We start from the raw sequence: 72,089 nt of genomic DNA, 5'->3' as shown, positions 1-72,089 counted from the left end.
GCTGTGAGTTTGCAAGGAAAAGAAGGAAGAACTCTTGGAGCCGTGCATGCCATTCAAGGAGCTTGGATTGTGGAGCGATTCTAGGTGTTTTCTATCTTTGTTTATTTGCGAACATGAGGAACTAATTTCTTTATAGTTAGAGGGGAATTCAAAGCCATGATCATATGTTTTATATGACTTGATTACCTCCAGTTATGATTTCATGAATCGTGAATGTGGTTTACTTATCTATTTGATTGATAACTTGTTCTTGTGTGTTAATTAAGGATGCATACTTAGTTCGCATGCATGAATTTGATGCTAGAGTATAAGGGAATTTCACCTAATCGTTATTAACTTATATTCATAAGTAGTAAAAGTCGCTAGTCACGATTGTGTTAAGTAAATCCTTGGCAAAAGTAACATGCATATCCCATAGTTATGAATGCTTCGTCAATGCTTATGATTTCCATTGAACTTAATGATCTTTGATATGTGTCTCTATCATGCGTATTCCATAGTTAGGGTCCTTGATAAGAATAATTTGGTTGTAATGCGTATCCCATTCAATTCAATGAATCTAGGGAAATCTGAGAATTAATTGGTCAATGTAGTTAATTTGGGGCATTGTCATTCATGGTTTATTGAAAGAGTAATTGGAAATCAAGTCGTATGCATATGTTTCATGTGTGGAGAAGGAACCTTCTAACTAGCCTTTCACCATCTTAATTTTCATCAAAACGTTTTTGTCAAAGTTTGTTTTCAAAGTTTCTGTTTTCAAAGTTAAATTCGTCCAAAATCAATCCCCCTTTACTTAGTTGAGTCATAGTAGTTAGAAATCACTTTAGTTTGTGTTTTTAAGTGTCTTAGGTCAAGTTAAAACCAATTTTCGTCCAAGTTTGTGTCTGATGCGAAATAGATAAGCACACAAATTAAACCCTTTTTTGTCAAATTGTAGTAGAGATGTAAGTAGGGATCGTTCTAGACCGGGGATTAGGAGGGATTGCTAAACACTTGGAAATTGACTTAAAAACTCAAAAACAAAGTTTAAACCACTAAACTAGACTCAAAGAATGCAAAACTAAAGGTTAAAACACTTAAACAAACCTAAAACTCAAAACAGCAACCTAATGACTCAAAACTGCCTAAAAACCACTTTCTGGGCAGTTTTGAGAACCTAACAAGAACTTGGACCAATTTGAGTGAAAACTTGAATCAAAACACTTAGAAACACAAATCAAAACACTTTCTAACTAATCTAAGACTTCAAAATAAAGGGGGATTTGTTTTGGACGAAAATTGAAAACAAAACAGAAACTTTAAACTAAACAGATTGTAGAACGTTTTTGAATAAAAGGATGGATAAAAGGCTAGTTAGGAGGTTCTTCTCCACACATGTCACACTTGCAAACAAAACGATTATCAGTTGTTCTTCCAATGAATTATGAATACTCAACGCCCCAAATTAACCGTGAATTGCACTAGTTAACCCTCAGTTTTTCCACAAGTTATTAAGTTGGATGATTGCATACGACAACCCAAAACATTCCCTACAAGTTCCCTACATGAATTGCATAATAGAGATACAAGCAAGAATCATTACGTTCTATGAAAAACATAAGCATTGACGAAGCATTTGTTACTATGAATTGCATGAAACTTATGCCAAGAATTCATTCAACACGATCGTTTTCAAGCGATCTTCACTACTTGTGATTATAAGATTGTAACTATTAGGTGAAACTCCCTCATAATCTAGCATCATATTCATGCATGAAAACTAAGCCTGCACTCTCAATCAACATACACAAATAAGTTATCAATCAAATAGATGAACAAATTGAATCCACAACTCATGAAATAACAACTGAATGTAATCAAATCATATTGCAAGCATGTACATGGTTTCGAATTACCCCCCAACTAAGGGGGTTTAGTTCCTCATACTCACAACACAAAGTTTATTGAATTGAAACATCGAAGACATAAGAAAGATTACACCTAAAACGCCCAACAATTCCACTTTGAATTCTGCACGTCAAGCTCCTTTTTCTTCTTCTCCTTGCTGCGGCAGAGAGGGTTTAGGGGATTTTTGGATGTGATTTTGGGTTTGGAAGGGAGTTAGGATAGTATGGTGGTGCGGCAAGGTGTATGGATGGTGTATGGAGGTGTAGAATGGTGTATGGTTGTGGAGAAGGGTTGCGGCAAGGTGTGGGAAATGGCTGGAATGGATGGAGGAGTGGCGGCTAAGGGTATAAGGATGATGGTGGCTGCGGCAAGGAATGGGAATATAGGGTTGGATGAATTTCTGAATTGTGGAGAGGTGCTGTGTGCGGCTAGGTGTAGAAATATATATATAGGCACTTAAAAACCCTAGCAAATCAGATTAGGGTTTCTAGAAACCCAAATCCACCAGAAAAATAGGTTAAACAATCAGAAATTTGGTGAGAAAAGGGCCTAGGGTGCGGCAATTAAGTGGGCTAGGGTTAGGGCTTCTAGAAAGCCTTGCAAGGCAAGGAAATATGTGTTCTAGAAGGGGAAAGGTGCGGCTGGTTAGTGGGAATGTGGATAGGGCTTCTAAAAAGCCCAAAACCAAGAGAAATTAAGCCCTAACCCACGGCAAGGATGAGAAAATATTCTAACACCTTTCTTTGTGTCTTCCAACGCTTCGGAACCTTCTAATGTTGCTCAAACGCAAGGCCATTCTGGTTTAGGAAAGATCAACCCAAAATGGAAACTTTTAGGCTTAGCTTTCCTACTTCAAGTAGGAAACCTCAAATCTTCAACTCTTCAATTTCATCCCAACCTTGTGTTCCAAGCATGTCCTTTTCATTCCAAGCTCACTTTTTGCTCCAAAAGCTCCAAATTGCATCATTTCATGTAATATGTCCTTTAAACCTGAAAACACATGAAAGTAGCTTAAAAGACTACTTTAACAAAGAAAACATAACGAAAATGCATAAGAACTAGCTAACTAAGGCGCATAAATATGCTCCTATCAGTGTCTAGTGTTCAAAACTGCCCAGATTGTGGTTTTAAGGCAGTTTTGAGTGTTTTTGGGCTGTTTTGAGTCTTTTGGTTTGTTTTGGTGTTTTAAAGTTTAGTTTTGCATTCTTTGAGTCTAGTTTAGTGTTTTAAACTTGTTTTTACGTATTTGAGTCAGTTTTCAAGTGATTTTGCAATCCCTCCTAATCCCCGGTTTAGAACGATCCCTACTTACATACTTTGCTACAATTGATAAAAAGAGGGTTAATTTGAGTGTCAACATAATTTTCACATCAGGAAGGCCAAGGAATCACTCCAATTCCAGATTTGCGTTCCTAAACCTTTCTCTTTGTTGTTTATTTCGTTTCTGCCATGTTTATTATGTTAGTTGCTGTTTGTTTGTTTATTTGTTATTTGTGTTAGTTTATGCTTGAAACATTGAGGACAATGTTTGATTTAAGTGTGGGGGGGTAACCAAAGTGTTTTGATGCAAATTCGTAGGGTTTATCACCCATAACTTTCAATGTTGTTCCTTGCTGTTTTTAGGTGTTTTTAGGCTGTTTTGATGCATTTTAGTGTGTTTTACATAAAAATCCGAAAATCCCAGAAAAAAATTGAAAAAATGTTTTGAAAAACACCAAAAAGAGTCGTTTTAAAGTTGTTTTGTGTGTTTGTTTGTGTCTTAGGGTACCTTCCAACACAATGATGAGGATTCGGTTTTTAATTGCATGACTGTTAAAGAGAGTTGTAAACATGGATGATAGTTTGATTTACTCTTTGGTTTGTGCTTGGTTGTGGTTATAACTTATAAATTCACATGTAATCATAAAGAAAAAAAAATTGGTTTTTGTAACATGCTTGAAGGAAGGAACTCAAACTAACGCTACAACCTTGTGAGACTTGAGCCTAAACGTTTATTTGAAGAGTTAATAATATGTGCATTGTTGTTTTCTAAAGTCGTTCCATGATCTCATTATTCTTTGCTTGGTTGCTACTTAGAAGGCGTTTCATCATTTAGTTCCAAACACTAGAACTCATGCCCATTTCATTTAAAGCATGTTATTGATTTGCATAACACATATTCAAGATGAAGTTGTGTAGTGACCACTATTTAAGCCAAATTGCCGTGTTCCCCATGTTCATTTGTTTTGTAGGTTTTAACCCCGTTGAGCCTTGTGTAGCCTATGTTCTTTGTTAACCCATATCATCCTCACCTAACCCAGATTAGGACCATCCATACCCTTTTTCTTGAAGCATAGTAAAGCATGACTCAATTGAATTCCTTTTTATCAATGTATGCAGAAAACAAGTGTGGGGGAAAGGATTTGTTATGTGTGTGTGCCAAAGTCTTTAATGAGGCACGGGTAGAAAGAAAAGAAAAGAAAAATTCGTGAAAAGAAAGAAAGAAAAAAGAAAAGTGTGAAAAGTATGAAAAAAAGAGTTGAAAAGATGTAAAAAAGAGTTCTTAAGTGTTGATTGTTGAAGAAAGGGTCTAAAACATTGAATTCGACCCTAAGTATTGCATGAATCTTCCCTTGTGTTTAAAAGTTGATTTCTGCGCTTTAAAGTGAATTCTAAGTTTCGATTTCATTGACTTGCTTGCTATTGCTTAAAGAACCTTTGTGATCCCTATCCGTTCTTTGTTAGCCAATACTCCAAGCCCCGTTACAACCGTTGACTTTAATCTTGAGTGTTGTGCGTTTCAATTTGTGGAGTTTAGAATTGGTATGAGCATATGGTGTCACTCGTTCTCGCATCTAAGTAGTAGCATTCCATTCATGAGATCATATCTAAATGCTTATTAACTCCAGAAAATGCTTTCTTTGTTATATATATATGTGAGCGTTCGTTTTTATGTCTACATCAATCTTCTCACATATAACTAGTATAGGGTGTGTAGTCAGAAAATCTGAGTGAAAATTGAGTGCATATCTAGTAAGGAATTGAGGGATTCTCTAAGGCATGTTACTACATTCAAAACATTGTTTTAATTGGTTAAATGTGAACTAGTAAGTAGTGACTATGATTAAGTATGTGCTTAAGTGTGAAGATGACTTAATCTGTGGGAATGATGATTTTTAATATGTCATGTGCATTGGAAATCCCTGAGGCAAACGTTGGAAGGGTTAGGTTTTGTTTGTTTGGTTTGTTTCATTTTGTTTTTCTTTTGTCTCTTTGTTTTGCTCGAGGACTAGCAAAAGCTAAGTGTGGGGAAATTTGATAGGAGCATATTTATGCACCTTAGTTAGTGATGTGAAAATTAACTTGACACACAAATTAAACCCTATTGATGACAATTGTAGTAATGATGCAAGTAGGGATCGTTCTAGACCGGGGATTAACTAGGGATGCTAATCAACACAAATAAGACTCAAAAACACTAAACTAGACTTTATAGACTCAAAACTAACTCAAAACACTCAAAACAGCAAATAACAACCAAAAAGACTCAATTCTAGACCTAATAAGTGATTTGGACGAAAATAGAATTTCAAAGACTCAAAAGACTTAAAAGAAACAAGTTTTGACTCTAAAAACAAGACTTAAAAGTAAGGGGATTGGTTTTGACGAAATTGGACTTTAAAACATAAACTTTAAAAACAAACTTAATGAAAACGATTTTGGATGAAAAAGAATGGTGAAAGGCTAGTTAGAGGGTTCCTTCTCCACACATGAAACATATGCATACGACTCGATTTCCAGTTACTCTTTCAACAAACCATGAATGACAAAGTCCCAAATTAACTAGATTGCACCAATTAATTCTCAGATTTCCCTAGATTCATTGAATTGAATGGAATACGCATTACAACCAAATTATTCTTATCAAGGACCCTAACTATGGAATACGCATGATAGAGACACATATCAAAGATCATTAAGTTCAATGGAAATCATAAACATTGACGAGACATTCATAATTATGGAATACGCATGTTACTCTTGGCAAGGATTTACTTAACACAATCGTGACTAGCGACTTTTACTACTTATGAATATAAGTTAATAACGATTAGGTGAAATTCCCTTATACTCTAGCGTCAAATTCATGCATGAGAACTAAGTATGCATCCTTAATTAACATACATAAACATGTTATCAATCAAATAGATAAGTAAACCACATTCACGATTCATGAAATCATAACTGGAGGAAATCAAGTCATATAAAACATATGATCATGGCTTTGAATTCCCCTATAACTATAAAGAAATTAGTTCCTCATGTTCGCAAATAAACAAAGATAAATAAATCTAAACATTGACATAAAGATAGAAAACACCTAGAAACGCTCCAACAATCCAAGCTCCTTGAATGGCATGCACGGCTGCAAGAGTCTCCTTCCTTCTCCTTTGCAAATTCACGGCACAAGAGGGATGATTGGGTGAATGATGTAGTGAAAATCTGGTAGAGGGTGGTGTCTAAATGGTGCGGCAAAGGGTTGTATTTATAGGCTGAAAATCCAGCCCCTAGGTAGCAAAGGAAAAGGATTTAAAGGCCTAAGTTGCATAGGAAAATAAAACACAATCCTTGAAGGAAAACAAATCAGAAATCCAAAGGGAATGAGGTGATAAGGTGCGGCACCAAACCAGGAAGGGATAAGGGCTTCTAGAAACCAAAATCCAAAGGGAATTGGGTGAAACTCACGGCACAAAGTGGAGGGGAAGTGGCTGACTTGCAATGCAAGGCCAAGGTCTTCTAGAAAGGTTCTAGGCGCCATTTTTTGTAGGAAAGGATTAGGTTTTCTAGAAATCTGATTTTAAGCATCCTAATCTAGCTAGGAATCCTCCCAAGTAGCTGAAATGTAGGTGGATTAGGATTAGGATAAGATAAGATAGGATTGGATAGGATAGGATTGGATAGGATAGGGTTTGGATAATGTTTTGGATAAGGTTTCTTCACTTGAGCTGATTCTTTGGCTTTAATTTCCCTTCTTCAAGTAGGAAACCTTGTTTGAGTAGGAAACTTCAATCTTCTAGGAATCCAACTTCACTTAGGAATCATTCTTCAACTAGGAATCCATGTTTGACTAGGATTTCATCTTCAATTAAGCACTTTCCCACTTCAATTAGGAAACTTTGCATCTTCAAGTCTTCAACTTTGAAACACATTCCTAGCTCTTCAATCCTTCAAATTCGTCCATTCTTTGTGCTCCACATGCATGAACTCCATTCTAGCTCAATTTTGCTCCAAAATGCTCCAAATTGCATCCTTTTGCTTACTTTGTCCTTAAAACCTGAAAACACATGAAAATAGCTTAAAAGACTAAATTAACTAAGAAAACACAACATAAATGCATAAGAACTAACTAACTAAGGCGCATAAATATGCTCCTATCAGTTAGCTAGTTCTTATGCATTTTCGTTATGTTTTCTTTGTTTAAGTAGTCTTTTAAGCTAGTTTCAGGTGTTTTCAGGTTTTAAGGGCATATTACATAAAAAGATGCAATTTGGAGCTTTTTGGAGCAAAAGTGAGCTTAGAGTGAATAGCACATGCTTGGAACAAAAGGTTTGGAAGAAATTGAAGATTTGAAGATTTGAGGATTCCTAGTCCAAGAAGGAATCCTAATTGAAGAAGAATTCCTAGAAGAATGAAGATTCCTACTCAAACAAGGTTTCCTACTTGAAGTAGGAAAGTTAAGCCTAAAAGTTTCTACTTTGGGTTGATCTTTCCTAAACCTAGATGGCCTTGAGTTTCAGCAACATTAGAAGGTTCCTAAGCGTTGGAAGACACAAAGAAGGGTTTTAGAATATTTCCTCATCCTTGCCGTGGGCTAGGGCTTATTTCCTCTTGGTTTTGGGCTTTCTAGAAGCCCTTTCCTTATTTCCTAAATCCATGCCGCACCTAGCCCTTGTTAGAATCTGTTTTCCTTGCCTTGCAAGGCTTTCTAGAAGCCTTATCTCAGCCTATCCATACATGCCGCACCTTTGGACTTTTTCCTTCTCTAATTCTGATTTCTAGGCCTATTTCCTGATGGATTTGGGTTATCCAAGTCCATATCTGATTTACCTAGGGTTTTATGTGCCAATATATATTCATAATCACCCCTTGGCCGAATTCCCCACCTCTCATACACAACCATTCACGTCAGAAACTCATCCCATACCTTTGCCGTAGCCTTCCACCACCATTCTCCCAAATTTCTGCCAAAAATCAACCCTTGCCGCACCACCCATCCATCTTAAACACCACCATACATCCCCCATCCATTCTACACCATCTAATAACCCAAAGAACCTGTCCAAAGTCTCTGTGCCGCAGCAAGGAGGAAGGAGGAATCGTGGATGCACCTGCTGCGAAGTTGGAGCGTTTTAGGTGTTCTCTTTCTTTGGATTTTAATGTCTAAATTTATGTATCTTTGCTTTGCGAGTATGAGGAACTAAACCCCCCTTGGCTAGGGGGGGATTCGAAACCATGTTTATGCTTCTATATGATTTGATTACTTCTAATTGCGTTTCATAAGTTGTGGATTCAATTTGCTTATCTATTCAAATTAAACTGATTTGTGTGTGTTGATTGAGAGTGCACGCTTAATTTTCATGCATAAATCTAATGCTAGGATATAAGAAATTTTCACCTAATCGTTATGAACTTATATTCACAAGTAGTAAAAGTTGTTGATCACAATTGTGTTAAGTAAATTCTTGGCATAAGTTTCATGCGCTTTCATAGTTACAAGTGCCTCGTCAATACTTATGATTTCCATTGAACGTAATGATCTTTGATTGTATCTTTATTATGCGCTTTCATATAGAGAACTTTTGAGGAATAATTTGATTGCGATGCGCTTTTTCTGTCCAATTCATTGACATAAGGGAAATCTGAAAGTTAATTTAAGCGGACCTAATTAACTTGGAGTGTTGAGTACTCATGGTTTATTGAATTGCAATTAGAAATCGTTTTATATGCAAGTGTGACATGTGTGGAGAAAAACCCCTTAGCTAGTTTTCCATCCCTTCAATTCAACCAAATTCGTTTTAGAATCTGCTCAATTTACAAGTTTTGTTTTTGTTTTTAATTTTCGTCAAAACCAAATCCCCATTTATTTTGAAGCGTCAGATTAGTTAGAAATCAATTTAGTTTGTGTTTTTAAGTGTCTTGAATCAAGTTTAAACCTATTTTCGTCCAATTTTGTGTTTGTGTTCAAAACTGCCCAAAAAGTGTTTTTAAGGTAGATTTGAGTGTTTGTTTGCTGTTTTGAGTCTTTTGCTTTGTTTTGGTGTTTTATAGTTTAGTTTTGCATTCTTTGAGTCTAGTTTAGTGTTTTAAACTTTGTTTTTACGTTTTGAGTCAGTTTTCAAGTGATTTGGCAATCCCTCCTAATCCCCCGCCTAGAACGATCCCTACTTACATACTTTGCTACAATTGATAAAAAGAGGGTTTAATTTGTGCTTATATATTTCGCATCACCTAAAAACACAAACTGGGCAGTTTTGAGCTCTAAACACAATTTGGACGAAATTTGGGTTTCTAAAGGCTCAAAACACTTAAAAACACAATCTAAGACAAGTTCTAACTAATATGACTTAACAAAGTAAAGGGGGTTTGGTTTTGGACGAAAATAAGTAAATTAAAACAAGAACAATTTAAACAGATTCTTAAGCAAATTTAGGTGAATTGATGAGATATGGGCTAACTAGAGGTTCTTCTCCACACATGAAACACTTGCATTCAAATTGATTTCCAATTGCTTCTCTCAATAAGTCATGAAACTCAATACTCCAGGTTAACTGTGACAACACTTTTTTAACCTTCAAGTTCTCCTTAAGTTAATGAATTGGATGGGAAAAGACATACAACAATTCAAAGCATTCTCTAAAAGTCCCCTACGTGAAAAGCACAATAAAGGTACAATCAAAGATCATTAAGTTTCATGAAAACTATAAACATTGACAAGGCAATTGTAACTATGAAAAGCATGAAACTTTTGCCAAGAATTCACTTAACACGATCGTTTATAAGCGACCTCCACTACTTGCAAATATAAGTTTGTAACTATTAGGTGAAACTCCCTTATATTTTAGCTACAAATCCTTGCATGAAAACTAAGTGTGCATTCTTAATAAACATACAAGAATAAGTTATCAATCAAACGGTTAAGCAAATTGAATTCACAACTTATGAAATAACAACTGAAGGTAATCAATTCATAATGCAAGTATAATCATGGTATTGAATAGCCCCCTAGCCAAGAAGGGCTTAGTTCCTCATAAACGGAAAACAAAGATACATAAATTTAGACATTGAAAACAAAGAATGAAAACACCTAGAAACGCTCCAACAATCCAACGTCTTGAATGGCAAGCACGTCCAAGGGTCTCCTTCCTTCTTCTTTGCTGCGGCACAAGGGATGGTTGAAGGTTTTTGTGGTGATTTGTGGTGGTGGATGGATATGTTGGAAATGTGCCCTAAAACCAATCATATGATGATACTTTACGGACATTTCACATGTTAAACTAATCTAGTTTAATATCAAGGGCATAGATTATTGTTTTAAGCCGTCTCATATCAATGTTATATGCTTAAACGATAAGTCCAAGGAATATGTAATTTAAACAAGTTAGATTTATGAGACCATTCTCTTTCGTATACATATCCTAAACATTCCTGATCATAGGATTGCCAATTGGGCATTGACAGTCCGTTAAGATCAGTATGTGCTATGTCTTCTCTTAGTGAGAGTGACTGGTCTCGAGTCATTGGTGTGACTGACACCAAGACAAGTACGTAGGTGCTCAAGGAATGAGTTCACTGAACACGATCAACGAAGAGTTCTCATACTCATGTCACATGAGAACTCATGGTTGGGATAATGCAAAGTAATCCTTTGACCTGAGGCATCATAGTTGTTTTGTGGTTAGGTCTTTGATCTTTGATCATGTCAAAGTCACTCCATTCGCTGGTGTCCACGGCATAGTTGGGGTTAAGCCACTTAGCCATGGAGGCAAGTGAATGCGCAACAAGGGATCTCTAACCTTCAAACCGTTTGAGGGAGAATACTCTATGATATGATTAAGAATCTCTGGCCAGAGTATGAATGAGATTTAGGAAGTTGTTCCAAATCACATTCAAGGTAATCATATAAGCACACGAATCACATTGGATAGTAGACATGAATAAACTATCAAACCAAACAATGTGGTCAAGAGTATTGTATTAGAGAAAGACCGTATTGCATTTGTAATCCTAAACTGAATAGGTTCTCCACCTCTTCTGATTAGCTTGGGTAACCATGATATGCTGCTAGGTGTCACTCATGGTTTGTGGAAGCCCTAAACGTGTATAATCACTAAAGGGAGAATTGAAAGTAAGTTTCAATTCACAATCGATTTGAAATGGTTTTAATCGCCCACTGCCTCGCTAAAAGGAACCTAATGGATCGTACACCGTGTAAGGTGGAGATTGAAGAAGCAATGGAGATGAGTAAGAATAATTAAATGGTTTAATTATTTATGGCAAGGATTAATTAATATGTTAATTAATCAAACGAATAAGTTCGTTAAAGACCTCGGGATAGTTTTGGACCTTAAGGCCCAATGGGCTTCGAACGTCAAGCCCATTGACTTAAGTTGTATGACAACTTAATGAATAATGATTCACAAAGGCCCAATTAGCCCAATAATACCCTAAGGCCGGCCATTTAGAGATGGAGTGAGTTTTGGACTTATTTACAAGTTTGCCACTCCAATGAATTAAGGTATAAATATGACTTTATAGCCAAAATTCATTTAGGGTTTTCTTTTGGGGAAAGGATGAGAACATAAGCTCTCCTTTCTCTCTAAAGTAGCCGGCCTCCTTGGAGGGTTTAGCTAGCAATCCTACTACTCCAAGGTCACTCATTTCTTCTCCAATCTAACCTTGGTGAAGAGACTTAGAGGTTCTCAATTTTGGGAACTTGGAGAACCATTTCATCCATCCAAATCCATAGATCTAAGATGCAAGGAATGAAGGCCCTTTCTTTGGGTGATTAGCCTTTGCTTATGCAAAGAGGAATCTACAAAGGTATAATTTCTCAACTAACAAATGTTGTTTTAAGTTGAGTCAAGGTTCACCAATCTATTAGGCTTTGAATTTCATGGTTAATGTTTTGTTTTTAAGTGCATACGAGCATGATTCCGCCTTTTAATTGTTAATTGCATGCTATAGATGTTGCTTAAATGAACATGTTTTTCACAAAATTTCCTTCAGGATATAGGTTGGTTATGGTGAAGGGTGGAGTGCTTAGAATGGTCAGAAAGGGGTCTTATTTATAGGGAAGGGAAGGGCTGCGAATTTATTAAATTTGGAATCAGAAATCAATGGAAAATAGGCAAGAAAGGTGCAGGAATTAAAGAGAATAGGAAAGGAAATTCGGAAGAAAGTGTAGGACAGATTTAGGAATGTGTTTTGAGGCACAAAATAGGTAAGAATCCTCTCCCCTTGTGCAGCAAGAATTGAAACAAAAGGGAATGCAATTTTGGGTCAGAAAATAGGTAAGAAAGGAGAGAAAGGTGCAGCAATGCCTAGAACTAAAGGGGAATGTGAATTAAAATCAGAAAACAGGAAATGAGAGGATCCCTTGTGCGGCAAGGAAAGGAAAAAGCCTAGGGTGGTGCGGCAATATCTAGGGCAGGTTCTAGGACTTCTAGAGATATGTAATTAGGCAACCTAACATGTTTTGAAACCCTTTTGTGGCTGGAACATAGGTGAGGAATGATATGATATTAACTAGCACTCAAATTAACCCTCTTTTTATCAATTGTAGTAAGTATGTAAGTAGGGATCGTTCTAGGCCGGGGATTAGGAGGGATTGCTAAATCACTTGAAAACTGACTCAAAAACGTAAAAACAAAGTTTAAAACACTAAACTAGACTCAAAGAATGTAAAACTATAACTTAAAACACCAAAACAAACCAAAAGACTCAAAATAACACAAAAACACTCAAAACTGCCTTAAAACCACTTTCTGGGCAGTTTTGAACTCTAAATAAGATTTTGACGAAAATAGGTTTTAACTTGACTCAAACACTTAAAAACACAAACTAACACACTCTCTAACTAATTTGACACTTGAAAACAAAGGGGGATTTGGTTTTTACGAAATTGAAAACAAAACATAAACTTGTAAATCAAAACAGATTTTAAAACGAATTTGATTGAATTGAATGGATAGAAAGCTAGCTAAGGGGTTCATCTCCACACATGTTATACTTGCATTCAAAACGATTTCCAATTGCTTTTCAATAATCCATGAATTCTCAACGCCCCAAGTTAATTAGGTCCGCTTAAATTAACCTTCAGATTTTCCTAACGTTATTGAATTGGATGATTGCATACGACAACCCAAAGCATTCCCCACAAGTCCCCTACATGATTGCATAATAGAGATACAAGCAAGAATCATTAAGTTCTATGAAAACCATAAGCATTGACGAAGCACTTGTTACTATGATTGCATGAAACTTATGCCAAGAATTTACTTAACGCGATTGAGATCATCAACCTTTACTACTTGTGAATATAAGTCCATAACGATTAGGTGAAATTTCCTTATATCCTAGCATCAAATTCATGCATGCAAATTAAGTGTCGACCCTCAACCAACATACACAAATCAGTTTTAATTCTTGTAGATAAGTAAATTGAATTCACAACTTATGAAACGCAATTAGAAGTAATCAAATCATATAGCAAGCATAAACATGGTTTCGAATCCCCCCCTAGCCAAGGGGGGGGGGTTTAGTTCCTCATACTCGCAAAGCAAAGATAAATTTAGAAATTAAAATCCAAAGAAAGAAAACACCTAGAACGCTCCAACTTGGCAGCAAGCGCATCCAAGAATTCTCCTTCCTCCTTGCTACGGCAGAGAACTTTAGAACAGGTTTTGGGTGGTATTTATGGTGTAGAATGGATGGGGAATGGTATGGAAAGGTGTAGGGTTGATGGGTGGTGCGGCTAGGGATGATTTTGGGCAGAAAATATGGAATATGGTGGTGGAAAGGTGCGGCAAAGAGAGCCTCTTTGTTTCTGACGTGAATGATGTATATGGGAGGTGATATTCTGATCTAGGGGTTAATATGAGTATATATAGGCACTTAAAACCCTAGGGAATCAGATTAGGGTTTCTAGAAGCCCAAATCCATCAGAAATTAGGTTAAAACAATCAGATTTTTAGTGGGAATAAGGCCTAAGGTGCGGCTAGGGTTAGGGTTTAGAGATGGGCCTTCTAGAATGCCTTGCAAGGCAAGGAAATCAGATATTCTAGAGGCCTAGGTGCGGCTAGGGTTAGGGTCCACAAGGAATTAGGGTTTAGGTCATCTAAAAGCCCAAAGCCAAGAATAGAAACTCTCGAAAATGGAAACCTCCAAGAATAGAAACTTCCAACTTTAGAAACTTTGGTTTCCAAATCTGAATTCTTTGTTCTTCACTTTCATTTCTTCATTTCTTAAGCTCCTTTGACCTTCAAACTCGTCCATTCCTTGTGCTCCATTAGCATACACTCCATTCCAGCTCAATTTTGCTCTAAAATGCTCCATTTTGCACTTCTTTGCATACTTCGTCTCTAAACCTGAAATTGCACGAAAATGACTTTAAACACTAAAATAACTAAAGAAAAACAACATAAATGCTTAAGAACAAGCCAACTAAGTCGCATAAATATGCTCCTATCAAGGAAGGATTAGGAAACTTCCAAGCCAAGAATAGAAACTTTCAAGAATGGAAACCTCCAAGAATAGAAACTTTGGTTTCCAATTCTGAACTCTTTGTTCTTCATTTTCATTTCTTCATTTCATTATTCATTCCTAGCCTCCTTTGATCTTCAATTTCGTCCATCCACCTTGCTCCAAGCATAAGCTATCCATTCCATGCCCAAAATTGCTCCAAAAGGCTCCAAAATGCACTGTTTGCATACTTTGTCCTTAAAACCTGAAATTGCACGAAAATAGCTTAAAATACTAAAATTTCTAAGTACTAGCAACGTAAATGCAAGGAAACAAGCTAATTAAGTCACATAAATATGCTCCTATCAGTTAGAATTAGTCCATAAACATTGTTTGAGTCTCAATTTAGTCTTAAATTCGTCCAATTTACTCCCTAGAGTCTGTTTTAGTCTAATTGTTAGTATTGTGCTGTTTTGAGTCTTTTTAAGTGTGTTTTGAGTTAGTTAAGTGATAATCTGTTTTCTTTTAGTCTTTTGTGTCAAATTGAGTTTTATTTTCTTCCAAATCAATTGTTAGGTCTAGAATTGCGTCAATTTCATCTAGTTTTGCTGATTTGAGTGTTTTAGGTCAGTTTAGAGTCTATAGAGTCTAGTATTGTGTTTTTAAGTCTAGTTTAGTGTTTTAGAGTTTAATTTAAGTAGATTAGCAGTCCTAGTTAATCCCCGATTTAGAACGATCCCTACTTGCTGATGCGAAAATTAACTTAACACACAAATTAAACCCTCTTGTTGTCAATTGTAGTAAAGAATGTAAGTAGGGATCGTTCTAGGCCGGGGATTAGGAGGGATTGCTAAAACACTAAACTGACTTAAAAACGGAAAATTAAGTTTAAAACACTAAACTAGACTCAAAGAATTCAAAACAAACTCAAAGAACTCAAAACAAGCTAAAAACACTCAAATCTGCCTAAAAACACAAACTGGGCAGATTTGGACTCTAAACACACTTTTGGAAGAATTTTGGTTTCAACTTGGTTCGAAATACTTAAAAGCACAAAGTAAATCAGTTTCTAACTAATACAACTCAACAAGGTAAACAGGGTTTTGGTTTTGATGAATTTGAAAACAAAACAAGTAAATTAAAGAACTAATGAAATCTGCACGAATTTGAGTAAATTGAATGGATGGAAGGCTAGCTAGGAGGTTATTCTCCACACATGACACACTTGCAAACAAAACGATTTCCAGTTGCTTTTCAATAAACTACGAATTCTCAACGCCCCAGATTAACTGGGAATTGCTCTAATTAACCCTCAGATTTTCCTAATTTCATTGAATTGGATGATTGCATACAACAACCCAAAGCATTCCCCACAAGTTCCCTACATGAATTGCATAATAGAGATACAAGCAAGAATCATTAAGTTCTATGAAAATCATAAGTATTGACGAAACACTTGTAACTATGAATTGCATGAAACTTATGCCAAGAATTTACTTAACACGGTTGTGACGAGCAACCTTCACTACTTGTGAATATAAGTTCATAATGATTAGGTGAAACTCCCTTATATCCTAGCATCAGATTTATGCATGAAAATTAAGCGTGCACTCTCAACCAACATACACAAATCAGTTTTAATTCAAATGGATAAGTAAATTGAATTCACAACTTATGAATCACAACTGAAAGTAATCAAATCATATTTTAAGCATGAACATGGTTTCGAATTCCCCCCTAGCTAAGGGGGGTTTAGTTCCTCATACTCACAAAGCAAAGATAAACAAATTTAGACATGAAAATAAAAGAATGAAAACACCTAAAAACGCTCCAACAATCCAACTTGAATGGCAAGCACGTCCAAGGGTCCTCATTCTTCTCTTTGTTGCGGCACAAGTGTCTAGGATGTGTATGGATATATGGAAAGGTTAGGAATGTATTTAGGATTGGTGAATGTCTCGGCCAAGGGAAGGAAAATGTATTTGTGTTTGTGAAATGTGGGATTTATGGATGTATGGATGGAATGGATCTCATGGCATGGAAAATGGAAGTGTATGGAGATGTGTTCGAATGTATGGATGAAATGGAATGGAGCTCATGGCAAGGGACTTGTGATTGTGAATGAAGCTCTTTTTTGATGGATCAAGATGGTTCTTAGGAAGGGGAATGGTGGATGTATTTATAGGCTAACGAGAGGACCACTTCAATTCCTTGCATGTACAGTTTGTATGGGTGTGTGATGTCCATGTTTCCCTTTACATTTGCATACACATGACCTCCATCATTTCAGCCACAAAACAAACACATTTTCTGCCATGTTTCTCCTTTACATTTACACACATGTTCTTCATCATTTCAGCCACAAATCAACCCATTTTCTGCCCATGTGTGTGTCTTTCCTTTGCCCATGTGTATGTGTTTTTCCTTTGCATTTGCACACACATGTTCTTCATTATTTCAGCCAACAATCCACCCATTTTCTGCCCATGCCAAGCCCTCCATGCCGTGCCTTTCTTGTTGTGTGTGTGTGCTGTCCATGTAGAGTGTGTGTATGCCCTCCAACCTGTGCAGTTTGCATGTGTGTAGTTGTCCATGTTTCTCTTTTGCATGTGTCGTGCCTTCTCTTTGTAGCTGTGCATTTCCACTTGCTCCAAAGCCAAATGAGTGCAATCATAACCCCATTTGCTGCTGAGTGTTGATGACAAAGCAAAACACAAAACAAGTGCCTTTACTTTCTCATTTTATTAGCCAAATCTGCTTAGCCCTTTCTGAACCTTTCAGTGTTACAATGCCCATAACTTCTTCTAGAAAAATGATATTAACAATCCGTACATTGCTCTAGAAAATAGACATCCGTAGCTTTCCAAGCATATAAGGCTAATTCTCTCATTAATTCTGAGTTGTTCGTAACATGCTTCCAAAGTCAGCTAAACTCCACAGGCAGTTTTGACTAATTTGTTACTTAATATCTCACTTGTGCTACTTTTCTTTTCTTTGCTTGATAAATCACACAAAACACGAAAACATAGTAAATAGCTCAAAAATATAAGGAACTAACTAAGAAAAGACAAGTGAATTTTATGTAAAATATATATAAATATGAGCTTATCACTTGCTTAATACTACAATTACATATTCAATAGGGTTTAATTTGCGTGTCGGATTATTTCACATCAATCAACTAAAGAGAAGGAACATTATCCAAAACCTTATCCAAACATTATCCAAACTAACCTTATCTTATCTTATCCTAACCTTATCCTAATCCTATTCTACCTAAATTCCAGCTGCAAGGGGGAATTATGTTCAGATTAGGACACCTAAAAACTTGATTTCTAGAAGGCCTTACCTTCTCTTAAAAGGGTGCCGCATACCTTATCCCTTGTCCTTCTAGGAACTTGCCGAGTATTCTAGTCCTTATCCTCCCTGGTTTCTGCCGTATAAATAGCCTTTTCCTTGTGGAATTCGGGTGCAAAATCCTTCTCCAAAACAACTTTGTGCCTTGCCTTCAGCCTATAAATACACCACAATGCTGCACCATTTAGAAGCACCACACACAAGAGCCTAAAATTAGAAAAACATACTTGTGCCGCAGCTTTGCAAGGAAGGAGAAGAAGAAGCTTAGAGCCATGCCTGCCATTCAAGACTTTTGGATTGTTGGAGCTTTTCTAGGTGAATTCCATCTTTTGTTTTCAATGTTTAATTTTAATTGTCTTTGTTTAATTGTGTTTATACCATATTTAGGGCCTCGTATTTAGACCTCGTATAAATACTTAGGGGACTTAAATGTAATTATGTGATAAAGGAAGGGGCAAATATGTAATAAGTGAGGAGTCCTTATTCTATAAAATGACCCCTCACCCTCACAATTGGGGAAGCCAATTCCTAGGCTCTTTCCCCCCCTCTCAAAGCTCTCACTCTCAGAGCTTTCTCTCTCTCTCAAATAAATACATAATCAGTGTGGACGTCGCCCAAACCTTGGGGTGAACCACGATACATCTTGTGTTATTTACATTACTTGTAGATCCATGGTCGGATTTACGTTGTTCCATGACCTCTGGTTTTGTGCATCAACATTTGGCACCGCCTGTGGGAAATCGACACAAAAAGCTATGTCAGTTCTCTCTCAATTTTTCATCTCACCACCGTGAAACTTTCACAACATCACCACTGTCCACCGTGGATCTGCAAAACCCACACAAAGACACAGACATAGAGCCCTTGTCTCTCTCTCTGCAAATTCAATTTCCTCCAAGAAGCCCAACCTTTGATTCGTTATGGCTTCTTCCGACGTGGATCTTAACGCCCCTCACTCCACGGTTACCACCATCATCCGTGCAAGCACAAAAACCTTTGCCAAGAAAAATAATCAGACCAAGACCAAGTGCGGGGACAAACAATCGTTCCGATGGGTACTTTGACGTCCTCGTCTTCCTCCTTTAAATGTTGGAAGTACAACGTGTACTTGAGCTTTCAAGGTGAAGACACACGCAAGAACTTCACGGACCACCTCTACTTCACGTTGAAAGACGCCAGAGTCAACGTCTTTACCGATGGGCAAGTAAGTCTGGAAAATGATTTGAACAGGCAATCCAAGGGTCTAAAATCGCTGTCATCGTCTCCTCAAGAAGGTATGTGGAGTCAAGTTGGTGTCCTGGCGAGCTAGCGAAAATTATGGAGTGCAGAAGAACACTGGGTTAACTGGTTTTTCCAGTATTCTATGATGTCGATCCTTCAGATGTCAGGAATCAGACTGGCAGCTTTGCAATAACATTTCTGAAACACGAATAGCTGCCCCAGGAAGGAGTTAAAGAAATGTTGCTGCTTTGGAAAAACGCTCTTACTGAAGCTGCACAGTTGTTCGATCCATCTCTTAGAAACACCGATGGAAGTACGAGGACTTCTTATGGAAGTACGAACACTTCTTCTGGTGCTTCTGCTTTTAGTCTCGACAAATTCTGATTTGAAGGCAGTATTAGAATCTTACAGAATGTCGACCTAAGTTGTTTTATGCTTGCATGTGCATGAACGCAACAAGTACGAGCACTTCGACCATGGCATGTGCATGAACGCAACAAGTACGAGCACTTCGACCATGGCATGTGCATGAACGTAACAAGCTACAGTGTTGTTCGATAGTCGTGATGCTTACATCGCCGGTGGAGAACATGAACATAGTAGCAGATACAAGACCGTCAGGTGCTGCAGTAGAAGACAAGAGAGTCTACAAAAATAACTAGTTTGATCGAATGGCCATTAATCATCTTTCACAGAATGTCCAAGCTGAAACAAGAGATTGAAGGCTGGACTGCTAGGCTTCTGCCTTCCAGACAACAGCAAAAGCCGTGCTCACCCTGTTGGAGATATGCCCTGAAAGTCATTCTTTGGAAGAAACCTTTCAGGACAATGTCAATATGTATGGAAAACTCTAATACATCAAAAGGCAAAGTCACTCATTAGGACTATCTCAATAAACTCCTAAATGGTGAATCCATGGACAATGGATCGATGGAAGAAGTAATCTAATGATGTTAGACTGCAGAGACCTTCTTCACATAACCATGATGTCTAAAAAGGTTCCTGGTCATAGGATTGTCAGAGGGACATTTACAATAGATAGACCAGTACATATTATGTCCTCTTTTAATGGAAATGATGGAAAGTCTCATGCCATTCGTGTAGTGACACTAAGACAAGTATGTAGGTGCTCATTATGGGAATGAGTTTACTGAACACAATCAAACGAGAGTACTTGCATGGAGATCTACTCACATGTCAAGCAAGTAACTTTACTGGTTGGAATAATGTAAGTAATCCTTTGACCTGAGACATCATAGTTGTCTTGGGGATACGTTACTGATCATTTGATAATGAGACGTGACCACATTTCATCTTGGATGTGTTCTATGCATTGTTGGGGTCAGTGATTTATTCTCAGAGGCATGTGAATGATCAACAAGGGATCTCTAATCCTCGTTATGAGAGGATGAATACTCTAAGATATGATTCAGGAATCTTTGGCCGAAGTATCGAGCGTAATGATGGAAAACGTTCCTATACGACTCAATAGAATCATATAACTTGATATAATCACATTAGGGGTTTGACATTAAATATCCATACCCTAGTAATGTGATTGTGAGTATTGTATTAGAGAAGGATCGAATTATATTGTAATTCCAACTGAATAGGTTCTTCGAACAAATTCTACATTAGCTTGGGTAGCCATGATATATGATTAGATGTCACTCATGGCTTGTGGGTTCTTCTAGATGATTAAATAAGTAGTCATCAAAGAAGAAGGAGAATTAAAAGTAAGTTTTAATTCACTAAGTGATTGGATAAATACTAATCGTTTGGATTGGTACCAATCACTTCACTGCCTTGCTAATTAGAACCTAAAACGATTATACACCGATACACTCTTGTGGTTAGACAACTAATGGATGATGGAATTAATTAATTGGATTAATTAAGTGTTATGATTAATGAGAAAGTCTAAAGAAATCATATAAACGATAAAGATCGTTTAGGACTTAAAGAAAAGTTCGAGTTCATTTGGGCCCATTGGGCCTAAACGAATTGGGTCCTTTTATTCAAGCATAGAATGACTTGAGACGATGAAAGCCCAAAGTCCAAACCCACACTAAGGGACCGGCCAGTAGAAGTGAAAGGAGAGAGAGGGAGTCAAGTGGTTGACTCACTTCTTTGACATTTATAAAGGAAGTTTAGTGAAAAAGTTTCATTAGGGTTTTGTGTGTTCTTTTCAACAAAAGAGAAAACAAGTCTCTCTCTCTCTACACACTTATAGCCGACCACCAAGAGGAGGGAAAGCTAATCATTTCTCCTCCTTTTGTTTATTCCATTATCCATCTCACTACACTAGTGGGTGTGGATCTTTAGAGGTTTTCTACTTTGGAGACTAAAGGAGAAAGAAGCTCTAAATCTTTCAAGGTGGAGGAAGCTAGGAGGGAGGCTAGACTCAAGGAGTTCCAAGAACAAAGAGCTTGGAGGTGGTCCATCCTTGGTCTCAAGTCTATATTAAGAGGTATATGATGTGAAAATTATGTTGACACACAAATTAACCCTCTTTTTATCAATTGTAGCAAAGTATGTAAGTAGGGATCGTTCTAAACCGGGGATTAGGAGGGATTGCAAAATCACTTGAAAACTGACTCAAATACGTAAAAACAAGTTTAAAACACTAAACTAGACTCAAAGAATGCAAAACTAAACTTTAAAACACCAAAACAAACCAAAAGACTCAAAACAGCCCAAAAACACTCAAAACTGCCTTAAAACCACAATCTGGGCAGTTTTGAACACTAGACACAAACTTGGACGAAAATTGGTTTTAACTTGACCTAAGACACTTAAACACACAAACTAAAGTGATTTCTAACTACTATGACTCAACTAAGTAAAGGGGGATTGATTTTGGACGAATTTAACTTTGAAAACATAAACTTTGAAAGCAAACTTTGACAAAAACGTTTTGATGAAAACTAAGATGGTGAAAGGCTAGTTAGAAGGTTCCTTCTCCACACATGAAACATATGCATACGACTCGATTTCCAATTACTCTTTCAATAAACCATGAATGACAATGCCCCAAATTAACTAGATTGACCAATTAATTCTCAGATTTCCCTAGATTCGAATTGAATGGGATACGCATTACAACCAAATTATTCTTATCAAGGACCCTAACTATGGAATACGCATGATAGAGACACATATCAAAGATCATTAAGTTCAATGGAAATCATAAGCATTGACGAGGCATTCATAACTATGGGATACGCATGTTACTCTTGCCTAGGATTTACTTAACACAATCGTGACTAGCGACTTTTACTACTTATGAATATAAGTTAATAACGATTAGGTGAAATTCCCTTATACTCTAGCATCAAATTCATGCATGCAAACTAAGTGTCGACCCTCAATCAACATACATAAACATGTTATCAATCAAATAGATAAGTAAACCACATTCACGATTCATGAAATCATAATTGGAAGAAATCAAGTCATATAAAACATATGATCATAGCTTTGAATTCCCCTCTAACTATAAAGAAATTAGTTCCTCATGTTCGCAAATACACAAAGACAAATAAATTTAAACATTGACATAAAGATAGAAAACACCTAGAAACGCTCCACAATCCAAGCTCCTTGAATGGCATGCACGGCTCCAAGTTGTCTTCCTTCTTCTCCTTGAAAACTCACGGCACAATGAGGGATGGTTGGGTGAATGGTGTAGTGAAAATCTGGTAGAGGATGGTCAATGAAAGGGTGCGGTAAGGCCTTGTATTTATAGGCTGAAAATCCCATCTCCTAGGTAGCCAAGGACAAGGTTTTAAAAGCCTAAGTTGCATAGGATAATAACATACAATCCTATAAGGAAAACAAGTCAAAAACCCAAAGGGATTGGGAGATAAGGTGCGGCACAAAGAGTGAAAAGATAAGGCTTCTAGAAATATGAAATTCCAAGGGAATTAAGGTATAGGGTGCGGCACTTATCTAGGAAGGGATAGGGCTTCTAGAAATCCCATTTTAATCATCCTAATCTAATTAGAAACCCTCCTAAGTGGCTGAAATGTGGATAGTTTAGGATAAGGATAAGATAGGATAGGATAGGATAAGGTTTGATTGGATAAGATAAGCTAAGATAAGGTTATGGATGAGGTTTTGGATAAGATCCTTCTCTTGAGCTGATTCTTTGACTTTACTCTTCTTCTTCACATAGGAAACCTTGCTTGAGTAGGAAACTTCATTCGTCTAGGAATCCATCTTCAATTAGGACTCCTACATTGATTAGGAATCCTTCTTCATTTAGGAATCCTTCATGTAAGCCCTTTCCTACTTCAACTAGGAAACTTTGTATCTTCAATTCTTCAACTTTGAAACGCCTTCCAAGCTTCATCAATTCCTCAAATTCGTCCATCCCTTGTGCCCCATGTGCATGAACTCCATTTTAGCCCAATTTTGCTCCAAAATGCTCCAAATTGCATCCTTTTGCTCACTTTGTCTCTAAAACCTGAAAACACATGAAACTAGCTTAAAAGACTAACTTAACTAAGAAAACACAACATAAATGCATAAGAACTAACTAACTAAGGTGCATAAATATGCTCCTATCAAATACTCAACACTCCAAGTTAATTAGGTCCGCTTAAATTAACTTTCAGATTTTCCTTATGTCAATGAATTGGATGGAAAAAGCGCATCGCAATCAAATTATTCCTCAAAAGTTCTCTATATGAAAGCGCATAATAAAGATACAATCAAAGATCATTACGTTCAATGGAAATCATAAGTATTGACGAGGCACTCATAACTATGAAAGCGCATGAAACTTATGCCAAGAATTTACTTAACACACTTGTGATCAACAACTTTTACTACTTGTGAATATAAGTTCATAACGATTAGGTGAAAATTCCTTATATCCTAGCATTAGATTTATGCATGAAAATTAAGCGTGCACTCTCAATCAACACACATAAATCAGTTTAATTTGAATAGATAAGCAAATTGAATCCACAACTTATGAAACGCAATTAGAAGTAATCAAATCATATAACAAGCATAAACATGGTTTCGAATCCCCCCCTAGCCAAGGGGGGTTTAGTTCCTCATACTCGCAAAGCAAAGATACATAAATTTAGACATTAAAATCCAAAGAAAGAGAACACCTAAAACGCTCCAACTTCGCAGCAGGTGCATCCACGATTATTCCTTCCTCCTTGCTGCGGCACAGAGACTTTGGATAGGTTCTTTGGGTTATTAGATGGTGTAGAATGGATGGGGTATGTATGGTGGTGTTTAAGATGGATGGGTGGTGCGGCAAGGGTTGATTTTTGGCAGAAATTTGGGAGAATGGTGGTGGAAGGCTGCGGCAAAGGTATGGGATGAGTTTCTGACGTGAATGGTTGTGTATGAGAGGTGGTGAATTCGGCCAAGAGGTGATTATGAATATATATAGGCACATAAAACCCTAGGTAAATCAAATATGGACTTGGATAACCCAAATCCATCAGGAAATAGGCCTAGAAATCAGAATTAGAGAAGGAAAAAGTCCAAAGGTGCGGCAGGTATGGATAGGCTGAGATAAGGCTTCTAGAAAGCCTTGCAAGGCAAGGAAAACAGATTCTAACAAGGGCTAGGTGCGGCATGGATTTAGGAAATAAGGATAGGGCTTCTAGAAAGCCCAAAACCAAGAGGAAATCAGCCCTAGCCCACGGCAAGGATGAGGAAATATTCTAAACTCCTTCTTTGTGTCTTCCAACGCTTAGGAACCTTCTAATGTTGCTGAAATTCAAGGCCATCTAGGTTTAGGAAAGATCAACCCAAAGTAGAAACTTTTAGGCTTAACTTTCCTACTTCAAGTAGGAAACCTTGTTTGAGTAGGAATCTTCATTCTTCTAGGAATCCATCTTCAACTAGGAATCTGATGCGAAATAGATAAGCACACAAATTAAACCCTCTTTTTGTCAAATTGTAGTAAAGATGTAAGTAGGGATCGTTCTAAACCGGGGATTAGGAGGGATTGCTAAACACTTGGAAACTGACTTAAGAACATAAAAACAAAGTTTAAAACACTAGACTAGACTCAAAGAATGCAAAACTAAAGGTTAAAACACTTAAACAAACCTAAAACTCAAAACAGCAACCTAATGACTCAAAACTGCCTAAAAACCACTTTCTGGGCAGTTTTGAGAACCTAACAAGAACTTGGACGAATTTGGGTGAAAACTTGAATCAAAACACTTAGAAACACAAATCAAAACATATTCTAACTAATCTAAGACTTCAAAAGAAAAGGGGATTTGTTTTGGACGAAAATTGAAAACAAAACAGAAACTTTAAAACAAAACAGATTGTAAAACGTTTTTGGATGAAAAGGATGGACAAAAGGCTAGTTAGGAGGTTCTTCTCCACACATGTCACACTTGCAAACAAAACGATTTTCAGTTGTTCTTCCAATAAATTATGAATACTCAACGCCCCAAATTAACCGTGAATTGCACTAATTAACCCTCAGTTTTTCCACAAGTTATTGAGTTGGATGATTGCATACGACAACCCAAAACATTCCCTACAAGTTCCCTACACGAATTGCATAATAGAGATACAAGCAAGAATCATTAAGTTCTATGAAAAACATAAGCATTGACGAAGCCTTTGTTACTATGAATTGCATGAAACTTATGCCAAGAATTCATTCAACGCGATCGGTTTCAAGCGACCTTCACTACTTGTGATTATAAGATTGTAACTATTAGGTGAAACTCCCTCATAATCTAGCATCATATTCATGCATGGAAACTAAGCGTGCACTCTCAATCAACATACACAAATAAGTTATCAATCAAATAGATGAACGAATTGAATTCACAACTTATGAAACAACAACTAAATGTAATCAAATCATATTGCAAGCATGTACATGGTTTCGAATTCCCCCCTAACCAAGGGGGGTTTAGTTCCTCATACTCACAACACAAAGTTTATTGAATTGAAACATCGAAGACATAAGAAAGATTACACCTAAAACGCCCAACAATTCCACTTTGAATTTCTGCACGTCAAGCTCCTCTTTCTTCTTCTCCTTGCTGCGGCAGAGAGGGTTTAGGGGATTTTTGGATGTGATTTTGGTTTTGGAAGGGAGTTAGGATGGTATGGTGGTGCGGCAAGGGGTATGGGTGGTGTATGGAGGTGTAGAATGGTGGCTGGAGTAAAGGAATGGCTGCGGCAAGGAGTGGGAAGTGGCTGGTTGGTGAATGAAAGCTGCGGCCAGGTGGGGAAAATTATTTTTACAAATTTCTGAAGTATGGAGAGGGTGATATATGCGGCCAAAGGGTTTAATGAATATATAAAGGCACTTAAAAACCCTAGCAAATCAGATTAGGGTTTCTAGAAACCCAAATCCACCAGAAAATGGGCTAAAACAATTAGAATTTTAGTAGGAAAAGGGCCTAGGGTGCGGCAAGTTTAATGGGCTAGGGTTAGGGCTTCTAGAATGCCTTGCAAGGCAAGGGGTCCAAATCTGAAAAGGATTGGGCTTATGGTGCGGCAATGTCCAAGAATGTAAGGATGGGTCATCTAGAAGCCCAAAGCCAAGAATAGAAACTCTCACAAATGGAAACCTCCAAGAATAGAAACTTCCAACTTTAGAAACTTTGGGTTCTAATTCTGTATTCTTTGTTCTTCACTTTCTTTTCTTCATTTCTTAAGCTCCCTTTGACCTTGAACTCGTCCATTCCTTGTGCTCCATAAGTAAAAACGCCATTTTAGCTCAATTATGCTCCATTTTGCACTTCCTTGCATACTTTGTCTCTAAAACCTGAAAACACATAAAACTAGCTTAAAAGACTACGTTAACTAAGAAAACACCATGGAAATGCATAAGAACTAGCTAACTAAGGCGTATAAATATGCTCCTATCAGAATCCCTCGTTGATTAGGAAGCCTTCTTCAATTAAGACTCCTTCGTTGATTAGGAATCCTTCTTCAATTAGGATTCCTTCTTGGACTAGGAATCCTCAAATCTTCAAATCTTCAATTTCGTCCAAACCTTTTGTTCCAAGCATGTGCTATTCACTCTAAGCTCACTTTTGCTCCAAAAAGCTCCAAATTGCATCTTTTTATGTAATATGCCCTTAAAACCTGAAAACACATGAAACTATCTTAAAAGACTACTTAAACTAAGAAAACATAACGAAAATGCATAAGAACTAGCTAACTAAGGTGCATAAATATGCTCCTATCATTAGGCAGTTTTGAGTGTTTTTAGCTTGTTTTGAGTCTTTTGAGTTTGTTTTGCGTCCTTTGAGTCTAGTTAAGTGTTTTAAAGCTTAGTTTTATCTATTTGAGTCAATTTAGAGTGTTTAGCAAGACTCTCAAGACTCAAAGCAAACTTAAAATACTCAAAACAGCTTAAAACAACCAAATAAACTTAAACTAGACACTAGGAATGACTTTGGACGAAAATTGACTTTTACTTGAATCAAAACACTTAAAAACACAAACTAAAACGGGTTTGAAACACTTCGAAACAAGAAACTAAAAGGGGGGTTTTGATTTGGATGAAGTTGAAACAAACAAACAATTATGAAAAACTAGACAGATTGTAAAGCAAATTTGAGAAATAAGATGATGGATGGGATAGCTAGAGGCTTTTTCTCCACACATGACATGTATGCAAATAACTCGATTTCCAGTTACTACTTCATTGAATTATGAATGACAATGCTCCAAATTAACCGTGACATCACTAATTAACTCTCAGATTTTCCTTGTTTTATTGGATTGGATGACATCATTCGACAACCCAAAACATTCTTCTAAAGTTCCCTACATGACATCATAATAGAGATACAATCAAAGATCATTACGTTTAATGAAAATCATAAGCATTGACAAAGCACTTGCAACTATGACATCATGTCACTCATGCTAGGAATTGAACTTAACGCGATCGTTTATAAGTGACCTTCACTACATGTGAATATAAGTTTGTAACGATTATGTGAAACTTCCTTATATTCTAGCAATGAATTTATGCATGCCAATTAAGTGTCGACCCTTAATTAACAAATACAAACAAGTTATCAATCAAATAGTTAAGCCAATTGCATTCACGATTCAAGATTTCATAATTGGAATTTATCAAATTATATTGCACACATAATCATGGCTTGGAAATCACCCCTAGCCAAGAGGGGTTTATATATTTACAAGAAAACAAAATGAAATGAATTTAAACATTAGAAACAAAAGAAAGAAAACACCTAAACGCTCCAACGATCCAAGTTGGACAGCAAGCACGTCCAAGCACTTTCCTTCCCTTCCTTTGCTACGGCACAAGGTGTTGGTGAGTGTTTGAAGGTTTGTTTGTATGGAGGAATGGAGTTGTGAGATGTGAATGTAGTGTCTTTGGATGGATTTTTTCTCTCCCTTTGATGAAGGGTGGATGAATGTATTTATAGACTAGGAAGAAGATGTAGTAGGTGGTGGTAATGAGTGGATGTAGAGGTAGGTGAATGTGTTGGGTGGTTGAAAGGAGTGGATGTGTTGGGTGAAATGAGTGGATGTAGTGGTAGGTGAATGTGTTGGGTGGTAGAAATGAGTGGATGTGTTGGGTGAAATGAGCGGATGTAGTGGTAGGTGAATGTGTTGGGTGAAATGAGTGGATGTAGTAGTAGGTGAATGTGTTGGGTGAAATGAGTGTGCTAAAATGGTTATTTATAGGGAGAGGATGATGCAAAAACTTCAAATTTCATCCATTCCTTTTGCTTCAAGCATAAGCTATCCATTCCATGCCCAAAAATGCTCCAAAATGCACTTCTTTGCCACATTAACCCTTTGGACCTACAAACACACGAAAATAGCTTAAAATACATAATTAACTAAGAAATAACAACATAAATGCATGAGAACAAGTTAACTCAGTCGCATAAATATGCTTCTATCACAGCCATATGAGGAGTTTTACACCACGCCTATGCAGCCACCACCGTCCCCCCACGACAATTCCAATCGAATTCAAGTATGCCTATGAGTTATGATGAAATTCTTGATGTACTAACCTCTTTGACGCAGGGCTCACAACAAGATGAATATTCACAGCTATCTAAGGAGTTCTATCAATGGCAATATGCACCATCACAGCCTCCACCACAATCTTCCCAAACAAATTCAGGTACGTCGATGGATAATGACCAAATTGTTCAATTACTCACCTTTTTGACACAGGAAGTAGAAAACCAAACCAAGGGGATGAAAAATCAAGCCAACAAGATGGATGAATTAGAGAAACAAGTTGGGCAGATTATGGAGATCATGGCACAAATTCAAGAACAAAGTGAATTCTCCAATGCAAAGATTGTAAATTGATGCGAAATAGATAAGCACACAAATTAAACCCTCTTTTTGTCAAATTGTAGTAAAGATGTAAGTAGGGATCGTTCTAGACCGGGGATTAGGAGGGATTGCTAAACACTTGAAAACTGACTTAAAAACATAAAAACAAAGTTTAAAACACTAAACTAGACTCAAAGAATGCAAAACTAAAGTTTAAAACACTTGAACAAACACAAAACTCAAAACAGCAACCTAATGACTCAAAACTGCCTAAAAACCACTTTCTGGGCAGTTTTGAGAACCTAACAAGAACTTGGACGAATTTGAGTGAAAACTTGAATCAAAACACTTTCTAACTAATCTAAGACTTCAAAATAAAGGGGGATTTGTTTTGGACGAAAATTGAAAACAAAACAGAAACTTAAAACTAAACAGATTGTAAAACGTTTTTGGATGAAAAGGATGGATAAAAGGCTAGTTAGGAGGTTCTTCTCCACACATGTCACACTTGCAAACAAAACAATTTTCAGTTGTTCTTTCAATAAATTATGAATACTCAACGCCCCAAATTAACCGTGAATTGCACTAATTAACCCTCAGTTTTTCCACGAGTTATTGAGTTGGATGATTGCATACGACAACCCAAAACATTCCCTACAAGTTCCCTACATGAATTGCATAATAGAGATACAAGCAAGAATCATTACGTTCTATGAAAAACATAAGCATTGACGAAGCATTTGTTACTATGAATTGCATGAAACTTATGCCAAGAATTCATTCAACGCGATCGTTTTCAAGCGACCTTCACTACTTGTGATTATAAGATTGTAACTATTAGGTGAAACTCCCTCATAATCTAGCATCATATTCATGCATGAAAACTAAGCGTGCACTCTCAATCAACATACACAAATAAGTTATCAATCAAATAGATGAACGAATTGAATCCACAACTTATGAAATAACAACTGAATGTAATCAAATCATATTGCAAGCATGTACATGGTTTCGAATCACCCCCTAACTAAGAGGGGTTTAGTTCCTCATACTCGCAAAGCAAAGATACATAAATTTAGAAATTAAAACCCAAAGAAAGAAAACACCTAGAAGACTCCAACTTGGCAGCAAGATCATCAATGATTTCCCTTTCCTCCTTGCTGCGGCAGAGAAGTTTAGAACAGGTTTTGGGTGGTATTTAGGGTGTAGAATGGATGGGGAATGGTAGGGAAAGGTTTAGGGTTGATGGGGGTACGGCTAGGGATGATTTTTGGGCAGAATTTTGGGACTTTGGTGATGGGAAGGTGCGGCAGAATGCAAGGGCAGATTTCTGGCGTGAATGATTGTGTATGAGAGGTGGTGATCTGATCTAGGGGTTATAATGAGTATATATAGGCATCCAAAACCCTAGGGTAATCAGATTAGGGTTTCTAGAAGCCCAAATCCACCAGAAATTAGGTTAAAACAATCAGATTTTTAGTGGGAATAAGGCCTAAGGTGCGGCTAGGGTTAGGGTTTAGAGATGGGCCTATGGTGCGGCAATGTCCAAGAATGTAAGGATGGGTCATCTAGAAGCCCAAAGCCAAGAATAGAAACTCTCACAAATGGAAACCTCCAAGAATAGAAACTTCCAACTTTAGAAACTTTGGGTTCTAATTCTGAATTCTTTGTTCTTCACTTTCATTTCTTCATTTCTTAAGCTCCCTTTGACCTTCAACTCGTCCATTCCTTGTGCTCCATAAGTAAAAACGCCATTTTAGCTCAATTATGCTCCATTTTGCACTTCCTTGCATACTTTGTCTCTAAAACCTGAAAACACATAAAACTAGCTTAAAAGACTATGTTAACTAAGAAAACACCATGGAAATGCATAAGAACTAGCTAACTAAGGCGCATAAATATGCTCCTATCATAAATTCAATGGAAGATTTTGCAATTGTTGAGGCTATCACTTTGGGAAGTGAAATAGAGGATGAAGCTGTTCCTGAACCATCCAAACATAGCCCGAAAGTGGATGAATTGCTGCTGCAAGAAGAAGAGGAGGATGACGATATGGGCAGTTTAGAAGAACTCTTGCCGCAAGCCCCTCAAGTCCCTATGCCGTCCAACTTAGGTGAGGTGGTTCCTAATTCAATTCATTCTAACATTATTCCCGCAAGCCCCTCAAGTCCCTATGCCGTCCAACTTAGGTGAGGTGGTTCCTAATTCAATTCATTCTAACATTATTCCATCAAATGTCCCTTTTTCTCGCAGATTTTTTATTCCCAAGAAAGAAGAGAGTGAAAAAGACATTGTGGAAGCTCTTCCCAAAGTGCAAAGTGATATCCAAATTCTAGGTACAGCAAACCAAGTTTCAGATTGTGTTGAATTGTTTAAAGAACTTTGTACATCAAAAAGAAGGATTCAAGAAAAAGAAGTGGCTGGAGAATGTCAAGAATTCATCAAAAAGGACGTATTTGAAACAACAAAGCCCAAAGAAGTTGAGTTTGATGACATGGGACAAATCACAACCATCGTAGTAAATCTGGCCAAATTTCAAATACGTTTTTTACTAACATATTGATTTTGATGATTCAGGCACCCACGTTAGAATTTAAACCATTGCCGGATCATTTAAAGTATCACCGTCCATTCAAAGATCAATTCCATGCCCTGGCCACCAATGGAGCTTAATTGGAGGTCTCGTCCGGCTGCAAGACGTTAAAGCAAGCGCTTCTTGGGAGGCAACCTATGCATTCAACTTAGGAACGATGGAACTTTAACTCCACACTCAGATTTGCGTTCCTAAACCTTTATCTTTGCTGATTTTATTTTACCATGCTTAGTTGTCTGTTTGTTTGTTTGCTTTCTGTGAGTTTATGCTTAAAACATTGAGGACAATGTTTCATTTAAGTGTGGGGGGATAACAAAGTATTTTTAATGCAAATTCGTGGGTTTTATTACGTATCCCCTCTAAAGTTTTTTCTCACTGTTTTTAAGTGTTTTTAGTGCATTTTGAGCTGTTTTGGTGTGTTTTGAAGTAAAATCCGAAAATTGAAAAAAAATCTGGAAAAAGTGTTTTGAAAAAGCCAAAAAGAGTTGTTTTTGTGTGTTTGTTTGTGTCTTAGGGTACCTTCCAACACAATGATGAGGATTTGGTTTTTAATTGCATGACTGTTAAAGAAAGTTACAAACATGGATGGAAGTTTGATATGCTCTGTGGTTTATGCTTGGTTGTAGTTATAGTTTACGAATTCGCATGCAATCACAAAAGAAAAAAAATTAGTTTTTGTAACATGCTTGAAGGAAGGAACTCAAATTAACGCTACAACCCTGTGAGACTTGAGCCTAAACGTTATTTGGAGAGTTATTAATCTGTGATTTCTTGTTTTCTAAAGTTGTTGCATGATCTCATTATTCTTTGCTTGGTTGCTACTTAGAATGCGTTTCATCATTATAGATCCAAATACTAGAACTCATACCCGTTCCATTCAAAGCATGACATTGATTTGCATAACACATATTCAAGATGAAGTTGTTTAGTGAACCAAAGCCAAATAGCCAAATCCACCCTTGTCATATGTTTTGTATGTTTAACCCCTTTGAGCCTTCGTTAGCCTATTTTCTTTGTTAACCACATTATCCCTACCTAGCCTAGATTAGGACTATCCATACCCTGGTTCTTAAAGAATAGTGAAGCATGACTTAGAGTGAATTCCTTTTGATCAACATTATGCTGAAAAACAAGTGTGGGGGAAGGGAATTTTGTGTTTTGTGTGCCAAAAAGAGAGAAAAAGGCACGGAATAAAAAATAAATAAAAAATAAAAAAATTCGTGGAAAAAGAAAAAAAAAAAGAAAAGTTGTGAAGAGAATGAAAAAAAGAGTTGAAAATTATGTGAAAAAGAGTTCTAATGTGTTGGTTGTTGAAGAAAGGGTCCAAAAGTTTGAATTTGACCCTAAGTGTTGCATGAATCTTCCCTTGTGTTTAAAAGTTGATTTTTGCATTCAAAAGTGAATTCTAAGTGTCAATTTCATTACTTTGCTTACTATTTCTTTAAGAACCTTTGTTTATCCTTACCTTTCTTCGTGAGCCAATACCCTTAGCCCCGTTACAACCCTTGACTTCCATCTTGAGTGTTGTGTGTTTCAATATGTGGAGTTTGGAATTGGTATGAGCATATGATATCACTGGTTCTCGCTTCTAAGTAGTGGCATTCTGTTCATGAGATCATATATATACATGCATTAATAATTCCAGAAAAGTGCTTTCTTTGCTAAAACATATGTGAGTATTAGTTTTCATGTTTACATCAATCTCTCACATATATCTAGTGTAGGGAGTGTAGTCAAAAAATCTGAGTGAAAATGGAGTGCATATCTAGTAAGGAATTGAGGGAATTCTCTAAGGCATGTTACTACATTCAAAACCATGTTTTAATTGATTAAATGTGAGCTAGTGAATGGTGACTATGATGAAGTATGTGCTCGAGGGTAAGGATGACTAAAATCTATGTAAATAATGATTTTTAGCATGTCATGTGCATTGGAAATCCCTAAGACAATTGTTGGAAGCTCTAGGTTGTGTTTTGTTTTGTTTTGTTTTGCTCGAGGACTAGCAAAAGCTAAGTGTGGGGGAATTTGATAGGAGCATATTTATGCGACTTAATTAGCTTGTTTCCTTGCATTTACGTTGCTAGTACTTAGTAATTTTAGTATTTTAAGCTATTTTCGTGCAATTTCATGTTTTAAGGACAAAGTATGCAAACATGTGCATTTTGGAGCAGTTTTGGTCATGGAATGGATAGCTTATGCTTGAAGCAAGGTGGATGGACGAAATTGAAGATCAAAGGAGGCTAGGAATGAATAATGAAATGAAGAAATGAAAATGAAGAACAAAGAGTTCAGAATTGGAAACCAAAGTTTCTATTCTTGGAGGTTTCCATTCTTGAAAGTTTCTATTCTTGGCTTGGAAGTTTCCTAATCCTTCCTCACCTATGTTCCAGCCACAAAAGGGTTTCAAAACATGTTAGGTTTCCTAATTACATATTTCTAAAAGTCCTAGAACCTGCCCTAGATATTGCCGCACCACCCTAGGCTTTTTCCTTTCCTTGCCGCACAAGGGATCCTCTCCTTTCCTATTTTCTGATTTTAATTCACATTCCCCTTTAGTTCTAGGCATTTCCGCACCTTTCTCTCCTTTCTTACCTATTTTCTGACCCAAAATTGCATTCCCTTTTGTTTCAATTCTTTCTGCACACGGGGAGAGGATTCTTACTATTTTGTGCCTCAAAACACATTCCTAAATCTGTCCTACACTCTCTTCCGAATTTCCTTTCCTATTCTCTTTAATTCCTGCACCTTTCATGCCTATTTTCCATTGATTTCTGATTCCAAATTTAATACATTTGTAGCCCTTCCTTTCCCTATAAATAAGACCCCTTACTGACCATTCTAAGCACTCCACCCTTCACCATAACCAACCTCTATCCATCCACCACCACAAATCACCACAAAAACCTTCAACCATCCCTTATGCCGCAGCAAAGAAGAAGGAAGGAGACCCTTGGACGTGCTTGCCATTCAAGACGTTGGATTGTTGGAGCGTTTCTAGGTGTTTTCATTCTTTGTTTTCAATGTCTAAATTTATGTATCTTTGTTTTCCGTTTATGAGGAACTAAGCCCTTCTTGGCTAGGGGGCTATTCAATACCATGATTATACTTGCATTATGAATTGATTACCTTCAGTTGTTATTTCATAAGTTGTGAATTCAATTTGCTTAACCGTTTGATTGATAACTTATTCTTGTATGTTTATTAAGAATGCACACTTAGTTTTCATGCAAGAATTTGTAGCTAAAATATAAGGGAGTTTCACCTAATAGTTACAAACTTATATTTGCAAGTAGTGGAGGTCGCTTATAAACGATCGTGTTAAGTGAATTCTTGGCAAAAGTTTCATGCTTTTCATAGTTACAATTGCCTTGTCAATGCTTATAATTTTCATGAAACTTAATGATCTTTGATTGTACCTTTATTGTGCTTTTCACGTAGGGGACTTTTAGAGAATGCTTTGAATTGTTGTATGTGCTTTCCCATCCAATTCATTAACTTAAGGAGAACTTGAAGGTTAAAAAAGTGCTGTCACAGTTAACCTGGAGTATTGAGTTTCATGACTTATTGAGAGAAGCAATTGGAAATCAATTTGAATGCAAGTGTGTGATGTGTGGAGAAGAACCCTCTAGTTACCCCATATCTCATCAATTCACCTAAATTTGCTTAAGAATCTGTTTAAATTGTTCTTGTTTTAATTTACTTATTTTCGTCCAAAACCAAACCCCCTTTACTTTGTTAAGTCATATTAGTTAGAACTTGTCTTAGATTGTGTTTTTAAGTGTTTTGAGCCTTTAGAAACCCAAATTTCGTCCAAATTGTGTTTAGAGCTTAAAACTGCCCAGTTTGTGTTTTTAGGCAGTTTTAAGTGTTTTTAGCTTGTTTTGAGTCTTTTGAGTTTGTTTTGAGTCCTTTGAGTCTAGTTAAGTGTTTTAAAGCTTAGTTTTATCTATTTGAGTCAGTTTAGAGTGTTTAGCAATCCCTCCTAATCCCCGGTTTAAGAACGATCCCTACTTATCCATACTACAATTGTCAACAAGAGGGTTAATTTGTGTGTTAAGTTAATTTTACGCATCACTAACCTATATTGACTCAAAACACTCTAAAGAACCTGGTTTGAACAGATTCTGACCTAAAAACACCAAATAGAAAAGGGGGTCTGGTTTTTTACGAAATTGAAGTAAAACTAAACAAATTGCAAAGCAAAGTAAGTTAAAACGAAATTGAGACGAATTCAAGGGTGAAAGGCTAGTTAGAGGATCCTTCTCCACACATAAACATATGCAACATAAATCGATTTCCAGTATTGTTTCTTTAAACCATGAATGACAATGCCCCAATTAATCGTGAATGCACAAATTAACTCTCAAATTTCCCTAAATTCATTGAATTGGATGAATGCATGCGATAACCCAAATTATTCTTCTCAAGTTCCTTATATGAACAACATGATAGAGATACATTCAAAGATCATTAAGTTCCGTGGAAATCATAAGCATTGACAAGGCAATTATAACTATGAACTGCATGATACTCTTGCCTAGGAATTACTTAACACAATCGTGACTAGCGACTTTTACTACTCATAAATATAAGTTCATAACGATTAGGTGAAATTCCCCTATATCCTAGCACCAAATTCATGCATGCAAACTAAGTGTGCACCCTTAATCGACATACAAGAACAAGTTCTCAATAAATCAGATAAGCAATCCACATTCACAATTTATGAAACAATAACTGGAGGAAATCAATTCATATAAAACATATGTCCATGGCTTCGAATTCGCATCTAACAAAAAAGAATTTAGTTCCACATGTTCATAACAATTGAAAAATGATTTAAATTAAACATGGAAACAAACGAAGGAAGAAAGAACTCTAAAACTCCCCAATGGATGCAGATTGGTTGCGGCACAATTCCTCCTTCTCCTATGGAAAGCCATGACAAGTCTCTCCTCTTCTCCCAAGGTTGTGGCACAATTGAATTCTTGTGATGTAGAATGAAATATGGTGTGGTGGGTGATGGAATTCGCACCTAACAAAAAAGAATTTAGTTCCACATGTTCATAACAATTGAAAAATGATTTAAATTAAACATGGAAACAAACGAAGGAAGAAAGAACTCTAAAACTCCCCAATGGATGCAGATTGGTTGCGGCACAATTCCTCCTTCTCCTATGGAAAGCCACGATAAGTCTCTCCTCTTTTCCCAAGGCTGTGGCACAATTGAATTCTTGTGATGTAGAATGAAATATGGTGTGATGGGTGATGGATGGATGAATGCGGCTGAATATGTATGTGAATGAATGAAGGGGTGGTGGTGGACGAAATTGTGGCTGAAAACACATATTTATAGCCTAGGGTTTTGACAAATTTTGATGGGAAAAGGCTTAGGATTTTCGGGAAAGTCTTGGCCCTCAATCCAAGGGGGAAAAGAACTAGGGTTTATGCAGATTTTAGGGTTTCTAGAAGGGTTTTGGGCGCCACTTTTGTAGGGAATTCTAGAAACAATGTTATGTGGCTGATTTCTTTAAGAACAAGGCCTAAAAACATGCAACACCAATGTAGGAACAGATAAGGCCTTATAGAAAGGTTTCTAGGTATTTAAATCAGAAATTAACTCCCCCTTGCAGCAGGAATTAAGTTAGGAAAATATTAGGATAGGATAAAATAAGATAAGGTTTGTTTGGATAAGATAAGTTTGGATAAGGTTTTGGATAATATTTCTTCTTTTGAGCTGATTCCTTATCTTCTTTGTCTTGAATTTAATTTCTTCATCTTCTTATCAGATTCCTAGCCTTTTGAACTCCAAATTCGTCCATCCATCTTGGCCTATACATGTGCTATCCATTTAGTGCCCAAAACTGCTCCAAAATGCACTTTCTTGCCAACTTTGTCATTTGGACCTACAAACACACGAAAATAGCTTAAATCACTATAATAAACACAAACAAAGTATGAAAATGCAAGAAAACAAGCTAACTAAGTCGCATAAATATGCTCCTATCATTGATTCCTTATCTTCTATGTCTTGAATTAATTCCTTCAACTTTTTAGCACATTCCTAGCCTCTTTTGATCTTCAAAAACGTCCATCCACCTCGCTTCATTCATATGACGTCCATTCCAAGCCCAAAACTGCTATAAAATGCTCCAAATCGCCTTTTTCTTGCTACTTTTGCCATTTGAACCTACGAACACACGAAAATGGCTTAAAACACTCTAAAAGTAGAAACTAACTACGTAAATGCAAGGAAACAAGCTAACTAAGTCGCATAAATATGCTCCTATCAATATGATTGATAGTTTCCATTTATACATTTGAAAAAGAATCCTCTACGTAAGCTGGGATCAAACTAAAGTTTACAAGAATTAGCGAAATGATGGAACTTATGAAATATGCTACATCCTACAGGATGCACAGGTGTGGTATGATTATTGATGTCATAATTATGTTTATGGCTATGAATGATAGTATGTTGATTAGAACTATCGAATCACTATGGCATCACTATATTTATGTTTTATGCTCATCATTGCTGCACTTTGGTGTTAATGCTCGCCCAGGGCCAGGGCTAGTCTTTCACGTGTATGTTCACCTCTGCACCACACGCTCATCTTGGATCCAAGTAGGTGCCAGCCCTGTCGTATAGGTTGCATTAGGTAACTCTGACTCGTAGGTGACTGCGAATAACGCCAGTCTTCACGTGATTGTAGCATTAGAGCGTATATTATGATTACTCCCAATCCTGTTGTACAGGTTGCATTAGGCAACTCTGACTCGTGTGCTAGCATAGATTGATGAGCATCAGTTCAGTCGTACAGGTTGCATTAGGCAACTCCGACTTGTGTGCTAGTATAGATTGATTAAACACATGGCTTTACTTATATTACTGTTAAGATACTGTGATGTGGCATACTTCTGGATTTACTGTTGATTTGCATTTGATTTCATACCTATACATATTATGATTGTCTGGAAACTATACTTGTTTTACGGCGAGGGGTTATAACATTTTCAAAAGGTTTTTATTAAAGCTTTATTTCCAGGCGCACTCGCCTTTGTTTTTCGCCCCTCCGGGTTTTAGCAGCTAAACTTTTGTATTGACGAAGATTCTTGGCAAGTCTCAGTATAGGTGGCTACCTTTGATGGTATAACTCTTACTTTACCTTACTGTACTTTACTTATGCTCTATCGTCACATGTGAAATGAGTTTATTCCCGCTCACAAGAGCACTCTTATACTTACGCACTTTTAGTACTAACATTTTCCACATCACTACAGTTTATGACTTCGTCACCTTCCAGGTGTCGCCCAGTACAGCTCAATTCGGAGTTTTAGTGGATATGTCGGGTCGGGGTGTGTCATATATATTTATAGGAAGCCTTTAAGGAAAGGGATTCCCATTTTTTTATTTATAAAAATAGGGATTAGTTGTGGCCCACATGATAGGAGCATATTTATGCGCCTTAGTTAGTTAGTTCTTATGCATTTATGTTGTGTTTTCTTAGTTAAGTTAGTCTTTTAAGCTATTTTCATGTGTTTTCAGGTTTTAGAGACAAAGTGAGCAAAAGGATGCAATTTGGAGCATTTTGGAGCAAAATTGGGCTAAAATGGAGTTCATGCACATGAAGCACAAGGGATGGACGAATTTGAGGAATTGGTGATGCTAGGAAGGCGTTTCAAAGTTGAAGAATTGAAGATACAAAGTTTCCTAGTTGAAGAAGGAAATGACTTGAATGAAGGATTCCTAAATGAATTGGGATTCCTAATCACTAAAGGAGTCCTAATTGAAGATGGATTCCTAGATATATGAAGTTTCCTACTCAAGCAATGTTTCCTACATGAAGAAGAAGAATTAAAGCCAAAGAATCAGCTCAAGATAAGGAGTATTATCCAAAACCTCATCCATAACCTTATCTTAGCTTATCTTATCCAATCAAACCTTATCCTATCCTATCTTATCCTTATCCTAAACTATCCACATTCCAGCCAGTTAGGAGGGTTTCTAATTAGATTAGGATGCTTAAAATGGGATTTCTAGAAGACCTTATCTTATCCTACCAAGATGACACCTAGGAACCTTTCTAGAAGCCTAAAAATCTGCCTTGCCGCACCTAATTCCTATTTCCCTTGGGATTTTTGGTTTCTAGAAGCCTTATCTTTCCACACTCTTTCTGCTGCACATTATCTCCCAATCCCTTTGGGTTTTTGACTTGTTTTCCTTATAGGATTGGATGTTATTATCCTATGCAATTTAGGCCTTTAAAACCTTGTCCTTTGCTACCTAGGAGATGGGATTTTCAGCCTATAAATACAAGGCCTTGCCGCACCTATTCATTCACCACCCTCTACCAGATTTTCACTACACCATTCACCATTCATACCTCTTGTGCCGTGAATTTGCAAGGAGAAGAAGGAAGACAACTTGGAGCCGTGCATGCCATTCAAGGAGCGTGGGTTGTGGAGCGTTTCTAGGTGTTTTCTATCTTTATGTCAACGTTTAAATTTATTTGTCTTTGTGTATTTGCGAACATGAGGAACTAATTTCTTTATAGTTAGAAGGGAATTCAAAGCCATGATCATATGTTTTATATGACTTGATTTCTTCCAATTATGATTTCATGAATCGTGAATGTGGTTTACTTATCTATTTGATTGATAACATGTTTATGTATGTTGATTGAGGGTCGACACTTAGTTTGCATGCATGAATTTGATGCTAGAGTATAAGGGAATTTCACCTAATCGTTATTAACTTATATTCATAAGTAGTAAAAGTCGCTAGTCACGATTGTGTTAAGTAAATCCTAGGCAAGAGTAACATGCGTATCCCATAGTTATGAATGCCTCGTCAATGCTTATGATTTCCATTGAACTTAATGATCTTTGATATGTGTCTCTATCATGCGTATTCCATAGTTAGGGTCCTTGATAAGAATAATTTGGTTGTAATGCGTATCCCATTCAATTCAATGAATCTAGGGAAATCTGAGAGTTAATTGGTCAATCTAGTTAATTTGGGGCATTGTCATTCATGGTTCGTTGAAAGAATAATTGGAGATCGAGTCGTATGCATATGTTTCATGTGTGGAGAAGGAACCTTCTAACTAGCTTTTCCCCATTCTATTTCATCAAAATCGTTTTCATTAAAGTTTGTTCTTAAAGGTTTTGTTTTAAAAGTTAAATTCGTCCAAAATCAATCCCCATTTACTTAGTTGAGTCATAGTAGTTAGAAATCACGTTAGTTTATGTTTTTAAGTGTCTTAGGTCAAGATAAAACCAATTTTCGTCCAAGATTGAGTCTAGTGTTCAAAACTGCCCAGATTATGGTTTTAAGGCAGTTTTGAGTGTTTTTAGGCTGTTTTGAGTCTTTTGGTTTGTTTTGGTGTTTTAAAGTTTAGTTTTGCATTCTTTGAGTTTAGTTTAGTGTTTTAAACTTGTTTTTACGTATTTGAGTCAGTTTTCAAGTGATTTTGCAATCCCTCCTAATCCCCGGTTTAGAACGATCCCTACTTACATATTTTGCTACAATTGATAAAAAGAGGGTTAATTTGAGTGTCAACATAATTTTCACATCACCACACCACATTGAACTTTAGCGATATGAACCATCTATTTTTCAAGTTCCACCTCATAGATCATTATTGCAAAATATTAGCCAAATAAAAAAATATTAGAGGCATCAAATTGAGTTCAAAGAAATAGATGAACACTTTGTTCATAGAAAAACATTGAAATTTCATTGTGATAATTGAATAGGCAAATGATTTTGAACTGAATTGAATTTTTGTAAGGATGATTTATGAATCGAGACTTACAAAATAGAAGGTTCGAATAGATAAAGTTCGATGCGGAGTGGGCCACAATTATCTCTCTCTCTCTCTCTCTCTCTCTCTCTCTCTCTCTCTCTCTCTCTTTCTCTCTCTCTCTCTCTCTCTCTCTCTCTCTCTATATATATAATATTGTGTTTGGAAGATGGATGAAACATGAATATCTCATTGTCGATCAAATTTGAGAGGTTCACTAGCCCTAAAAAGTTTCAAGCCTAAAATCCCATATATGCCACTACCCTTCCCTTTTGGCCGACAAAGATAAAAACCTAAGTCCTTTAATTCAAAATCTACTTTTCCCTACAAACGTATGATACGAGGACTGACGAATAAAATGAAAGCTCCATGCATGCATGCCTTTGTTAATTCAAAACTGAATGTCGATTCCCATCGGAAATCATCATATCCATTCTACAGAGCTCTCTCGATCGATCGGTTGGCAAATTTCATAGATTCTTGTTTTCAGGAAAGCGATGTGGATTGTGGGGAGAGTCCAGCCTTGCACTGCACTGCACTAGTACGCTTACCATCTTTGTGCGACAAATGTCATGCAATCTAACGATTGAATGCAATGTTTCAACACTACTATATATATATATATATATATATATATATATATATATATATATATATATATATATAAAGAGAGAGAGAGAGAGAGAGAGAGAGAGAGAGAGAGAGTGTGTGTGTGTTTACTTATACTCCAAGTATCCAAAGGAACAGCGTGGACAAAAGTAAAAGGCTTAAAACTTTTTCATACCTTTTTTTCTTCTATCTTTATTCTCACCAAGAAGAAAAGGAGAAAAGGTTCCATTGTTAGCTAGGGCATTAAGATGATTAATTGGAATAATATATAGAAAAACAACCCACGATGATATTGCATATTATCGAAACATGAATATTTGAAAATATTTTTTCGGTGTGGCTGTTAGATCGTCATGTAATGTAATAATTTATGTGTTCTAGTATTTGTGGATGGTAAATTTATATTTTAGAGTATAATATCTAAAAAAACTTGTGTGTGCAGTGTTTTTCTATTACAAGATATATTACTACTCTAATTTAAAAGGAGGAGAAAAGTTTGAATTCAGAGTGGAATAAGTAGAAGAGAAAGCCCTACTCACCAGGCAATGCACCACTTGTGTGTTGAGGGCAATGTTAAATTTCACTGAACAATCGTAGCAGTTAGGAGACTTTGCTCTTTAATCCACTACCTCCTGAATTCAAACCATCAGTCTTCTCCCTAGTTTAATTAAAAATAGTAAATCCCTTTCTGTATTTAAACAAAAAATTCACTCTAATGCTTTTCATTTTCCAAATTTATGTAGACAAATCCAATCTATTGTTATTTTCTAGTACTAATAATATTATTATTATAGTCTTTTTTAATTAAAAATAGTAATATCCGTCTTTGTATTTAAACAAAAAATTCACTCTAATGCTTTTCATTTTCCAATTTTATATAGACAAATCCAACCTATTGTTATTTTCTAGTAATAATAATATTATTATTATAGTCCTTTTTTTTTCTTCTTTTTTTTGTTATTGCAAACGATATTATCTATACTAAGGGGTAGATGAGTGGCTAAGCCTCACAATGAGCTACCAATAATGTGGTTCAATTACGCCTTTGGCGAGAATCGAACTTAAGACCTCTCACTTACAAGTGAAAAGGAATACAAATAGACCGTAGTACTAAATAGCTATTATTATTATTATAGCCTTGATTGAGAGATAACTATAAATTCATATATATATATATATATATACACACACACACACATATATATATGATATAGTTCATTTTTATTTGTATTCGACTGATTAGTTATGGGCTAGTTGCATGATATAAAGCGAGCATATAAACTTTGTTGGAGGCCCACGCGATGCCGTGGACCATTAAACTTTGGTAATAAGGAACCAAAAGTACCAAATGATGTTAGGGTGGTAGTGGTTGGGACTCTTCATAAATGAACTTGTTCCATTCCATCGTGCCATGGTTCCATCATCCTGGAGGAGGATTCTCTACCCTTCTAATCTCTCTACCCTTTCATGCCCTCATATTTGAACGGTCACGGTTAAACCACGTCAACATCTTATATTGAATTTTTTATAAAGATAATAAGACAAAAAACAATGTGTGAGAGGAGGGGATAGAAGGGGATAGGAATATGAGGGTAGAGAATCCTCCTCCATCGGCTACACCCCATGTGAAATTTGAAAAGGGATACAAGATTTCCTCACTTTTTTTCTATATTCCTATTCATCATAAAGTTGATTATTTAGTTATTAGATTACATCACATATTACTAATTGGTTTTTCTGTGGAACCTCATCTTCTCTCATGATATCAAAGTTGGGTTGTCATGCAAGTGAAGCCTCCAATTTTTCCAATTTATATTATCCACGTGTTAAGCTTGAAATTTCACTACAAGTAAGGATTTGAAAAGGCTAGATAACAAGCCTAAATTACAGAAAGCGAGGACGATAGGAAAAGGGACAAAAACTAAAATAATTCAAACATAGACACAATAATAAACTCGAAGAAAGCTTATTAAAATGAAAACTGAATGACAAGCTAAAACTATGAATTTGTTGGTGTATGTTGGCTCGATACAAGTCAAGAATGATTTGAAGAGTAGTCTAACATTGGAAGATAATATAAGGTTTTAATTTAGGTGGTCAATTTTGATTGCATTGAGGCCTTATCCCAGAAGGAAAGAATGACTATAATCGCGAATGTTCTACTCAAAAAAGCAAGACAACGATTTTTGTTGGTATACTTTATCGATGGTTTTTTTTTTTTTTTTGGACACACACACATATATACAAGAGCACTCAAGCGCTATCAATCAATAATTTAATACAGTGATAACCAAGCGTTTGGGCCAACTCCACAATATTTTTCCTATGACTCAAGCTTGTTAGCATAGTACTAAGTGGTAGTTAGATTGAGTTTTAGATTACTCATTATTCTAGCTATTCTTTCCTATTAGATTTTGTATTTACTTGGATGACAATCACAATCCCTAAGCATTCTACAATTTCTCTACACTTATCTTTGTCCACACACACACACACACACACACACTCTATCTCTCTCTCTCTCTCTCTCTCTCTTTAGGAAAGATTGGGCAATCGCGCCGCTAGCCCTTGCGAAGGCTTGGGCTGGTGGTAGGGGTGGGTTCAGTTTAAATCGGTTCGGTTTTTTGCCAAAATCGAAACCAAACCGAAATTTCGGTTCGGTTCATTTTTTTTCGGTTTTTTTCAGTTGGGTTTTTTTTTTGGTTCGGCTTTTTCCAGTTCGGTTTCAGTTTTTTTTTTTTTTTTTTTTTCAAAAAATGAAAAACATTGAAATTTTAAATTTTAACATATTCAACACAATCATAACATAAGCATTCTAACTAGAATCAAAGACAATGAAAATAAACATTTAAAGTTGAACTAAAATCATCAATCAAGTCTTCCAAAGTCCAAACTAACAACCTCACAACACAAAAATCGTACAAATGAATTAGAAAAGTTAAATTGTATGATGTTGTTCGCACTGTATTTCACTTTTCCCGCTTTGTCACCATCAAATATCATCCCGCGTTTATGATTCCGTTACTTCCGAAATTAAACCCGCAAAAGATTTCGAGAATTTAAGACGGAGACTTGGACAGGGAGATACAGTCTACAGAGAGCCGGCCGCTTTACCTAATTAATTAATGATAATATTTTTTTTAAATCAAAAAAATATTAATTAATGTTTCCAATACGATGCTCTTTTTTGTGACCTCCGATTCACCCTCACTCTCCCTCTCTTCAAACAAACAAAACGACGCCAACGCCTACAGGAGGGAGGCAGGGAGGGAGAGAGAGAGAGAGAGAGAGAGCAGGAGAGAGAGCTTCGTAATTGACTCTGCGATGGAATCAGACTCCCAGATCTTCGAGAAACCCTAGCATTCCCTTCAAGATTCTCTCCCATTCCTCCAAGAACCACTTCTTACACTCTCTCTATCTCTCCCCTATCGCCGCCTCCATCTCCGTCCCTCTTTCGCTCGTCTTCTTCTTCACTTCTGCTTCCGATCGAGCTCATTCGTCTTCGTCGGCAGAGAACCAGAAGCTCCGGTCCTTATTCTTCCAGTTTAGCACAATTTCGGCGGCTCAGTGCCGGTTCGCGCTGCATTTCCGGTTCGCTCAATGTTCCGGCGAGACCGAGAGAGAGAAAATTCCTAGGACCTCTGACGATTGATCTAATTGCGGATTTTGGATTGAGGTTATGGTGTACTAGATGAGTACCATTGACGATAGAGGAGGAGGCTCATTCGTCGCCGTTCGGAGGATTTCTCAAGGTCTCGACCGCGGCGGCAACACCTGCCAATCAACTTCTGGTAGTCCACTTCTTTCCTCTCTTCTATTTTTCTTCGCTTTTTGTTTTTCTATTTATTTTTGCTTTCCTACTCTCTCTATATCTCTCTCTAGAACTTTATCTCCTTCAGCATTTCTCCGTTTTTATAAATATTTTTGGGAGCTTAGATCTGCTATTTGAGATTGATTGAGCTCCTCGTAGTATTGTTGAATTTGTCACTAATTTGATGTTCTCCAGAATCATAGATTGCTTTGGTGCCTGGGTCAATTGGATTTTTATTATATGCAAATTTTGTTTCGATCCGAAACTTTGATTCGTCACATTCTGAGTTCCGAATATGTGGCTTATTTGATTTCACTGTAATTTTCAACAATTGGTGTATTTGGAGCTTTCTAGCTGACATGATAGGAAAATGTATGCAAAAATTGAAGAAAGGAGCTACATGTTCATGTTATATGTAACTTTAATTCTTTAAGCTTCCTTTACTCTGGAGTGTGGGGGCTCCAATTATATTTCACATTATTTATTATCTTAACAGTACCATCTTGAATTTTAACTACGTTGCCTAGTTTATCGGAATTGCAGCGGTTTAGCTGCTCCATTATGCACAGTCTATGGTGGTGGCTTGAATGAAACACTTACAGATATTAACATCCGTCATCTTCTAGAAACCTTACAAACAATTGTCGGTCGCTGCACGCTGTTCTTATAGTACATGCAGCTTTTATGTAATCATTTTGCAGTACATACAGCTTCCCTTTGAGGGTTCGGAAACTCTCTTCTTAATCGTTGGGTGTTTGGTTTTGTACAGCTGAAGTTGTAGCAGGATCAACAGCATGGCTCGGCCGGGGTCTTTCTTGTGTGTGTGCACAGAGAAGAGAGAGTGATGCTCGTCCCTCCTTTGATTTAACCACTGTCCAGGTAATATGCTTGCAATTGTATGAACTGTGTTTATCCATTATATGTGCCAGTATTGGATTAGGTCCTTACCTTTCATACATCCCATTTATTTATCGCACATGGACTTGTTATGCATAGAGCTGAATTATAAATTTAACACCTCTAGATTTCTGTGTTTATTTTTCTTGGGAGGAATGTATTGATTATGTTTGCCTTGATTTTGTCAGGAGGAATGCCTGATTAGGCTACAGAGCCGTATAGATGTTTCCTACGACAGTTCAATTCCTGAGCATCAGGTATATATTAATTCACTGAGTCCATTATACTACAGTAAGCCTAATTATATTTGGGGAGGATTTGCATGAATTTTTCATTTTTTATTTGTGCGCATAGTTCATCAACATAGTTAGATCTACTTCTCTGGTTTACTCTAGGAAGCTTTGAGGGCCTTGTGGAATGCTTCCTTTCCTGAAGAAGAACTTCGTGGTTTAATATCTGATCAATGGAAGGAAATGGGTTGGCAAGGGAAAGATCCATCTACAGATTTCAGGTAATTCTAACATCTTCATTGTCATTTGGACACTTCATTTGTTGCTAGCTCTTTTGTTTCTCTTTCTACTACTTTATTTTGTTACTAATTGTTGACTGTTGAATTTTCTGCAGGGGTGGTGGTTTTATTTCATTGGAGAATTTGTTGTACTTTGCTAGGACTTTCCCGGTATGATCTCTTGCTCCTCTCCCTCTCCCTTTCTCTCTTTGGCATACACATTTATGTACACGATACAGTTTTCACCTGTCAGATGTGGTTAACCTATTGGTCATGCTGACCATTTGGTGAAGTAATGTGATCAACAGCATTGAAAACTGCCACATCTTAGACTTGACATATGTGAAAGCATATGTGTATGTTATCTTGAAATCACAAAAGACAGAAGTCAAAATACTTGAATACAAGTTCTGGTCATAGGTTTTATTTTTGCTCCCAGAATTAAAGCCTCTGATTTTTCCAACCATGCAAGTTAATATTTTCACATACCATGGCATGGACAATACATGCAGTGGCTGATAAATTCTGAAGTGTTGCTTTAAGTTAATGTGCGTCTTTATTTCCCTTGAGTTTTCTTATGTACTTCTCTGTTTATTTCTGTTGTGACAAAAAATGTTCTTATCATTTATATGCTACCACACCTTTTGCTTCGTGTATCCAGCATCATTCCTGTGTGTGTGTGAGTGTGTAGTAATATGCATCTCTATTTGGCTATTCTTGCTTGTGTGGTGCCCAATAGGGAACTGCAGTATGTCTATCTTATAAGCTACTCGTGTCTCATTGAGGGTAAATACTTTCATTGTAGAAATCTTTCCAGGATCTTCTTCGAAAGCAAGAAGGTGATAGGTCTGTGTGGGAATACCCATTTGCTGTTGCTGGTGTGAATATCACATTCATGCTCATTCAAATGCTCGATCTTGAAGCCGGTTGGTATTTGTTCTTTCTTTTTCATTCACTCATAGTTTTCACGAATATTTCCATTTTCCAACAATAGAAATCTTTTGTAATATTGGATCTTGCTGTGCTTTTCGAGTTGCAAAATCTGCTGCAATGCATTATGCTCACTCGAATATTGATTTCTTGTTCTTTTGCGTGCATTGTAGATTTGAGTTGACTTATCAATTAAAGTTTTGAGCAGTCAAATGTATTTCCTGGTACTGGTTTGTACATGGTCACTGTAAGGTCTTCCTAGAACACTAGCAATACCTATATTGAAAGTAAAGCATTAACCATATATTTTGCTCACTGAAAATGTTTTTCGTTAAATGCCACTATAAATGTGTGAAGTTTGCCCTATATATTAGTGATAGATATAATTGTAAATTCGATAATGCAAAACCTTTGAGGAATAGAAAGTATAGTGGTAGTGAATTTTGGTGTAGATAATAGCTTTTGTGTTTTTTGATGTTTTTTTGTCAGTTGACAGTGTTGTTTATGTGCAGTCAAACCACGAACAATGGTGGGAGCTACTTTCTTGAAGTTTCTAGCAGGTGATTTCAGCTTGAATGTGCTGTTTCATGTATTTTGTTCAATGTAATAATGTTTTTTTTCTTTTCATTTAACAGAAAATGAATCCGCGTTCGATCTTATCTATTGCATCACATTCAAGCTAATGGATCATCAGTGGCTTTCTATGCGTGCATCCTATATGGATTTTAATGTACGTATTTTTCAAGAAGCCCTCCCTTTATCTGCATTTGTGGCTAATCTTATGATATATTTTATAACCTTCTAGTTAACTTCAGTTTCCCAAATGCTGTGAGAATAGTTTCACACTTGTATGTGGAGGTTTGGGTCGGGGCAAAGTCTATTATGCTTCACACATTTGGGGTTTGATCGTTTGTTGTGCTGACATTTTGTCCTTGTTGTGTTGTTAACAGACAGTGATGAAGTCCACACGCCGGCAGTTGGAAAAAGAACTAGTGCTTGAAGACGTAACACGGCTGGAAGACTTGCCTTCATATAGCCTTCTTTCCCAATAGTGTAGAAGCTTGTCGTAGAGTCTATGTAATCATTGGTCACAACTAGTTACATGGTCATCGGCAGCACTGTTATTTCTAACTAGGATGATGTTTGTACTCGTGAAATTTTCTTGCAGCGAGGCGGCATGTTGTCAAAGAGGAAAGGGTTTTGGTTGTATTAGTTTGTCGAGTTAAGAGGCTGGAACAAGTCTGATGGTGATTGAGGTTTGAAATACAGAATATAGATTCGGGGTGAGAGCGGAGGAGCATCCTTGTCAGTTGTCCCACGGTCTAGGGGATGTTGAAGAATACATGGATAGATCGAGAGGTATGTTTGTTACTTGCGGTTACCTGCGTCTGGGAATGTGGAATGTAGAAAGAGATTTTTCTGTTTTGATTTCAACTTTTGAGTGGCTTTCTTTCTGGAATATTATTATTGTTTGATGACTGATAAATGATCATCGGTGGCAGGCGGAGCACTTGAAAACCCCCGCCCCGCCCTACGCCGAGGCTGGAAAAAGAGAATATTTGCAATTGCGATGCATCAACACAAAATCCATATCCCTTGTGTAATTTCGATACGTTGTGACAAAAGAAACGACTACCATATATTAATACGGCAAGACTCAACTCCTTGGTCACAAACTATTTGGATCTGGAAGTAAGCATTTGGGTTTGACGACCTAAATATGTTACCAGGTTTCGCCAAGGTGGCAGTGGTGATGATGACCGTGGCAAGGTTGTAGGGATGAAGGTAATGAAGGTGAGGTTGGTGGTACGGGTGGAGTGGTGGCTTGACAATGGTGGTAGTGGTGGTCCTGTAAAACAAGTAATTTTTGTTGGACCTTTATTCTTTTTTTTCTTTTTAGATATATTAGGATTTTTATTGGTTGGAACGTCCGATTATTTTGATAGGAATTTTATATCTTTATTTCCTTCTTAGCAAGTAATTTTTTTTTCCCCACAAGGTATCATGAGTCTTTCTATGGAATCGCAGGTTTTTTTATTAGCTCCTATTTGTGGTGCACAATTTCATGGAATGTAGGTAGTAGTGGTTATGATCGATTTGATATAAAAGAAGGCATTGTGTGTATTTTTCGTTGGGAATTTCTTGGAAAAAATCGTCGCATATTCTTCCAACTCCTTATGAAAGACATTCAATTAATGATAACGAGTAGAGGTGGTGGCAACGGTGATAGTGGGGGTAGATAAAGTGGCAATGAGGGTTGTCATTCAAAGTAATTTTTATTTCCATAAAAATTCTCAGATTATAAAGCCCTCCATCCAAATAAGTTAATGAAACACTCAATCTGAAGCTTGTTTTGAAAGGGCACAAAGCAAGCCCAAAACTTCTTAACAAGACTAAGGTTCCAAGGAAATAGGCACTGCATTGCCACACTCATACAAGTCAAAATATGACGAAGGGCAATCGGACAAGTCCTCAGAGTGCTTCTCAGCAAAACCACGATCCACATTGATGAACTTCAAACCTGAACATATAAGCAAAGAACTTATTGAAAAGGAAGTTGTCTGATAATTGCTCAAAAGTGCATGCCTAATGCTTTGATTATACTCGTTACATGTTTTTCTCTAGTAATTTGGGAGTTTTAACAAAACACTCATGGTATTGTTCACTTTTAACGAAAAACCATATTTATACCTTTCCCTAGTACTATTCACTATACCTTTAAAAAGGGCTTTTCATTAAAAGGGAAGTTTTTTTGGACTTTTCGTTAGTTTTCCTTTTATTAAATTTGTGCTTTATCATGTATAACTGGTCAAATAGGTTTTATATCTAATTTGTTTAAATTTTAAGTTGTGTTATTTTAATTTTATTTTGCAAGACCATGAGAATGATGCAAGGCAATTAAAGGATGAGGCACAAGATAATAGAAGGTGATTAAGTCTTTGTCGGTTACTGAAAGGAAATGAAACAGAATGGAGAAGGAGATGAAAGAAAAAGGAACGGCTGAGTTATGCTTGGCAATAAGGCTTATCATTGATCATAATTCAAGGAGGATTTGAGAATATTGGCTGGGCTGCAGCTCAACCATTTCCTATTTTCCCATTAACTTTTTCTTTCATAATTTTTTTTCAGAGTTTTTCTTATTCTATTTTGTTATGTGGAGAACTAATCTCCCTAGTTAGGGCTAGGGAGGAAACCTATACTACGATTATGTAGTTTTCTTATTTCGATTCTATTTCGGAGTTTTATTGTCAATTTTACGTTGTGGATGTTCAATGACATTTATGATTTATTCTATTTTCGGATTGATGAATGTTGGTTATGAATCTATGATTCATAGGTTTAATCATGTTTTTCCTATAGTTTTGTTTCACATTCATGCTTTTAGAGAATTGAATAAATTAGTAGATTGGTACGATTTTGACCGAGTAATTTCTTAATATTTTGTTGCCGTAGGTACAAATTATATTTGTGATTATTCCTATAATCGAATAGTGAAATTGCATAATTGTATGTGGGTGGAACTCTGATGCTTTAGTGTTTTTAATTGTTGAATCCTTCTTCTATAAGTTATATCTCATTCTATATTATTTTTTATTTCAGTCTCGATAAATTCTGCATTCTTTCTCAATGCGATCTGAGGAATACGACACTTGGACTTCAAGTTTATATTGCTACGCAACACTTGCACTTGGGCTTAGCAAGCAATTTTTGGCACCGTTGCAAAGGGAGCGACCTGGCGAGGAGCGCATAATTTTTCTCCACTCGGTACACTCTTTCCATTTATTTGTATTTTTTTTTTGTTGTTGTTTGTGTTGGTTTTAGTTTTTTTGTTTTTTTTCCTTTTTTCTTAAATTTTCATGCGATATCATGATCACCGAGGCATATTTGCTAAGCGCCTAGAACCTAAAATTGAAACTTTGTTTGGAGATCTTTTTGATAGTGATAGTGAGTCTGTCAACATGGATGACCTTGAAATTATTGGAGGTGAGGAAAACCCTCCCCCAGAATATTGAAAGACTATTTGCATCCAACTCGTGTTGCATCCCTTTCATGAATTGTTTTTCCTATTGATATGCCAAAATATGAATTCAAATATGGAATGGTTCATCTTCTTCCTATTTTTCATGGTTTGGAAAATAAAGATCCTTATGTGCATGTTAGGGAATACGAGGATGCCATTAGCACTTTTTATAATATTGCACATTGGATGGAGTGAGATTAAAAATTTTCCATTATCTTTAAAAGACAAAGCAAAAAGTTGGTTGTATGCATTAAAGGCTAGGTCTATTCGTTTGTGGTCTAAAATGACTGATGATTTTTAAAAAAAAAAAATTCCGGATCATAAGACTATGGCTTTAAAGAAACAAATTTCTTCTTTTTCTCAAAAAGAGAGTGAACTGTTGTATCAAACATGGCAAAGATTTAAGAATCTCTTGAATTTGTGCCCACATCATGATTTTGAAGACTGGAGCCTTGCTAGTTTCCTTTACGAAGGCCTCCTCTCTCGAGATCGTCAATTTCTTGAGTCTATGTATAATGGGGAATCTATGTCAAAAGAACTTGATGATGCTTTAGAGTTCCTAGATCAAATTGCTAACAAAATCCATCAATCAAAAGGTCATAACCTACTTGAGAGCACTGATCGCTCTAAACCTTCCACATATTCTAGTAGTAAAGGAATTTATCAATTGAGGGAAGAAGATGACTTGAAAGTAAAATATGATAATCTTTCCAAAGAGGTAGCTGCATTAAAATTTAGAAAATCTAATATACCTTAACAAGTTTATCAATCTGATGCTGATCAAGTTTGTGATGCTTGTTGTGAGATTGGTCACTCCACTAAAAATTATCAAATGCTGCAGGAAATGAAAGGAATTCATGAAGAACGATGTATTGCCATAGGAAGCTATCAGAAGCAGTTTTCTCCTTTCTCAAAGAAATACAATCCGGCAACAAAAAACCATCCAAATTTATGTTGGATATATGACTCATACTCTAAGGAGGTAAGTGCTCCTAACCACCAATTTTCTGCTCCTAATTCGTTTTAACATAAACAATCATATGTAGATCTTGTTCAAGTGTTAGGCCAAAAGTGTGATTCATTGTTCAGTCAACTTGTTGAAAAAAACAAAATCAGGAGTCACCTTTCGAAATTAACTAACTCTACGTCCGTTAATGAAAAAGGAAGATTCACTACGAACACCCAAGCTAATCCTAAAGGTGTTAGTTCAATTGAGACTGAATTTAAGCATGCTAAGTCTGTGATTACTCTTAGGATCGGTAAAATAATTAACACAACACCTTTACCCCAGATGAGGTTGAAAAAATAAAGAGTAATGATAAACTTGACGAGCTCAAAAAAAATCTGAAAATGACAAGGAATATCATGTGCATGTACCTTTTCTGAAAGCTTTACAACCCTTAAAGAAAGCTGTCTATAACTCTGGTATTCTCGAGCATTTTAAGCAAGTAAAGATAAATATTCCTTTGTTCGATGCTATTAAACGAGTCCTCGCTTATGCTAAATTTTTGAAAGACTTATGCACTTATAAGAGAAAGCATAATGTGAAGAAAACTATGTTTTTAGCTGCCCATGTGAGTGCGGTATTGCAAATAAGATCCCACAAAAATACAAAGATCCAAGAAGTCGTACTTTGTCTTGTGTCATTGGAAATAATTTTATTGATCGTGCTTTGCTTGACTTAGGTGCTAGTGTGAATTTACAGCCTTATTTAGTGTATTTGCAGCTAGGCCTTGGTGAACTAAAGCCGATACAGGTAAAATTGCAACTAGCTGTTGGTTCTATTAAACCCGATAGGGGTTATTGAGGATGTGTTGGTCCATGTAGACAAGTTTTACTATCGCGTTGATTTTATTGTTTTGGATACTGCACCTATTTTAGACTCTGAATATCACTTTCTTGCAATTTTAGGACGTCCTTTTTTTGATACATATGATGCTAACATAAGTTGCATGAGTGGTGGTATTATGAAACTTGGTTTTGGAAATATGACAATGGAGGTAACATTTTTAATATTTTCAGGCAACCATATGGAGATGACGACTGTGAGGTTGTAAATTTTCTGCAATGCATGGCAGGTTAAGAGGAGTCGAATTGAGGATGATTTATAAAATTTTCTTTTGAATCATGATACACAAAATAATTGAAATTGCTGCTGCCTTTAATTCTTGTCAGGTACAGGAAGCGAATAGATGGAGACATAAGTTTGAGGAGCTTCCACACTATCAAAAGTCGTACCACTAGTGTGGAGGTGCCCAAATTGGAGCGAAAGCTGTTACCAGTAGGTCTTAAGCATGTATTTTTAAGGCCAGGTGACACTTTTCATGTGGTAATCTCTTCCGAACTCAACTCTTCACAAGAAGGTAAGTTAATTAAGGTTTTGACTGCCCATAAATCTGCCATTAGATACTCTTGCTGATATAAAAGGAACTAGTCCTCTTGTTCGCATTCGTAAAATGCTTTTGGAAGAGGGCGCTAAACCATCTCAGGACCCACAACGTAGGTTAAACCCTAACATGAAAGAAGTTGTCAAACAGAGGTTTTAAAATTGTGGGTTGCGAGTATCATTTACCCAATTTTTGACAGTCAGTGGGTGAGTCATACTCAAGTTGTTCCGAAAAGGTCTGGTCTAACAATAGTTAAAAATGATAAAAATGAATTGGTTCATACTAGAATCATTTCTAGTTGGCGATGTGTATTGACAACAGAAAACTTAATCTTGTGACTCGAAATGATCATTTTCCTTTGCTTTTATAGACCAGATTTTAGAGCAGGTGGCTGGGCATGCATTTTATAGACCAGATTTTAGAGCAGGTGGCTCAAAAGGATTGTGTAATTCTCCCGCTACATTTCAAAGATGCATACTTAGTATTTTTAGTGATAAGGTGGAGCAAATTCTTGAGGTTTTTATGGATGATATATCTGTGTTTGGTGATTTTTTTTATGATTGCTTGAATAACTTGGAAAATGTTTTAGCTCGCTGCCAAGAAAAAAAACCTTGTGAATTGGGAAAAATGTCATTTTATGGTTTCATCTGGAATTGTTCTTGGTCACACTATTTCGTCTCGTGGAATTGAGGTTAATAGAGCTAAAATTGAATTTATTGCTAAATTGCCAGTTCTGAAGACCATCAAAGATGTTGGATCCTTTTTAGGTCATGCTGGCTTTTATAGGATAATTATCAAGAATTTTAGTTTGATATCTAGGCCATTGTGTAATCTCTTATTAAAAGATTCTGCTTTTGAATGGACCAATTCATGTCAAATTGCTTTTGTAAATTAATGGGCATGTTAACTTCTGCACCTATATTGCAACCACCTGGTTGGACTTTGCCTTTTGAAATCATGTGTGATGCGAGTGATTATGCAGTTGGGGTTGTGTTAGGGCAAAGAAGGGATAAGAAGCCATATGTCATTTACTATGCAAGTAGAACTTTGAATATGCTCAAATGAATTATTCAACTGCTCAAAAAGAACTTTTTGTTGTAGTATTTGCTTTGGACAAATCTCGGGCTTATCTTGTTGGTTCTCTTGTTATTGTTTATATTGACCATTGGTGCGTAAATTAACTAAACACACAAATTAACCCTCTTGTTGACAATTGTAGTATGGATAAGTAGGGATTGTTCTTAAACCGGGGATTAGGAGGGATTGCTAAAACATTGTAAACTGACTCAAATCTGTAAAACAAAGTTTAAAACATTAAACTAGACTCAAAGAATGCAAGACTAAACTCTAAAACACTCAAACAAACCAAAAGACTCAACACAGCAAACTAACACTCAAAACTGCCTTAAAAACACTTTCTGGGCAGTTTTGGGACTCTAGCACAAACTTGGACGAAATTTAGTTTTTTAATGACCTAAAACACTTAAAAACATATTCTAAGACAAGTTCTAATTAATATGACTCAAAGAGATAAGATGGGGTTGATTTTGGACGAAAATAAATAAAACAAAGCAAGAACAATGTAAACAGATTCTTAGACAAAATTAAGTGAATTGATGGGTGATAGACTAACTAGAGGGTTCTTCTCCACACATGATACACTTGCATTCAACTTTGATTTCCAATTGTTTCTTTCAATAAACTATGAATCTCAACGCCCTAGGTTAACTGTGATAGCACTTTTTTTAACCTTCAAGTTTTCCTAAAGTTAGTGAATTGGATAGGAATGCACATGCAACAACTCAAAACATTCTCTAAAAGTCCCTTACGTGAAAAGCACAATAAAGGTACAATCAAAGATCATTAAGCTTCATGAAAACTATAAGCATTGACGAGGCAATTGTTACTATGAAAAGCATGAAACGTTTGCCAAGAATTCACTTAACACGATCGTTTATAAGCGACCTCCACTACTTGCAAACATAAGGTTGTAACTATTAGGTGAAACTTCCTTATGTTTTAGCTTCAAATTCCTGCATGAAAACTAAGTTGGCCACCTTAATTAACACACAAAAATAAGTCATCAATCAAACGGTTAAGCAAATTGCATTCACAATTCATGAAATAACAATTAGACGTAATCAATTCATCTTGCAAGCATAATCATCGTATTGAATAACCCCCTAGCCAAAAAGGCTTAGTTCCTCATGTTCACAAAACAAAGGAAAACAGAGTTATACATTGTAAATATAAGAAAGAGAACACCTAAATATTCCAACGATTTGATGTTGAACAGCTAGAACCTTCAAGCACTGCTTCTTCCTCTCCTTTGCTGCTGCACAAGGGTTGGGGGTGAGTTTTGGGAGTGATGGATGATGTAGAAGGATGGGTTTATGGTTAGGATAGGTGTAGGGGTCGGCTAGGTATGTTTCTAGGCAGAAAATATGGTGAATGGTGGTAGAATGGTGCGGCTGAGAGTGGAATGGTGTTTCTGGCGTGAATGGTCAGTGTATGGATGATTTGTGGCTGCAAAAGAGGGTTTATTTAAAGGATTTCAGGAATTAAAACCCTAAGCTATTTAGGCAATCAGAAATTAAGTCTAAGGCTTCTAGAAATAGGAAACAAAATCAGAAAATTAAAGGAAAAGGCAAGGTATATGTGGCAAGGTATTAAAACACATTAGGAATGTGTTTTAATGCATATAATCAGGAAAGTACCCTCTCCCTTGCATGGCAAGGAAGAGGAAAGAGCAAGGAGGTGCGGCCAGGGGTTATATTATGTAAGGAATGTGTGTTTGATGTCCTAGAGTGCTTAGGAAGCCTTCAAAGTTGATAAAACTTAGGAACATTTAGGAAAGATCAAACCAAAGTAGGAAACCTTGGCTTAACTTTCCTATTTCAAGTAGGAATCCTTCTTGGAGTAGGAATCCTTGTTCTTCTAGGAATCCTCGTGTGAATAGGAATCCATTTTCAATTAGGAATCCTTCATTGATTATGAATCCTAACTTCTTCAAATCTTCAATTGTGCTCCGAGCATATGATAATCATGCCAAGCTCCATTTTGCTCCAAAAGGCTCCAAAATGCAACTTCTTGCATACTTTGTCCTTGGAATCTGAAAACACACAAAAGTGACTATAAACACTAAAATAACTAAGGAAACACAACGTAAATGCACGAGAACAAGCCAATTAAGTCGCATAAATATGCTCCTATCAACCATGTAGCCCTCAAATACATTCTTACTAAGAGGGATGCAGAAGCTCATTTGATCAGGTGGATTCTCTTACTGAGAATTCGACATCACCATCAAAGACAAAAAAATGGGGTAGAGAATGTGGTGGCGGATCATTTGTTCAGATTGGTTTTTGATGATTCTTCTTAATCAACGCCCATTAATGATTCTTTTCCTGATGAGTAATTATTTTCTCCTTCGCGAAGTACCTTGGTTTGCTAACATAGTTAATTTTCTTGTTACATGTGAAATTTCGACTCATTGGAGTGTGCATGATAGAAATAAGTTTCTAGTGGAGGTAGGTAATTTCTTTTGGGATGATCCGTATCTATTTGAATATTACCCTGATCAAATAATTAGGAGATGTGTGCCTGATCATGAAATCAATGCCAGAATTTTTGTTTGTACCATACTTGACCAATCCCGAAACTACTAAGCACTGATCAACTTCATATCTTCAAGGACCCATTGAGTGGTTCATGCTGAGGCACCTCTATTGAAGCACAAGAGTTTCCCTCTACCTAGGCCAATCACAATATGACATGTGTCAACTTTAGAATAAAGCTCCTAGAGTCCCACATCGACCACGGATGAAAGTCGGAGACTCTCCTCAACTATAAAAGAAGGTCATTCCCCTATAATGAATCCCTAAGGTCATTATTGTACTTAAACTCATCATTAGAACCCACTAATGATGATTATGCTTGAACCTCTGTATTTGTATAAACCCTTCACTATTAATGAGAACTCCTCTTTCCCGTGGACGTTGCCAAAGTTAAGGTGAACCACATACATCTTGTGTTCGCTTCCTTATCTCTATTGTTGTGTTCCTTTCAAGTATAAAAATAAGGATAGTATAGTGGCACAAGTAAGGGTGTTGAACCACAAGGACTGATTAGAACTCTACAAATTACTAGCTTTATGTGAACCCTAACTAAACAATGAAAATGCAAACTGGATCTAGATTTTTTAATTGAAAACTTAAATAACTTTAAAATGCAAGAAAGATAAAGATAGATGATAGGTTGATTAAGAAATAATGGGAATGGAACTAGGGATACACGATTTCACCATTACAAGTCAATTCCATGAAAATTAAGTCAAAACGCTTCAACTTTCTAATCTGCAACTAGGGTTCGTTTTACTTATTTATGATCATCCATTTGATGTGTGGTTGTGATCAAGTATTCCTAATATGCAACTTAGTAGTGATGTTCAACTTAGATTACCAAATAAAAATCCATTAAGAACAAGAAAACTTCAAAGAACCAAAGAAATCACATGACAGGATGTATGCATAGCAGTTTCTTTATTCATTCACATGTCTATGATAGGAGCATATTTATGCGACTTAGTTAGCTTATTTTCTTGCATTTTCATAGTTAGTTTCTACTTATTATAGTGTTTTAAGCTATTTTCGTGTGTTTGTAGGGCCAAATGACAAAGTTGGCAAGAAAGTGCAATTTGGAGCATTTTGAGGCAGTTTTGGGCCAAGAATGGATAGCACATGCATGGAGCAAGATGGATGGATGAATTTGAAGACCAAAGATGTCAAGGAATGTGCTAAAGAGTTGAAGAAATAAATCCAAGACAAAGAAGATAAGGAATCAGCTCAAAAGACGGAACGTTATCCAAAACCTTATCCAACCTTATCTTATCCAAACTAATCTTATCTTATCTTATCATTTCCTAATCTAGCCTTATCCTACCTTATCTTATCCAAATCAGTTTGTGCCTTAATTCCAACCATTTATAAGGGATAATTATGCATTTAAAATACATATTTCAGATTCTAGAACCCTTATCCCTTATGTGCCACATATATGCCTTCTCCTTGGTGATTTAGGACTTGTAATCCTTCTCTAAAACCCATGCCATGTATCCTTGTCCATTTAGGTTTAGAAATAGGTGCTGAAACATCCTTTCTAGAAGCTTAATACCCGCTGCACCTTTCTAACCTAATTCCCCTTGGTTTCTAATTGTTTTAACCCATTCCACTTGGGTTTTGGTTACACTATCCTTCTCCAAACCTACCTATGTTGTGCCTAGCCCTATATATACAGCATTATGTCACACAACTCAGATGACCACCCTCTACCATATTTTCCTACACCACACACCCATATATTTAGATACAATTGAGAGAATTCTTGGAGCCCTTTGTCGTGCCTTGCCATTCAACATTGGATTGCTGGAGCGGTCTTAGGTGTTTTCTATCTTTTATTTTCAATGTCTAATTTAAGTTATCTTTGTTTAGTTGTGAACATGAGGAACTAATTTATTTATAGTTGGAGGTGAATTCGAAGCCATGATTATATGTTTTATATGAATTGATTACATCCAGTCATTGTTTCTTGAGTCTTGAATGTGATTTGCTTATCTGAGTTATTAAAACTTGTTTATGTATGTTGATTGAGGATGCATACTTAGTTTGCATGCATGAACTTGATGCTAGAGTATAAGGGAGTTTCACCTAATCGTTATGAACTTATATTCACAAGTAGTGGAAGTCACTAGTCATGATTGTGTTAAGTAAGTCCTAGGCATGAGTATCATGTTTTTCATAGTTACGAATGCCGCGTCAATGCTTATGATTTTCAAAGAACTTAATGACCTTTGATATGTTTTCTATCATGCTTTTCATAGTTAGGGGACTTGAGAAGGATAATTTGGTTGTGATGCGTATCCCGTCCAATTCAATGAAATAAGGAAAATCTGATGGTTAATTTGTACTATCACAGTTAACTTGGGGTGTTGTCATTCATGGTTTAAAGGAATAATAATTGGAAATTGGTTTGTTTGCATATGTCATGACCCTTTAACTAACCTTTCACCCTTTTCAATTCACCAAATTCGTTTTCTTAAAGTGTTTTATGCAAAGTTTCTGTTTTAAGTTTTAAATTTGTCAAAAACAATCCCCCTTTCATTAAGTCTTGTTAGTTGAGTCATAATCTGTTTGCTTTTAGTCTTTTGAGTTAAGTTAAGTCTTATTTTCGTCAAAATCACTTGTTAGGTATAGAATCGAGTCTTTTTTATTGTTTGTTGCTGTTTTGAGTCAGTTTTGAGTCTATAGAGTCTAGTTTAGTGTTTTTGAGTCTTATTTGTGTTTATTAGCATCCCTAGTAAATCCCCGGTCTAGAACGATCCCTACTTACATCTTTGCTACTATTGTCAATAATAGGGTTTAATTTGTGTGTTGAGTTAATTTTCACATCAGTCTACCAAGATTAAGCATGATGTGTACTATAATCTTGATCAAATAATTTATAAGAGACCCTAATGGTGATCAAACATTAAGATAAACAAACAAATTAAACTATAAAATCAATGAATGAAACAAGAAAGCAAATTGATGAATTGAATACTTTAACTTAATAACAACATAGAGTTTTGCAAGGCTACATCGAAATCCCAAGCTATAAACTCAATTATACAACATGATTACAAAATATATAAATATTAAGAACAACATGAGTGAAATTAAATTCATAGAAGAAACCCCCTTGAAGCAATTCTGATGTTGAACTTCTCCAAGAACAACGCAGCTGTGTGGTTTCTTTGGTGGTAGCTAATGGTGAAGGGAAATAGGGTTTTGTTTATGGAAGAAAGGCCAAAGAAAGAGAAGAAAGATAGCTCTGGGCGACCCCAAGGGGGGCTTGTGTAAAAGTGATCTGAAACCCTAGTATTTATATTCTAAATGGGGCTGTAGCTGATTGCAAGGTGATCCCAACCATTAAGCAAAAGTTTTGAATGTTTTTCCTTATTTGGCTCCTCCAAATCAGGCTAGATATTCCAATTCCTTTCCCATTCTGCTCCTGGTCTTCTAACAAGTCAGATTCATCTTGGATTCTTTATTTGGGCTTCAAAACAAGCCACTAAACTTCTTTCCACGTTTGAATAAGGGTCAACTCCAAAAATGGCATGTTTTCACTTCTTTTGCCTTCAAATTGATCCTAAAGTATATGTAACTGCGCACCAACACAAAATAAGGTAAAATGCAACCATTTTAACTCAAAAACGTCGCAAAGAGACTAGAAATGGATGGTATAAATGCATGAAATATATGAGTTATCATCTATCCCTTTACATATTAGCATCACTAGGTGACCAGAGCAATCGAGCGAAGGTCACAAACTCGACACTTTACGTTGTTCCAAAGTCTCACTGATTTTGTGCATTAACTTTGGCATCGTTGATATGAATTGATTACATCCAATTATTGTTTCATAAATCGTGAATTCAATTTACTTATCTGTTTGATTGATAACTTATTCTTGTGTATTGATTGAGGATGCATACTTAGTTTGCATGTAGGGATTTGATGCTAAAATATAAGGGAGTTTCACCTAATAGTTATGAACTAATATTTATAAGTAGTGGAGGTTGCTAGTCACGATCACGTTAAGTAAATTCTTGGCAGGAGTATCATGCAGTTCATAATTACGAATGCCATGTCAATGCTTATGATTTTCACAGAACTTAATGATCCTTGATATGTATCTCTATTATGCAGTTCATGTAGGGAACTTGATAAGAATAATTTGGTTGGGTCGCTGAGTCCAATTCAATGAATTTAGGAAAATCTGATGGTTAATTTGTGCAGTTCACGATTAACTTGGGGAATTATCATTCATGGTTTATAGGAAGAATAACTGGAAATCGATTCATATGCATATGTGTCATATGTGGAGAAGGACCCTCTAGATAAAACGAATTTAGTACCTCATGTTTGCAATTAAACATAGACAATCTAATTTAAACATTGAACTAAAACTAAGGATAGAATACACCTAGAAACGTTCCAGCAATCCAAAACCTTGAATAGCAGGCACGGCTCCAAGGGTCTCCTCTCCTTCCTTCCTTGCAAAGCTGCGGCACAATTGTATTTTTCTGATTTTTGGCTCTTGTGTGTGTAGTGCGAAATTGTGGCAAAGATGTGTATTTATATGGCTAAGGTTCGGCATAATTTCTGAAGGGAAAAGGATTGCACAACAATAATTTGTAGAGGAGAAGGATAGCACAATCTTAGGAGGAAAGGGAATAGGATACACAGTAGGTTTCTAGGCTTCTAGAAAGGGCTTGTGGCAGGTTTCTAGAAGGAAAGGGATAAAAGGGTGCGGCACCAATTTAGGGTAGAGGATAGGGCTACTAGAACTAGATATTTAGGTGATTTAATGTGAAATTGATTCCCCCTTGCAGCTGGAATTAAGGTAGGATAAGATTAGGATAGACACACAAATTAAACCCTCTTTTGACAATTGTTGTATATGTATAAGTAGGGATCCTTCTGGACCGGGGATTAGGAGGGCTTGCTAATAACCTCTAAACTGACTAAAAAACATAAAAACAAAGTTTAAAACGTTTGAGTAGACTCAAGGGACTCAAAACAAGTTCAAAAGACTTAAAACAACTTAAAAACACTCAAAACTGCCTAAAAACACTTGTTGGGCAGTTTCTGACTCTCAACACAACTTTGAACGAAAATTGGGTTTTGGCTTCACCTAAAACAATAAAAAACACAAACAAAACAGATTTGAAACACTTGCGTTTAATGAAAATCATAATAGGGATACAATCAAAGATCATTGCGTTTAATGAAAATCATAAGCATTGACAAAGCACTTGCAACTATGACATCATGTCACTCATGCTAGAATTAAACTTAACGCGATCGTTTATAAGCGACCTCCACTACTTATGAATATAAGTTTGTAACGATTATGTGAAACTTTCTTATATTCTAGCATTGGATTTATGCATGCCAATTAAGTGTCGACCTTTAATTAACAAATACAAATAAGTTATCAATCAAATAGTTAAGTCAATTGCATTCACGATTCAAGAGTTCATAACTGGAATTTATCAAATCATATTGCACACATAATCATGGCTTTGAAATCACCCCTAGCTAAGAGGGGTTTAGCCACTCATATTCACAACAAAACGAAAGATAATGAATTTAAACATAGTAAATAAAGAACGAGTTACACCTAGAATGCTTCAACAATCAAGCTTGAATATCCAAGAGTCATTCCTTCTTTCTTCACTCACGGCACAAGGTTAGGTGTAAGGTTTGGATGGTGATTTGTATGGAAGTGTTTGAGAGAATGAATGGATGTTTATGGATGAAGGTTGTATTGAAATGGGGATGAATGATTAAGCAAAAAATACTCCACTCTATGGCTGCCACACACACTTCCTCAAAGGAAGTGCACGGCAATGGAGGGAAAATGGTGGTGTGTGCAATGATTCAAGGGTGAAAATGAAGTAGTGATGCAAAACATGGGGGGTAAAATGGAGTGGTGTTGCAGCAATGATGCAAAGCATGTGACTGAATCTTTGGTAATTTAGGATTAGGAAAGGTAACGACAAGATAAGGCAAGTTTGACTAGTCTTTCCTCATTCTTAATGGTTTCCTTGTCTTCCTTGGTCCTCAATTTATTTTCTTCATCTCCTTGGCACATTCCTAGCTTCTTTAGATCTTTAATTTCGTCCAACCACTTTGCTCCATGCATGTGATAACCATTCCAAGCCCAATTTTACTCCAAAAGGCTCCAAAATGCACTTTCTTGCATACTTTGTCCTTAGAACCTGAAAACACACGAAAATGGCTTAAAAGACTAAAATAACTAAGAAATAACAACGAAAATGCACAAGAACAAGCCAACTAAGTCGCCTAAATATGCTCCTATCAAATTCCCCCACACTTAGCTTTTGCTAGTCCTCGAGCAAAACAAAACGAAACAAAACAAACAAAACAAACAAAACACAACCTAACCTTCCAACATTTTCCTCAGGGATTTCCAATGCCCATGACATGTTAAAAATCATCATTCCCACAAATTTTGGTCATCTTCACACTTGAGCACATACTTAATCACAGTCACCACTTACTAGTTCACAATTAACCAATTAAAACGATGTTTTGAATGTAGTAACATGCCTTAGAGAATTTGCACAATTCCTTACAAGATACTCTATATTTTCACACAAATTTTCTGACTACACACCCTACATTATATGTGAGAAGATTGATGTAAACACGAAAGACTAGGACTCACATATGTTATAACAAAGAAAGCAATTTTCTGGAGTTATTAAGCATGTTTAGATATGATCTCATGAATGGAATGCTACTACTTAGATGCGAGAACCAGTGACACCATATGCTCATACCAATTTCAAGCTCCACAAATTGAAACACACAACACTCAAGATTGAAGTCAAGGGTTGTAACAGGGCTTGGGGGTAATGGCTAACAAAGAAAGGATAGGGATAACAAACGTTCTTAAAGCGATAGCAAGCAAAGCAATGAAATAGACACTTGAAATTCACTTTAGAATGCAGAATCAACTTTTAAATACAAAGGGAAGATTCATGCAACACTTAGGGCCGAATTCAATGTTTTGGACCATTTTTTTCACAAACAACACTTTAGAGCTCTTTTTCATACTCTTTTCAATTCTTTTTTTCACTCTTTTCACAACTCTTTTTTTTATCTCTTTTTTCTTTTCTACCCGTGCCTTATTAAGGACTTTGGCACACACACACACGCACAAGAATCACTTCCCCCACACTTGTTTTCTGCAATACATTGATCAAAAAGGAGTTCATTTAAGTCATGCTTTACTATGCTTCAAGAACAAGGGTATGGATAGTCCTAAAACTAGGCTAGGTAAGGATAGTGTGGGTTAACAAAGAACATAGGCTTAACAAGGGTCAACGGGGTTAAACTTAAACACATAATGAAATAGGGGCACGGCTGATAAGAGCATATTTATGCAACTTAGTTAGCTTGTTTCTTGGCATTTACTTAGTTTAATTCTAGTTATTTTAGTACTTTAAGCTATTTTTGTGTGTTTGTAGGTTCAAATAACAAAGTTTGTTGCAATCAAGTTTGTTGCATCACATTCCTAATTTCTACAGGATGTCCATGGAAAATCCTAATAAACACTTGAAGGAGTTTGAGGTTGTTTGCTTGAGCATGATCCCTGTGAACGTTGATGGGAGCATCCTGAAAATGAAGGCTTTTCCCTTTTCTCTCTTAGAAAAGGCTAAAGATTGGTTGTATGAGCTAGCCCCCGGAACTGTCACATCATGGGAGAGTATGAAACGGGCATTTTTGGAGAAGTTTTTCCTAACTTCTCGAGTCATTCTACTACGCAAAAGGATTAGTGGCATTCAGCAAAACCAAGGTGAATCCTCTCCCACTTACTATGAGCGTTTTAAAACCCTTGTTGCTTCATGTCCACAGTACCAGATGAAGGAGGAACTTCTTCTTCAATATTTCTACGAATGGCTTCTACCAATTGAAAGCCAAATCCTAGACGCCTCAGCGGGATGAGCTTTGGTGGACAAAACACCTATGGCTGCCAAGACCTTAATTGCTAACCGAGCATTGAATGCACAACAATATGAAGGCGTTGGTCAAAAGGACACCCCACGGCAGCAAGTGAATGAGGTAAGTTCCACATCCGACATTCAATCGCAATTAGCTAATCTTACTTCCATTGTGTCTCAGATGGCCAAAGGAATGAGGATGAACAAACCAAGTGTATGTGGTGTGTGTTCTATCCAAGGACATGCCTCTGAAAAGTGCCCGCAATTGATTGAAAATGGTGGATGGGAAAGTGCCAATGCAATTGGATTTCCAGGCCAAAACTAGCCAAGGAACTATCCATATTCTAATATGTACAATCCAGGTTGGAGAGACCATCTAAATTTCAGGTGGAGGAAGCCTCAACAACCCCAACAACAAGGAGGCTAGGCAGCAACCTCCGGGCTTCTATACCAAGCAATACGAACTATCACAAGCCCCACAACAACCTGCCCAAAATATCTCAGGTACATCTTTAGATAATGAGACACTTCTTAAGTTACTCACCAATTTGTCTCAGGGGCAAGAAAATCAAGCCATAGTAATGCAAAACAAGGACAAAAGGGTGGACCAAATGGAGAAGCAAATTGGGCAGATTGCGGAGTTTGTAAGACAATTCAGATAGCAAGGTAAGTTGCCTAGTTCAACCGTTGTCAACCCAAATAGAGGATTCGAATCTGCCAAAGCCATGAGTTTGCGAAGTGGAAAACAAGTTGGATCTGATCCCCAACCTTCCAAATCACGTTCCAATGAGGTTGAAGAGTTGATAATTGAAGAGGAGGAGCAAAGCACCCTCACGGCAAGGGTGGAAACACCTTTGCCGCAGGCCTCAAAAGCTCCTAAACCATTCAATTCGGCCAACAAAGGTAAGGAAGTTCCAATTTTGATTAATTTTAACGTTGTTCCTCCAAATGTACCATTTCCTCGTAGGTTTATGTAATCAAAGAAGGAGGAGGCTGAAAAGGATATTGTGGAAACGTTTAGAAAAGTTCAAGTTAATATACCACTTTTGGATGCAATTTAGCAAGTTCCAAGGTATGCCAAGTTTTTAAAAGAACTTTGCACAACTAGGAAGAGAATTTTGAGCAAGGAGGTTGTCAAGGTAAGTGAAAATGTCTTAGCTGTTTTACAACGTAAACTGCCTACTAAATGCAAGGATCCGGGAAGTTTTACCATTCCTTGTGTAATTGGTAATACTCGTTTTGAATCGACCATGTTAGACTTAGGTGCATCTATAAATATCATGCCTTATTCAATCTATGCATGTATGCACTTAGGCGAATTGAAAAATGATGGTGTGATTATACAATTGGCCGATTGTTTTAATGTCTATCCAAAGGGAGTTTTGGAAGATGTTTTAGTGCAGGTCAATCACTTAATCTTTCCGGCGGATTTCTACGTGCTTGAAATGGACGAGTCGGACCATTCCTCTACATTGCCCATCCTCATTGGACGACCATTCATGAAAACGGCTCAAACCAAGATTGATGTAGCCAAAGGATCAGTAACTATGGCATTTGGTGGTGATATGATTAGCTTTAATATTCCTGAATCTGTTGAGAATACTAATGATGTTCGTTCTTGTTGTGCCATTGATGTAATTGAAAATATAGGGCAGAAACGTTCAACACTAATAAAAAAGAAAGTACCTCGAACCACCATCGAGGAGGAAATTGGAGTGAACAACAAGGAGTGCACGACCACACCTCTCAAAACCCCAAATCTGGCCGAGAGCAATCCTTGTGCAATTATTGATAGTGCTGCCACTTCATTGCAGCACATTGGTACGTCACCTAACCCAATTTCAATTCCCATTTCAACTAATAGGTTGTTACCTTCTATGGTGTAGGTACCTAATCAAATGCAAGGTAGTAGGGAAGTTTACATCGATTGTTGGAAGCAACACACCAAAATCAAGAAAGACTACTATCCTGTTCCGTTCAAGGATTCAATGTGTGAGCACTTTGAGGAGCATGTCGTGGAGAATGTACCCCTCCATGCCGTGGGCCCTGTTCAAGCTTAAATGGAGGTATCGTCCGGCTGGAAGATGTTAAAGCAAGCGCTTCTTGGTTACCTATGTATTCAAATAAGGAAGATTTTTGAATTGCTCCACAATCAATTTTGCGTTTCTAAAAACCTTCCCTTTTCTGCAGTTTTATTTTGCCATGATTATCATTTTTATTTGTTTCTTGTTTAATTGTTTTTTGTGTGAGTTTATTTTTGAAACATTGACAGATATGCAAGGTATTTTACGTTCATTTTCATGAAAAAAAAGGAACATTAAGCAAAAAATATAAGAGGGAGCCTTCACAAAGGCTGCTTAGGAGAAGTCTCAGTAGTCGGCGGAGCCCCAGAAGGAGGAGGCATCGGAGGTTGATCATTTGGAGCTTCATTATGCGGTACAGCCCCAAAAGACGAAGGCAAATGCTGTTGGAACAAACCCATAAACCTCTGATGATCAAGTAAAATCTGACCATCAGATTCCTGCATCTGGTCAATCTTCCTCTTCATGTTTGTAGCATAGTTATGTGAGAGCCTGTGCAACTGTTTATTCTCATGCTTGATGATGCAAAAATTACTTAACACACAAATTAAACCCTCTTGTATCAATTGTAGTAAAGAATGTAAGTAAGGATCGTTCTGGACCAGGGATTAGGAGGGATTGCTAATAACCTCTAAACTGACTTAAAAACATATAAACAAAGTTAAAAACACTAAACTGGACTCAAAGAACTCAAAACAAGCTAAAAAAGCTCAAATCTGCCTAAAAACACAAACTGGGCAAATTTGGACTCTAACACACTTTTGGACGAATTTTAGTTTTAACTTGGTTCGAAATACTTAAAAATACAAACTAAATCAGTTTCTAACTAATATGACTCAACAACGTAAAGGGGGTTTTGGTTTTTACGAATTTGAAAACAAAACAAGTAAATTAAAGAACTAATGAAATCTGCACGAATTTGAGTAAATTGAATGGATGGAAGGCTAGCTAGGAGGTTCTTCTCCACACATGACACACTTGCAAACAAAACGATTTCCAGTTGCTTTTCAATAAACTACGAATTCTCAACGCCCCAGATTAACTGTGAATTGCACTAATTAACCCTCACATTTTCCTAATTTCATTGAATTGGATGATTGCATACAACAACCCAAAGCATTCCCCACAAGTTCCCTACATGAATTGCATAATAGAGATACAAGCAAAAATCATTAAGTTCTATGAAAATCATAAGCATTGACGAAACACTTGTAACTATGAATTGCATGAAACTTATGCCAAGAATTTACTTAACACGGTTGTGACGAGCAACCTTTACTACTTGTGAATATAAGTTCATAACGATTAAGTGAAACTCCCTTATATCCTCGCATCAGATTTATGCATGAAAATTAAGCGTGCACTCTCAACCAACATACACAAATCAGTTTTAATTCAAATGGATAAGTAAATTGAATTCACAACATATGAATCACAACTGAAAGTAATCAAATCATATTGCAAGCATGAACATGGTTTCGAATTCCCCCCTAGCTAAGGGGGGTTTAGTTCCCCATGCTCACAAAGCAAAGATAAACAAATTTAGACATTGAAAACAAAAGAATGAAAACACCTAAAAACGCTCCAACAATCCAACTTGAATGGCAAGCACGTCCAAGCGTCCTCACCCTTCTCTTTGTTGCGGCACAAAGTGTGGTTTGATAGATGAGTGGTAAATTTTTGTGGTGGATGGGTGGATTGTCTTATCCCCTTTGTTATGGTGAAGGGTGGATGTATTTATAGTCTAGGGAGAGGACCACCATCTAATTAAGGTGGTAGTGATGAGTGTTGTGGTAATGAGTGGATGTAATGGGTGTGGTGGATGAATGTTTGGTGGATGTAATGGGTATGGTGGATTGATAGGAGCATATTTATGCGCCTTAGTTAGCTAGTTCTTATGCATTTCCATGGTGTTTTCTTAGTTAAAGTAGTCTTTTAAGCTAGTTTTATGTGTTTTCAGGTTTTAAGGGCAAAGCATATAAAAAGATGCATTTTGGAGCCTTTTGGAGCAAAATGGAGCTTGGAATGAATGTCACATATTTGGAGCCAAGGGTTTGGACGAATTTGAAGACTTGAAGATGATGATTCCTACTTGAACAAGGTTTCCTAATTGAAGTAGGAAAGTGCTTACATGACAAAGGATTCCTAATTGAAGATGGATTCCTAATCACAAGAGGATTTCTAGAAGAACAAGGATTCCTATTCCAACAAGGATTCCTACTTGGAGTAGGAAAGTTAAGCCAAGGTTTCCTATCTTGGTTTGGCATTTCCTAAATCCTAATTGTCCTTATGTTCCAACAACTTTGAAGGCCTTTTAAGCATTCTAGGACACAAATTACACATTCCTTGCATGGTCCACATCCTTGCCGCACACCTTGCCCATTCCTCTTCCTTGCTGTGCAAGGGAGAGAGTTATTTCCTGTTTCCTTGCTTTTAAACACTTTCCTAATCTATTTTAAGTTAGTGCCGCACCCTTTAGCCTACTTTCCCTTAAGTTTCTGATTTGATTTCCTATTTCTAGAAGCTTTTGACTTAATTTCTGTTTACCTAAATAACCTAGGGTTTTAATTCCTGAAATCCCTTTAAATAAACTTCTTTTTGGCAGCCACAAACGTCCCCAATCAATCCCATTCACGCCAGAAACCAGCCACCACTCCTAGACGCGTCCATCCTTCACCATTCTCCATAGTTTCTGCCCAAAAATACTCCTAGCCGCACCATACATCCATCCTAAACACCATTCCACCCTTCTACACCATCCATAACCCCCAAAACCCAATCCATACACTCACCCACTTGTGTGCCGCAGCAAGAAAGAAGAAGGAAGGATCCTTGGATGTTCAAGCTTCATTGTTGGTGCATTCTAGGTGTAATTTGTTTTATGATTTCATTGTGTAATTTCTTTTCCTTTTGTTTTGCTATGAACATGAGTGGCTAAACCCCTATTGGTTAAGGGTGATTTCAAAGCCATGACTATGTGTGCAATTTGATTTGATAAATTCCAATTATGAGGTCTTGAATCGTGAATGCAATTCGCTTAACTATTTGATTAATAACGTATTTGTGTTTGTTAATTAGGGGTCGACACTTAATTGGCATGCATAAATATGATGCTAGAGTATAAGGATGTTTCACATAATCGTTGCAAACTTATATTCATATGTAGTGAAGGTTGCTAGTCACAATCGCGTTAAGTTCAATTCCTAGCATGAGTGACATGATGTCATAGTTGCAAGTGCTTTGTCATTGCTTATGGTTTTCATTGAACGTAATGATCTTTGATCATATCTCTATTATGATGTCTGATGCGAAATATATTAAGCACACAAATTAAACCCTCTTTTGACAATTGTAGCAAAGTATGTAAGTAGGGATCGTTCTAGACCGGGG

At 36.6% G+C, this 72,089-nt stretch overlaps 2 protein-coding genes and 1 non-coding gene across 4 annotated transcripts; 2 read left to right on the top strand and 1 right to left on the bottom strand.

Annotated features, from left to right (window-relative positions):
• Nucleotides 1–19,015: 19,015 nt before the first annotated feature.
• LOC139191536 (TMV resistance protein N-like) lies at nt 19,016–19,398 on the top strand. Its single transcript, XM_070812422.1, has 2 exons — nt 19,016–19,238; nt 19,322–19,398. Exons 1-2 carry the CDS (start codon nt 19,016–19,018, stop codon nt 19,396–19,398), a joined length of 300 nt encoding a protein of 99 aa, XP_070668523.1.
• Nucleotides 19,399–45,671: 26,273 nt separating this feature from the next.
• LOC103437996 (uncharacterized) lies at nt 45,672–50,631 on the top strand. 2 transcript variants are annotated; one of them, XR_011578013.1, is made up of 10 exons: nt 45,684–46,283; nt 47,073–47,182; nt 47,389–47,457; nt 47,596–47,711; nt 47,825–47,879; nt 48,514–48,634; nt 49,151–49,198; nt 49,274–49,368; nt 49,589–49,997; nt 50,141–50,631. XR_011578013.1 is itself a non-coding variant. In XM_008376600.4 (9 exons), the coding sequence occupies exons 1-9, from the start codon at nt 46,184–46,186 to the stop codon at nt 49,688–49,690; spliced, it is 816 nt and encodes a 271-aa protein (XP_008374822.1). In that variant the 5' UTR covers nt 45,672–46,183; the 3' UTR covers nt 49,691–50,097. The 2 variants fall into 2 exon arrangements, 1 of the variants encoding a protein (XP_008374822.1); XM_008376600.4 differs by lacking the exon at nt 50,141–50,631 and having other exon boundaries at nt 45,672–46,283; nt 49,589–50,097.
• Nucleotides 50,632–52,990: 2,359 nt separating this feature from the next.
• Nucleotides 52,991–53,097, bottom strand: LOC114822982 (small nucleolar RNA R71). The gene has a single exon (XR_003771145.1). It is a non-coding gene; the product is annotated as a small nucleolar RNA R71 (small nucleolar RNA).
• Nucleotides 53,098–72,089: the final 18,992 nt, after the last annotated feature.

This window comes from Malus domestica, chromosome 02, assembly GCF_042453785.1.
Source record: "Malus domestica chromosome 02, GDT2T_hap1".
Lineage (NCBI taxonomy): Eukaryota > Viridiplantae > Streptophyta > Magnoliopsida > Rosales > Rosaceae > Malus > Malus domestica.
Note: the sequence above shows the minus strand (reverse complement) of the source record. Positions and strands in the feature narration are given on the sequence as shown.

What these genes read in the sequence shown, in the direction of transcription:
- LOC139191536 (XM_070812422.1), top strand. Translation starts at nt 19,016, where the DNA reads ATGGGTACTTTGACGTCCTCGTCTTCCTCCTTTAAATGTTGGAAGTAC. An exon ending in GTCATCGTCTCCTCAAGAAG is followed by an intron (nt 19,239 to 19,321) that starts GTATGTGGAGTC and finishes TGGTTTTTCCAG; the next exon opens with TATTCTATGATGTCGATCCT.
- LOC103437996 (XM_008376600.4), top strand. Translation starts at nt 46,184, where the DNA reads ATGAGTACCATTGACGATAGAGGAGGAGGCTCATTCGTCGCCGTTCGG. An exon ending in TTGATTTAACCACTGTCCAG is followed by an intron (nt 47,183 to 47,388) that starts GTAATATGCTTG and finishes TGATTTTGTCAG; the next exon opens with GAGGAATGCCTGATTAGGCT. An exon ending in CATCCTATATGGATTTTAAT is followed by an intron (nt 49,369 to 49,588) that starts GTACGTATTTTT and finishes TGTTGTTAACAG; the next exon opens with ACAGTGATGAAGTCCACACG.